This window comes from Engystomops pustulosus, chromosome 1, assembly GCF_040894005.1.
Source record: "Engystomops pustulosus chromosome 1, aEngPut4.maternal, whole genome shotgun sequence".
NCBI classification, from domain to species: Eukaryota; Metazoa; Chordata; class Amphibia; order Anura; family Leptodactylidae; genus Engystomops; species Engystomops pustulosus.
Window position 1 is genome coordinate 49,754,711 of NC_092411.1, and position 72,089 is coordinate 49,826,799.

General features: G+C 42.0%; 1 protein-coding gene across 1 annotated transcript; it reads right to left on the minus strand.

The window, feature by feature from the left end:
• Positions 1-14,736: 14,736 nt before the first annotated feature.
• Positions 14,737-58,595, minus strand: LOC140120992 (solute carrier organic anion transporter family member 4C1-like). The gene is made up of 13 exons (XM_072140090.1): positions 58,057-58,595; positions 37,622-37,885; positions 36,899-37,093; positions 35,481-35,577; positions 34,037-34,158; positions 33,597-33,712; positions 32,640-32,784; positions 29,390-29,585; positions 25,693-25,849; positions 24,205-24,401; positions 17,817-17,881; positions 17,522-17,659; positions 14,737-16,275 (listed from the first exon to the last, which is right to left on the minus strand). Exons 1-13 carry the CDS (start codon positions 58,472-58,474, stop codon positions 16,151-16,153), a joined length of 2,235 nt encoding a protein of 744 aa, XP_071996191.1. The 5' UTR covers positions 58,475-58,595; the 3' UTR covers positions 14,737-16,150.
• Positions 58,596-72,089: the final 13,494 nt, after the last annotated feature.

Here is a 72,089-nt window from a genome sequence, read left to right on the forward strand (position 1 = left end):
CAAAGTCGAAATGCCACTTTTTGGCCATTTTGCTAAACATAAAAAGTTTGAAAAAAGTGATCAAAAGTAGCAAATAGACACCACCCACAGCTCCATAAACCAAAGTATGAAAAAGTTATTAGCGCCAGAAGATGGCAAAATAAAAAATTTTTTTTTACAGGAGGTTTTACTTTTTGTCAATGTATCAAAACATTATAATCCTATATACATTTGGTATCCCCATGATCATACTGACCCAAAGAATAAAGTAGACATGGCATTTGGGGTGAAAGCCGTAAAATCCAAGCCCACAAAAAAACGGCACAAATGCATTTTTTCACCATTTCACTACATTTGGAATTTGTTTACCATTTCCCAGTACAGGTTGTGGAATATCAAATACCGTCACTGTGAAGTGCAATTTGTTGCGCAGAAAACAAACCCTTATATAGCTCCTTACATGGAAAAATTTTAAATGTTATGGATTTTTGAAAGTGGGGAGTGAAAAATAAAAATGTAAAATACAAAAAGGGCCTGGTTGTTAATGGATTAAAATGAATTCTTAACATAAAAAATAATAAATAATAAATTAAAAATGCATATATATAAAATAAAGTGATGATAATATATATACTTATAATCTCCAAGCCATCCAGCATTATGCCTCCACAGTGTCTTCAAAGTGCCTGAATTCTGTCAGGATCAGTGGTCTATACTATATCTGGTATCTAGTAAGACAATGGGGCAGATTTACTTACCCGGTCCATTCGCGATCCAGCGGTGCGTTCTCTGCGGTGGATTCGGGTCTGGCCGGGATTCACTAAGGTAGTTCCTCCGACGTCCACCAGGTGGCGCTGCTGCGCTGTAGTCCGCCGAGGCCTGCCGGAATGCACTGAAGTTCACTGGCCTATACTTGGTGAAGGTAAGCGCGAGTCCCGCAACACTTTTTTTTTTTTAAATGCAGTAAGGTTTTTCCGAATCCGTCGGGTTTTCGTTCGGCCATGCCCCCCCCATTTCTGTCGCGTGCATGCCAGCGCCGATGCGCCACAATCCGAACGCGTGCGACAAAATCCCAGGCGCAAATCGGAAATATTCGGGTAACACATCGGGAAAACGCGAATCGGGCCCTTAGTAAATGACCCCCGATGGGGCACATTTGCTAACCCGGCTGCTGGAGTTCACACAGAGTGCATTGTCCGACGATAATGCACTCTGCCGCGTTTCACTAAGATTGTGTGCTCGATATCCTACATGTGTTGCTTCCCCACGGAGTTCACCTTCTTCTTCTTGGTGCTTGTAAGTGCTGGGGCTTGCGACACAATTTGAAAGTTAAATCCCACACACAGTCCGAATCAGTCAGATCATCTGACGGCACGCCCCCAATTTGTGTCGCAAGGAAGCCAGCGCAGCTGTGCCAAAATACCAGGGTAGACGCTTGCTAAATACCTGTGCAAGTCGTGTAATCCCCAAAAAAGGCGCACAGTCCGACGAAAGTGCACCCCGCAACCCTTAGTAAATGAGACAAAGTGTTCTACATATTCTGGGGGAACTTATAAACTAGTTATTATCTGGCAGCAGCCTCCTTTCCCCCCTCCACTCTCCATAGACTTTTGGCAGTGACATTGGATATGGATACAAGTGCCAGTAGAGATGACGGAGGCTGAGTAACGGAAAGGAGGAGAAAGAAGCCTGTGACGTTGTGGAGGATACATACTATTTTCTAAAATGAAATACATGGCAACGTTTTTTATATTCCTCTTTACGTTCCATTTAAAAATGGTTGAAAGTTGGAGGTTTGCTTAGATATTATAGAAATAAACTAGAGAAATTAAAGTCAACACTCTTAGGCAAAATGGCATTAAAAGATTAGAAGAACTTCTTTAGATATAAGGGTATTTATGCTGCTAAACCGTTACTTTTTATGGTGGAGTAAACTTATTGCATTATATGGATGTGGCCGTTTTATATCACTTGCTATGATAACATGGGCAGTGCTTTATATATAGGATATAACCATCACTCTCGCCTTTGTGATATGCACTTGATTTGTATAATTGCAATGCAATAAATGTCAGATGGCTCTTTATTGGTATTTTCATGGGGATGTTAAATCTCATATTCATCTCATTTATTTTGTGCTGCTCCCCGGTGACAAGTATCTTACAATAGCACAACATTAGCTCTCACTTTCTCACCCTTTAATTGCTCTTTTCCTTCCTTGAGCGCTGTAGTTCACAGTCAGTAAAATGTATAAAAGCTTTCTGTGCGCCATAGACAAACGTCGGAGAAGTGCTGCGCACAACATAGTTTATTCATCTGATACTGGGGATAAAATCTTCTTATCAACAAAGATCCTCATAAAAGGATTTATCTCATCTGTCCTGTTCATCTGAATCGACTCAAATGCTGCTGAAATCACCATATTCAGGCATATGGAGAGGATTTTTGGCACATACAATTCTGTGAACTTAGATTAACAGATATATTTAACCAACCACTAATAATTCCAACCACTGATATCCTAAAATGCTTCCATTCAGTGCCCTCTGTTTCAGCAGTTAGGACATTTTTGATCCTTTGTTTTATAAATAAGAAGAACCAGAAGTATGTAGGGCGGCACAGGGGCTTAGTGGTTAACATTACAGACTTGCAGTGCTGGCGACCTGGGTTCAAGTCACCATCTGCAAAGAGTTTGTATGTTCTCTCTGTGTTTGTGTGGGTTTCCTGAGGTTTCTTGAGGTTGATCATTTTTCAGACTAATGTGGCAAATGGTGCTTGAAACGTCCTAAAAGAAACCTTCAAATGGATCTTATAGCACACAATGGTTCCTGGGTAGTTGCCCCTCTGATACCAACACAAATCGATTTGGTTGGAGATTTTGAAATTTGAATGAAAAGAATGTTAGCAATCCATTGGATGCACATGAATGTTTTATACACAAGTTTTCTGATTGTATTGTCCACAGCATACAGAGCCAATGTAGTGGATTAATATGAATCCCATTCCAAAATTATCAGCCGAAATCTGTTTCCATTTACAATATGCAACATATCTATTTACTTTAGCGGATTCTTGGTGAGGAACTCAATGAAAATGTTGAGTGTCATTCCCCTTCCTGTAGTAAAAAATGTATAATCAAACAGAAACCAGCTGGTTTCCAATGTTTCTGCCGCTACCGAATGGATGCCCCACCCATAGGATGCCCTACCCATAGGTTTCATGATCACTTTATGCTGCAATTATTTTATGCAGCACGGGGTTAGGGTTTAAAAGGGTTGTCCACTTTCAGCACATTTAAAAAAATAAATGATATTCTTTTTGCAAAAGTAAAAGTTACATAATTTTAATAATAATTAGGTTTCAATTCCTCATGGTTTTCCAGATTTGTTATTCTATAGGAAGTGTCACTGCTTACTTCCTGTAAATAAACACTGGTCCATGGCCATGTGATGTCACACAGGTGGACGGCTCATTATAACACACAGCTCTTATTACTCTCTGTGATCTAACGAGCCGTGCACCTGTGTGACATTACCATGGACTGTTTATTTGCAGGAAGTAAACAATGAAGCTTCCTGTTGCATGACAGCAAGCAGAGATCTACAAAACCATGAAGAATCGATACAAAAAATATATTGGGAAAACTCGATAACTTTTCATTACACAAACAATAGCAATTACGTATATACTCGTGTATAAGCCGAGTTTTTCAGCACAAAAAATGTGCTGAAAAACGTCCCCTCGGCTTATACAGGAGTCAATATCCAGCTATAAAGAGTAAAAAATACTTAAAATATAATAAACTTATATACTCACCCTCCGGTGGTCCCGATATGCAGTGCTGCTCCCCCGATGTCCACGCCGCTTGTCTTCAGGCTTCTGCGCCCATCTTCTTTCTTCTGCTGTGCGCCGCCATGTCTTTCCCCCGGGCAGTGCCTAGTATGACGTCGGCAGCGGCGCGTCATACTAGGCGCCGGCCGGGAGAGAGCAATGGCATTTCCCACCCTCGGCTTATACTCGAGTCAATAGTTTTTCTCAGTTTTTGGTGGTAAAATTAGGGGTCTCGGCTTATACTCGGGTCGGCTTATACTCTAGTATATACAGTATTTGCTGTAATGTGCTTAAATTGGACAACCCCTTTAAGTATACACAAAATTCACTAACAAACTTATCATGGTTCTAGGTACATGCCTCCCACCTTCATAGAACCACTCTTGACATCAGAAAAAAAATGGAAGTAGTAACTTCGTTCCTAATTAAAAACATACAAATATCTATATTAAACCAACTATTTTTTTAAAACACTTAAATTTCTCCATAACATTAGGTGAGGTTTGGAAAGACTCCCGATTACATAGTTTGTACAAGATAACCACAACCCAAGATAGTATATGTACACATCTCTCAATTAAATGTTTTATAGTGTCAAAATGTTAAGAAAAGATAAGGCGTGCCAAATGGGAGGATCTGTCTTGCTCGAATGTTTTGCCCATGTTAGCTGAGAGTGGATATGCACCAGCAAAACGTTAAGAAAAGATAGGGCTCACCAAATGGGAGGACCTGTCTTGCTCAAATGTCCATGTTTGCTGAGAGTGGATATGCACCAGACACCCCAATGTGATTTTTTGCTTCCCATGCTATGGGGATACAACACTCATGCTGGGGCTGTGTATTATAGTCCCAAGGAGGAAGATGCAGGAGCCTTGCCGGACATCCAGATTGGACCCTTCCCAACTTCCAGCGCCACCTTGCTACTGCACATGCCCGGAAACTGAACGTGTCATTGGAGACACATAAGGCCACACTACCTATTAATGTGGAATTGAGCCGATTGTTGGTTGTAGCTGTGATTCACCACATGAGAGAGTTAATGAAGATACTGGACATAGATCTTCATCTAAGGTTATGGTGGGTCTAAGGATGGTGAGTATGGTCTAAGGATGGTCTAAGGATGGTGAGTCTTCATTTGGCTACAGAGGACTTATAGACTTATACCTTGTCTGACTCCAGAAATAAAACTTCTCTTCTTGCCATCCTACATACCGTGTTTGTGCTCTGGTACAAATGTGGCCATAAAAACATATTTAACAAAACCGCTCTGTATCAATCAGTGCTTATGACTGTTCTTTTAACAGAGGTATTATAAATAAAATTCTCAATAATTACAATTTTCTATCTCAAAGTCGATATAACTATGGAAAAATAGAAAGTCTGCTAAGTTTTCGATGATTATGACTGCAGAACTTATCTGTCAAGCGGGAGAATATTATTGCCGTTTTACTTCTCGTGATGACGATACAAAACATAGATTCTTAATGAGAAGACATTTCTAGTCTATTGTAAAATTTACCAGAGAGCCATAAAATATAATTTCTTTGCTGCTGAAAGTGAATTCTAATTAAATAAAAACACATGGGCATCTTAATGCGAGATCTCTCATCAGAGCTCATGAGTAGAGGAGACAGACTTTTCTTTCTCTTGTTCCTCATAGTTTTTTAGATTTCAGTTTTAAGCCAACATTCACAGCTTTCTTCCAAAATCCATCTAGCTGGCACTATTATGGCCGCCTCTGAATGGCACTGTGTCATATGAATGTCATTTTTCTAAAATATGAAAAAAAAGCCTTTGTTGTAGCTTTGACTACTTGAATGTAGAGTATTTTTGCTGCTCATACCTTGTCATCCAGACTGTCAAAGAAGCCATAACTTATTGCAGTGCTTCCAACCATCCATTTAATATCTGTACATACTTTCTCCTACTTCCAGTCACGTCCTTGGTAAGACTTTTAAAATTGGCAGAACTACCGACACAGCAGCCATGGTGACTGCTACAAAGCCTGTGGTAGGAAGGGTACCGGCGAATGCTTGCATCAACAACTGGGAGCCAAGGAATGGTAGTGACTTCATTGTCAGGAAGAGAGAATGCACTAAGTATCTCTCTGTGGATGGGGGCACTAAATACTCATTACAGTTTAACTGAAGGGTTATCAATAAGTCTTTAATAGAGAGAACTACATGAATTTTAATGGAGAGGAGTATTTGAAGTATGGCGTATTTAAGTCTTGCCCAAACAGTTTTTTTAGTAGCAGTATATGAGCCTCTTGTTATTTCATAACATTATCTTAGAACACCATCATTATGTATACCTAACTATATATAAATTCCATTTATATATAGTATTCAGACCTCTTTAAATGTTTCCCTCTTTGTTTCAATGCAGCCAATTGGTAAGTAATATCAAAAAAGTAATTTCTTTTACATATGTTTGCTAATTTATTATACAAGAAAAACTGAAATATCACATGGTCATAAATATTCAGACCCTTTTGCTGTGACACTCATATTTAACTCACATGCTGTCTATTTCCTTTGATCCTCCTTGAGATGGTTCTATTCCTTCATTGGAGTCCAGCTGTGTGTAATGAAACTGATTGGTCTTGATTAGGAAAGGCACACACCTTTCCATATAAGATCTCACAGCTGACATTGCATGCCAGAGCACATGAGAATCAAGAGTTTAAATGCCCAAGGAGCTCAGAGAGAGAATTGTGGCAAGGCACAGATCTGTCCAAGGTTTCAAAAGAATTTCTGCTGCATTCAAGGTTCCTAAGAGCACAGTGGCCTCCATAATCCATAAATGGAAGTTTGGGACAGGTATAAGAGCCTTGGTGAGAGAGGTAAAGAAGAACCCTAAGATCACTGTGGCTGAGCTCCAGAGATGCAGTAGAGAGATGCGAGAAAGTTCTACAATATTAACTCTCACTTCAGCCCTCCACCAGTCGCGTCTTTATGGCAAAGTTTTCTGACAGAAGTCCCTCCTTAGTGCAAAACATATAAATGCCTGCACACCGTAAAACACATAAAGATTCTCTGGTTTGATTAGATTGTAATTTTAATAATAAGCAGTATGTGTGGAGAAAACCAGGCACTGCTCATCATCTGCCAAATACAATCCTATCAGTGAAACATGGTGGTGGCAGCATCATGCTATGGGGGGGTTTCAGCTGCAGGGACTGGACGACAGGTTACAATTGAAGGAAAGATGAATGTGGCCAAGTACAGAGATATCCTGGATGAAAAACTCTTACAGAGTACTATGGACCTCTGGGCCGAAGGTTCACCTTCCAACAAGACTATGACCCTAAGCACACAGATAAAATAACAAAGCAGAGGCTTCAGAACAACTCTGTGACCATTCCTGACTGGCCCAACCAGAGCCCAGACCTAAAACCAATTGAGCATCTCTGGAGAGACTTGAAAATGGCTTCCACCAACGTTCACCATCCAATCTGAGGGAACAGGCGAGGATCTGCAAGGAAGAGTCAGAGGATCCCCAAATCCAGGTGTGAAAAACTTTCTGCATCTTCCCAAGAAGACTCCTGGCTGATACTCAATACTGAGCAAAGTGGCTGAATACTTATGGCCATGTGATGTTTCAGTTTTTCGTGTTTAATAAGTTAGCAAAAGTATCTACATTTACAACTTTTTTGATCTTACCCATTGGCTGTTATAGAACAAAGAGTGAAACTCTTGGGCTTATTTACTAAGGGTCCGCGGATTGCACGGGTGCGACAGGTATTTAGAAGGGGATTTTGGCGCACGTGATCGAATTTTGTTGCAACCACGCCGGCTTCCATGAGACAGAAATAGGGGGAAGTTCTAATTCAGACTGAGCGTGGGATTTAACTTTAAAATTGTGTCGCCAGATATGCACTTACACGCACCAGGACCTCTGTCAGCCGGTTAAGTAAATGTTCCCCACTGTCTAGTTCAGGGCCCCATAGCTTTCTGATGAACATTTTTACAAAGAAGAACATGCATCGTACCTCATTGCATTTTGAACGTGCCGAGCGGCTGATCTACATTTGTATCTACACTATTTTCTGCGTCTACGGTGTTTAGATCTGGAGCTGATGTTATCCTGTATGGTCACCACCAATTTAATGCATGAACATTCTAATGAAGTGGGTTGAAAAAAAGCATGTACAAGTGTTTATTCATCATTTTGACATTTGGTAACAGTCCAACATCCTGATTCATACAGCGTCCATAAGCAATTCAGCCAGACTCTCATTCAGACTCTCAAAGCATTAAAGAAATATGAAGTATAGTAGTTCTGGTCTTAAGGCCTGAACTGACTGCATCATACCCAATGATGATAATGCCATAAAAATGTATTTAAGTCATACCCTAAAAGAAAAATATTCAGGGAAACTTTTGGATTATTCAGTGATGAATTTCTGATTTCAATTTTATGTCTTGTAGGATTTTCAATCTGTAAGAAGCGGACTCAATAGAGCAATTCATCTGCTTTACAAAGGACACACTGCCATCTAGTGGTTGTTTGCATTATTGCACAAACATTGTAGCTTTGCCTCATCTGTAATAGGTTTATATTTCTAAAGGGTTTGAAATAAAATGCAGCTATTATTATATGTTTTTCCAACAGCATCAATACAAAGAAAGTGGGCTTATAGTTTATATACTTTATAAGTAAAGTCATCACACTTTTCTTGTACTGTATACTGGTTGTAAGTCTGCTCTAAAGCTGTATATATAAGCTGTATATATACACTATGTACAGTACCACTTCTATAGCCTTGTATAGAAATCCTGCACAGTACCACTTCCCCAGTCCTGGATGTTAGTTATAATTCTCAGTATCTCCTTTTATTCTGTATTTATAGACATTGCACATTTTGCTTGCCCTCTATCTGCTCTTAGGCCCTTTGCACACAAACGTATGCTGACAGCATACAGCCGTGTGCAGGAGAGAGGAGAGGTGAGCATTCCTCGCCCCTCCCCTCTCCATGGAAAGCCGGCTCGATCACCGTGTGAGAAGACAGCATGTGCTCAACGCTCTATGACGGGGTTCCATAGACTTGGCTGATGGCTGATGGAATAATGACCATCACACACAAAAATATGTTGGGCATTGCTGTGGCAGCACAATTTGTGGCTGCATCACGGCCCACATACGTTTGTGTGTGATGGGCCTTTTTCTGTATAAATCATATACACCATGTACAGTACCATTTCTCCGGCCCTATATACAGATACTATACACATTACTTGGGTAATCAAAGTCATGGTCATAGTCCAAGCCCTGATGTCCATACACCTATGCCATAGGTAGGGCAGCTTTAGGGCACATTCTTTTACATTATTGGGGCAGATTTACTTACCCGGTCCTGTCACGAGGATTTGGGTCTGCCACGAATTACTAAGCTCCTGCATCCGTCGCTTCTGCGCTGAGGTCCGCTGGAGTTCACCTGCTTCTTCCCGGTGCTTGTAAGTGCTTGATCTTGTGACACAATCCTAAATGTTAAATCCTGCGTGTTGTCCGAATCCGTCGGGTTGTCCGACGGCCCGCCCCCCCGATTTCTGACTCGTGTAAGCCGGCGCCAATGCGCCAAAATTCAATCGCGTGTGCCAAAATCCCCCGGCACTTCGGCTCAAAATGGAAATCGCCGGGAAACCCGACAGAAATGCGTCCGACGGACCCTTGGCCCCATTGTGTCACAAAGGGATTTTATGTATTCACCCCTCCCTAGTTTTCATTGCTAGGGCTAGTGACAACCTTTTAAAGGATTTTTAACCCTTAACGCTCACTGACGGATGCATGGCTTCTGAAGATTCATTACAATGAGCAAGTGGCTCCTATGAAATCCTATGAAAAAACGCCATATACTGCAATACAGTCGTATTTCAGTATATGGTAGGAACGATCAGACCATCTAGGGTTAAAGTATTCTAGAGGGCCTAAAAAATAGTAAGAAAAAGGAAAAATAATAATAAAATCACAAACATGTTAGGTATTGCTGCAGTGCAAAATACCCAATCTATCAAAATATAAAAACGGTTATTGCCGGCGGTGAACACATAATGGAAAATAGCTTTTTTACAATTTTACATAACTTTAATTTTTTTATAAAAAGTAACATAGTCCTCAAAATAGAAGCAATGAAAACATTGGCTCATCTTGCAAAAAATGACACCTCACACGTCTCCGTCTACCGAAGTATGAAAAAGTTCTTAGCGATCGTGCGATCGTGCGCACGCAGCGCTGAAGCAGTTTCTGCTATAAAGTTTAAAAAGTGTTAAAACCGCGATACCGCGGTTTTAACACTAACGAAACTAAGCACCGGCACCAGCTCACCCTGAGCTGGTGCTCGGTGTTTACAGCTTATACCTACCATTTGAAATGGTAGGTTTCCTTTAAAATGTTTTAAAACCCAATAAAACCTATATAAACTTGGTATCACCCTGATCATACCGAACCAAAGAAAAAAGTAGATATATCATTTGGAGTCTACAATGAAAACTGAGCCCACAACAAAGTGATGCAAATTAGTTTTTTTTTTACCAATTTCACCATATTTGCAATTTTTTTCCAGCTTCCCTGTATATGGCATGGAGTAATAGATAATGAAATACAAAAAACCAACGGGTGTAGCACAGCCCAAGTGTATACGAGCCAAATGCACAGAAGACAAGTTCAGCCCAAACAAGAGAAAAAGAGTGCATTCAAACGGCTCAAGGGGTATTGCAAAAACATCAAATCTTTATTAGTACAAAGCAAACAAACAACGACATTCTAAAAACATTTAAAACACATATTGTACATACCAGAACAATGTACAGTGACCTGGTGTAGGTACACCGTGACTGCCTGCTGTCAATCACTCAGTAGTGATATTACACCTCCCAAAAGACTTTCAGCCTGACCATTGCACAAGAATAAAGTGCCAGAAGTGCTATGTGCAAAAGTAAATAAGCAATACTCTATACTGGTGCCAATACAATGGTAAGCGCGACAATGATCAAGGGGAAACAAGGGTCAAAAAGATGAGAGATTACCGCATAGAGGTCTGCATGTAATAGAGGGAGGTGAGTAAGGACAGAGGCAATGTACATTATGTGTTTTAAATGTTTTTAGAATGTCGTTGTTTGTTTGCTTTGTACTAATAAAGATTTGATGTTTTTGCAATACCCCTTGAGCCATTTGAATGCACTCTTTTTCTCTTGTTTGGGCTGATGGAGTAATAGATAATGTCACTGAGAAGTAAAATTTGTCATGCAGAAAATAAGCCCTCACACAGTGTGGGGATCGAAAAATTAGCAAAAAAGGCTGTGTCCTTAAGGGCTTAAATAGTTTGTATGTCAAGCATCTTAAAACCTTCCAGAAAATCCACTTGTAAAATGGTTCTATAAAGTCATGGAGGCAGAGAGTTTAGCTCTGAATTAATGTTCTCCCCACCTAGGAATACCCTTTTACTATTACTGACGTCCTGCGTCCAGGGGCATGAACGCAGGAAAATGGACATTTTCAGACGCAGAAACTTTATACCGCACATTTACATCTCACTCCACAGTTGATTTTCTGGATTTTGCCACCGTGCTGGGTCATGTGTGAATTATAAACTGGAAAATGTTTAGCTTGAAAACAACCAGGTGATGGTTTACCAGGCAATTTCTGCCATCACTGAGTTGTTGCGGTGACCCCCAAAAAATGTGATTTGGAGTAAAAACACAATAAAATCGCAGCTCCAAAGGCTTTAGGCGACCCCTGTGTTTTGGTCGTTCAACCCCTGCTGGGGTCACGACCCACAGGTTGAGAACCGCTGCTCTAACCAGAGACATTTGATAAAGTGTACAATATATGATAATTTTAGCATCAAGGCCAGAAATAATACCATGTGATTTGGAATTATAAAGGAGGGCTAGGCAGATCTCCTTCAAATAAATAACATTTTGAAAATATGAACCAGTGGGAGATGAAATGAAATGAAAGCCAATGAAAGAAAGTGATCAGATGGATAATGCAGAAAACATCTTACCATATACTAATAGTGAAAAGACAAGTACGGAACATGCTGGTCCCTTACAATGTACAAATGACATCTTGGTCTCATTGAGAGCTGGGAACGGCAGGTTTAGCTATGTTCTTTATCCTCATTGTTTAGAATGGAACACCCTGGTATGGGTATGTTTTATAATATCGCAAATGACAGTATAATAACTCCCTGACTCAGGATGACACAAGCATCGGTCCAAAAAAGAATAGCAAAAAATTGATAATAATAAAGCAGCTGCGGCAGACGGCTTCTTCACATCATCTTAGAGCTGAACAATCGCTACTGAGGACAAGTCTCCATAATAGAAGCCATAAAGATTGTTTAACCACTTCATGACTGGTCAAAGCAAAATATGGCAACTGCTCGACAAGGGTGTAATAGAGAAGCAGCGCATTTATTATATACTACATATGTACTTAAAGTACAAAATCTGAACTAAAATGGTCAGAAGTTGTGAAAATGGTATCAAACATCATGTTAACGCACCATGAAAAAATGTAAAAATGAATGGTGTCAGAATATGGAAACTCAAACAATTTTGGTAAAGGTATTTTTCATTTTTTAAAGGTATCTTTTTTAGAACATAACAATCATATATTTGGTATTTTTGCGGTCGTTCTGACCTCAGGAATAAAGGGGAGGTGTCATTTAGGTTGCACACTGCAAGCCGTAAAAACAAATCCCATAAGAAAACAGAGCAACTCCTTTTTTGGTCAATTCTACCAAATTTAGATTTTTTTCCTGCTTCCCACTATACTTTACATTTCACAATTATTGGTGCCAACAGGAAGTACAATTTGTCCTGCAGAAAACGAGAGTCACACAGCTTTGTGAATGGAAAAATCAAAAAGTCATGGCTTGTAAAAGGAGGGGAGTGAAAAACAGAAATCCAAAACTTTAACGCTTGGTCTTGAAAGCGTTAATGTATTGGTGCATCACACTTGTGTCAAGCACTTCTAAATCCTCCTTAGAAATGTGTTTATTATTCCCTGTATGCATTATATTTTATTATGCATTATTACAGCAATAATATTTTTTTTTATTAAACAATGGGGCAGATTTACTTACCCGGTCCGTTCGCGATCCAGCGGCGCTTTCTCTGCGGTGGATTCGGGTCCGGCCGGGATTCACTAAGGTAGTTCCTCCGCCGTCACCTGCGCTGAAGTTCCCCGGAGGCGCGCTGGAATGCCCTGAAATTCACCGGCCTATACCTGGTGAAGGTAAGTGTAATTTTCGCAACACATTTTTTGTCTTAAATGCAGCGGTTTTTCCAAATCCGTCGGGTTTTCGTTCGGCCACGCCCCCGATTTCCGTCGCGTGCATGCCAGCACCGATGCGCCACAATCCGATCGCGTGCGTCAAAATCCCGGGGCAATTCAGGGAAAATCGGCGCAAATCGGAAATATTCGGGTAACACGTCGGGAAAACGCGAATCGGGCCCTTAGTAAATGACCCCCAATATGTTTTTATGCAATTTGCATTTATTTGGAAATCCAAAAGAATATGATGCTGGCACGATCTAATGAGCTTGAAAGAACTGGAAATGTGCTTTAGGTCTCTTTTTTACCATAGTTATTCACCCCCAATCATCTTGTAGGGGGCAGCAGGCTGAAGAAGCCTCCTTCCTTGGTGAAGCTCCTGAGATGACATGGTCCATGGTCCATACAGCCGCCTTCATTATGTAATGATTAGTTGATTGATGATAAAACTGTTATTACAGTGTGTTATCTTCGCCTGTTGTAGTTGTATACATTATTCCTTATATTAACCTGTAGAAGTATTGGCAAATCGACAGGCAGCCACGACCCCACTTATTCTCAGAAATAAGGTCCCACTCATCGGTGGCTGTTTTCTAGGTTAGACTCCGGTTGATAAATAAAGATGACATTTTTGTAAGGAAAACTTTATTTCAAATTAAATTTTAAACATTGATCGATTTTAGTTATTTACATTCTACAAATATTCATTCAAGCTGAATTGTCATGTGTATAATGGGAAATGTCCAACTAATACATAAATAGTTTTAACTTTTCAAGCCATTTACAGAAACTAAAAGAAGTGTTTCAGCAGTTTTATAGCAGCTTCAAGGTAACCTGACACTAAACCACCAAGACATCCATATGGTAGCCCTAATGTAACTCTCTTTGTGACTGAAATTCAATAAAATGCTATCAAATTAATTATTTAATGTCAATTGTGGCCACAGAGTTTGGATAGGGTTGGTTGTAACTACCATGTAAAGCAAGCATGATAAGCCAGGGACACACTGTGACTGGGGTCTTCTTCTTAGATTTATTATCCATTAACTCCTTCCTTCTAAAATCTACTTTTACAATTATGCTAATGAGTCAGATGGGCTCTGGGGGGGCATTGCCAGAGCCCCTACTTGCTGTAGACTCACAGGCTGTTACACTGTTCAGTAAAACTTCTTCCCTCCCTGTGTGCTGCTGCTGTGAGATTACAGCAGTACGTTTTCCTGGTTTCCCATGCTTCATTTTAATGGTAGATTTCCTTAAAGGAAACCTACCACTTGTAGTGGCAGGTTTCCGATGGCAATATCGGGCACCAGCTCAGGGTGAGCTGGTGCCGGAGCTTATTTTAGTTAGTGTTTTAAACCGCGGTATCGCGGTTTAAAACACTTTTTAAACGTTGTAGCCGGCGCAGGCAGGTACGCGCTCGGCGCTTACCGTGCACGCGGCTCTCATTCACTTCCTATGTAGCCGCGTGCACGGTAAGCGCCGAGCGCGTACCTGCCTGCGCCGGCTACAACGTTTAAAAAGTGTTTTAAACCGCGATACCGCGGTTTAAAACTCTAACTAAAATAAGCTCCGGCACCAGCTCACCCTGAGCTGGTGCCCGATATTTCCATCGGAAACCTGCCACTACAAGTGGTAGGTTTCCTTTAAAGAACATGTGGATGGTTTACTGTCTCCAAAACCTGTGGCAGGCTCCCTTTAACATTCTCTAAATTATGGTCATGGTCATACTTGTAGAATGAAGTTTTATATATTCAAATACTGTAACTAAGCAAAGTAAAGTAAAGATATATTATATGCTTGAACATCTGACGTGTGTGTACAGGCTTCCATGACTATTAGTGAGATAGGGGATTAGATGCCTCCCACTGTTCTGACATTAATGAAGTCAGGATCAATACTAGTAATTCACTGTATTTACAAGTTTGCTCAAATTTTATATACAATATTTTTATATGCAAATAGTGTCCAAAGGTGAACATTTGCTTTAAAGTGGACCGGTCACATGGAAATGCAGTCTGATCTGCAGGCAGCATGTTATAGAGCAGGAGGAGCTCAGCAAACTAAGCATGACTTTTCATTTATGTCTCTCTTCTTTATATGTTGAGAAGTCAAAAAGATATTTCTATATGTGATCAGCACTTATCTTTGTATGCACATGGAGGGGAGGATGTCAATCACTGATAGTATTACCCCCATCATTTCTCAGCATTCAAAGAGTTAATATCTAAATCAATACAGGACACAAAGGACTGAATAATTTCCTTCAAAGCTATAGATTGTTCTGTTCAGCTCCTCCTGCTATATAATATGTTACCTTTAGATAGGAGACCATGTACAATCTGCCCAATTTTTGATTGATCTATAACATTTCAGATAGGACACATTGAACAATCTACTCAGCTCCTCCTGCTCTACAACATACTGCTTGCAGATTGCAGACAATATATACAATCCATTTATCTCCTTCTGCTCTATGACATGCTGCCTGCAGATAGGAAACTATGTACAATCTGCTCAGCTCCTTCTGCTTTATAACATACTACCTTCAGATAGGACAATATATACAATCTGCTCAGCTCCTCCTGCTCCATAACATGCTGCTTGCAGATAGGACACTATGTACAATCTGCTGAGCTCCCTGCTCTATAACATACTACCTTCTGATAGGAGACTATGTACAATCTGCTCAGCTTCTCCTGCTCTATAACATGCTGTCTGTAAATCAGACTGCATTTTAATGGTGACAGGTTTCCTTTAATTTCAGCAAAGTAGGTAACACACTGCCATCAGTCATGCTGAAAAGGTTAATATAACCTTCCAATAAATCTTCTAAAGAAGATATTTATAAACACATCAAATTCAGTTTTGTTCAGACCTCAGTTCTTCACCTTATATAAATGTCCTGTGGGAAAGTAATATTTTCCACGGTAATGGATTCCAGTTATTTATTTGGCCTCGCTTTGATTATTTGAGGAAGAACAATGTGAGAACTACAGATAAGGGATATCATTCCACAAAATCAATGATGTACATCAGTATGTCCATTACTGTCTTCTTAAAGTGCCTCGGAAGAGATGATCTTTCCATTCTCCTTTAGAGTTTCAGGTTTGCTCTGTGGAGGTTTGTATATAAAATAAGCAACAAAAAGGAAAATGATTGTGATGATTTTGCTTGCTACACCTAAAAAGAAAATAAAAGAAACCATTTATATCAGTGTTTGCATTGTCTTTAAAAAAGGTAACAAAAGACATTTTTTGTTATGTAATTCTGTAATGTTATTAGTGACGTTTCTCATTTCCTACATTATGCATTCAAATCTTTGGACAATACACAAAAAAAAGTATGAATGAGGATAGGGGCCAATCACAGCAAGCCACAGGGATATTTCATCCGAACATCACTGAGAGACAATGTAATACAGACACCCCACTAACCGGGGGAAACATCACTGAGTAGTGTATGGGTGCTTTAAAAACATAACTTTTAATAGTGTACCATTAAGATCAAAAAGTGTATTAGTGATCTAAAAGCAGAGCACAACGGGATAATGTAACAAATGCTAAATGATCTGGTAGAATGATGGTCCTGGGATATTGAATATATAATAAAATGACAAACTTTCCTATCCCTATCCCTCTTATGGCCAGTAGAGGGAGTGCTCTAGATGCTGATGATAAGACCTTCACAGTGGAGTCATATCTCCTCTATTAACAGCTGCATGTGTGGATATGTAGAAGGCAAACACCGGAAGACCCTTCTTAGCTATACATATATATATGGATCTTGAAGATATATCAGTATTAAAGACCATAAATTGTTCACTGCAGGCTCTGCTGTACTGATGAAATGTAATAACGTGGACATCAAGTGCTATCTACCATTGGGTGTTTATTCCTTTTGGAAAAATTCATTTGCATATTCCTTTCCCAGTGCCCTGAGCAGAACATGCAAAGGTAGTCCGCAAAGGCAATCTCCATGACCTATGTCTGTAGCTGGTCATAAATCCTGTATGGAGAGGGCTCATTTGCTGTGCCATCTCCATAACAACACCCATTGACATATAGGTAATAGAGAACCAGAAAAATTACAATATAATGCTATATTGTCAGACCAACTATGATTCAAAATTTGATACTGGTGCCATAAACTGAAAAAACGAGAAAATGTAGGTGTATGGAAGTAATAAAAATGTGAAAACGAAACATGTGAAAAACCTACAGCACTAAATGTTCCACACCGTCTAAAATGTCCCTTCCCCAATCAACAACTCCTTTTTGAGCTAAGTCATTAGGGGTCATTTAACTTTCTTTTTCTTCTATTTGCAACTTTTTGAGTCCATTTGCAAATTTGTGTAAAATTTTAAAGGACATGAATACTTTTTGTACCCAATGTATGTTTCTAACATAGGCATTAAAGGGGTACTTACTGATGCCAATCAGTTTGTAAGATGTGCCTGTATTATTGTAGGTCCAGCATGCTCCTTGTGTCCCACATTCATTCAGGTTCCATAGAATACAACTGCTATCTATGGCAACTCCAAATACTATTGGTCCTGGGATAGATCCTAGAGGGAACAGAAAAAAACAAATAGAACGTAATAAGGATATTGCCAATAAAATGGATTTTCCTGCATAAAGTTACATGGTAATTCCTTTAGAACAGTCCTAGACATTACAGAGATCAATAGACAATGAACTGTTCCATAAACTCTTTGTATTTACCTAATAATCGAATAAATGACCACTGGACTCCAAGAGCAAAGGACCTCTGCTTGTCCGGTACACACCTGAAAGAATGGATTGTCATTAGCCAAAATTGAGTATTTTCCTTAAAGGGGTATTCCGGGAACATGAACATCTGACACAAAAATCCTTGATGATATAAATAAATGAATACAACAATACTCAATGTCATTAGTCACAAAACGGAGCTAAAATAATATGATTTTATGATTTACAAAATTTATGGCCTCTCTAAAGTAGGTGGAGTTATCACTAAGATCGCCGCCACTGGAAACTACAAGTTCCATGATCCTTTAGTTCTCAGTAACTCCTCCTACCTCTTATACTCTGCTCCCAGTGATGATATAACAGACTTTCTTGCTCTGTTACCATAGTAATAATGTGTAACTGCCATCACCACAACACTGACCATACTGGATGCACTGCAACCAACCAACTACAGCCAAACATAGTGGTGATCACATGACCTGCCCAGACAGGTAAAGGACATGTGATGTGGACATGTGACCAGCGGCCATCTTCTTTTCTGCGACGGGGAAATCTACGGACTGATTAAAGGGACAGTAGCATTTTAATTCTTCATTACAGTCTATGTTAGCAGCATTTTCTGCTAAGGGGAGCAAAATTTTAAATAACAACTAATTACACATTAGCTTCTATTTTGAGTGCCCACTTGTATATGAATTATGCTGATTCCTGGAATACCCCTTTAAGTTTCCAAAGACGTACTATACACAACACTACTTATTCTTTGTCTACTTATATATTTAACTAGCAGTAGCTCCCGGAGTTGCTCTTGATAGTAAATAACTGCTCTTAGCCAAAACAAAATAGAATAGGTAAACAAAAAATATTTTATTTGTATCTATTTGTATTTCTCTCTCTCTGTCTGTCTCTAAACGTTTCTGTTTCTGTGTGTTTCTGTCTATCTGTCTCTGGCTCTGAATGTCTCTGTCTATGAGCGTCTGTGGCTCTGACCGTCTCTGGCTCTGATTGTGTCTTTCTCTGTCTCTTAGTGTCTCTGACTGTGTCTGAGCATCCCTCCCAATCATTTCATGTCAGTTGCACTAGAAAAAACAGAGTGGTAAAATTGATTATACATCTTGTGCCAGTCTCTAGTAAGTTTCTAGACTTACTAAACTCTCTCCTCTACAATCCAATCTTAATGCAGCAGCCAGGCTTGTCTTTCAGACCTAATGCTATACAGATTACAACAGTCTATGTCAGTCACTGTGCTGGTTGCCCATCTACTTCCAAATACAGTTTAAATCAATCATCCACAACCAACTGCACAATGCTGCACCTACCTACCTCTCCTTTCTCATATCACTACATCACCCAACTCATGATCAACGATCTTAGATTATTCTGTTCCTTAATTCAAACCTCCCACTAACATCTCCAGGACTTCTCCCGAGCTGCACCAATCTATTAGACTAATACTCAGCATCCAAAACTTTAAAGGGCTTCTTAAAACCCATCTCTTTTTGCAGGCCTATTACATTCCCTAACTGCATGCAACTTTAACTTTCTTTTTACTGCCCCATCCTCTCATCTGTTATCTGGCAAACTCCAGATATATACCAAGCTCCAGGCTTCTCTGCAGTCCCATTGACCTTGGACTCTGTATATAGTATGGCAGCTGATGGCTGGTTCAAGCAGCAGCATTTTTATGTACTAAATTATTTTTATTCCATTTACCTATAACAAATGGCGGGACCCTTATACAAGATGTTATACCTCTTGTGTCACCCCTCATCCTCATAGACTGTAAGTTCTTGTGTCCCCCCTCATCCTCATAGACTGTGCTTGTGTCACCCCCTCATCCTCATAGACTGTAAGCTCTTGTGTCACCCCCTCATCCTCATAGACTGTAAGTTTTTGTGTCCCCCCTCATCCTCATAGACTGTAAGCTCTTGTGTCACCCCCTCATCCTCATAGACTGTAAGCTCTTGTGTCACCCCCCTCATCCTCACAGTCTGTAAGCTCTTGTGTCACCCCCTCATCCTCATAGGCTGTAAGCTCTTGTGTCCCTCATCCTCATAGACTGTAAGCTCTTGTGTCACCTCCCTCATCCTCATAGACTGTAAGTTCTTGTGTCCCCCCTCATCCTCATAGACTGTAAGCTCTTGTATCACCCCCTCATCCTCATAGACTCTAAGCTCTTGTGTCACCCCCTCATCCTCATAGTCTGTAAGCTCTTGTGTCAACCCCCTCATCCTCATAGACTGTAAGCTCTTGTGTCCCCCCCTCATCCTCACAGACTGTAAGCTCTTGTGTCACCCCCTCATCCTCACAGTCTGTAAACTCTTGTGTCACCCCTTCATCCTCATAGACTGTAAGCTCTTGTGTCAACCCCTCATCCTCATAGACTGTAAGCTCTTGTGTCACCACTCATTCTCATAGACTGTAAGCTCTTGTGTCACCCCCTCATCCTCATAGACTCTAAGCTCTTGAGTCAGACCCTCATCCTCACAGACTGTAAGCTCTTGTTTCACAGCATCATCCTCATAGAATGGAAGCTCTTGTGTCACCCCTTCATCCTCATAGACTGTAAGCTCTTGTGTCACCCCCTCATCCTCATAGACTGTAAGTTCTTTTGTCCCCCCTCATCCTCATAGACTGTAAGCTCTTGTGTCACCCCCTCATCCTCATAGACTGTAAGCTCTTGTGTCACCCCCCTCATCCTCACAGTCTGTAAGCTCTTGTGTCACCCCCTCATCCTCATAGTCTGTAAGCTCTTGTGTCCCTCATTCTCATAGACTGTAAGCTCTTGTGTCACCTCCCTCATCCTCATAGACTGTAAGTTCTTGTGTCCCCCCTCATCCTCATAGACTGTAAGCTCTTGTATCACCCCCTCATCCTCATAGACTGTAAGCTCTTGTGTCCCCCCTCCTCCTCATAGACTGTAAGCTCTTGTATCACCCCCTCATCCTCATAGACTGTAAGCTCTTATGTCACCCCCTCATCCTCATAGACTGTAAGCTCTTGTGTCACCCCCCTCATCCTCATAGACTGTAAGCTTTTGTGTCAACCCCTCATCCTCATAGACTGTAAGCTCTTGTGTCACCCCCTCATCCTCATAGACTGTAAGCTCTTTTGTCAACCCCTCATCCTCATAGACTGTAAGCTCTTGTGTCACCACTCATTCTCATAGACTGTAAGCTCTTGTGTCACCCCCTCATCCTCATATACTGTAAGCTCTTGTGTCACCCCTCATCCTCATAGACTGTAAGCTCTTGTGTCACCCTCTCATCCTCATAGACTGTAAGCTCTTGTGTCACCCTCTCATCCTCATAGACTGTAAGCTCTTGTGTCACCCCCTCATCCTCATAGACTGTAAGCTCTTGTGTCACCCCCTCATCCTCATAGACTGTAAGCTCTTGTGTCACCCCCTCATCCTCATAGACTGTAAGCTCTTGCGAGCAGGGCCCTCACTCCTATTGTTTCATATGACAATGTTATTAATCTGTAATGTATTTATACAGAGCCATCAAATCCCATAGTGCTTTACAGATTCTGGTGAACATATTTAATATAAACATAAATTAAATAAAAGATTATTATTAAATGTATGATAGAAAATGTAAATTATGAAGCACGTGAAGGGCATGAGGATTGACGGCAGGAAAGGGGTATCTCGCTGTCCAAAAGATTAAATAGAATTTACACCAGTTACTAACCGTAAAATGTAGCTTATGTCTATGCTAACTCCTTTCTCACATAGAATTATAGTTCTGGCATACAGAGAGAAGAGGATGCACCTAATTTATTATGAGACATTAGAGATGCATGTCACTGCGGCATAGAGATCAAATCTTACATAGGAATTACTAGTCTTAATTAATTTCCTCTATCTAGCATATGGAGCAAGAAGTAGAAGGCTCCCTAAACTGTGTAGTGGCCAAGATGAGTTAGTGCAACTCAGCTGCAAATCAAATGAATAGGATGTGTGCTGCAGTATCTCATATCAAACATAAGACGTAAGCATTAGAGATGAGCGAGTATACTCGTCCGAGCTTGATGCTCGTTCGAGTATTAAGGTACTCGAAACGGCTCGTTGCTCGGACGAGTATTTCCCCTGCTCGAGATCGAGCATTTAATTAAAAATACACAGTGAAGAACAATGAAGAATAGAATAAAAACAGTGAACACAGTGAACACAGGATCATTTAAGTGAAAAACACAGTAAAGAACACAGTGAAGAATAGATTACAGATGTTCGGCACATCTGCTTACTTGTCGGGAGATACGCGGAACAAAATAGTATGTGAAGAACAATATATATGTGTGAAGAACACATTGAAGAACACGGGGAGCAGCACAGAGACACCAGGGAGCAGCACAGAGACACCGGGAAGCAGCACAGAGACACCGGGGGAGCAGCACAGAGACACCGGGGGAGCAGCACAGAGACACCGGGGGAGCAGCACAGAGACACCGGGGGAGCAGCACAGAGACACCGGGGGAGCAGCACAGAGACACCGGGGGAGCATCGGGGCTGGGGCAGGACGGATACATCGAGGCTGGGGCAGCACGGATACATCGGTGCTGGGGCAGCACGGATACATTGTGGGAATGGGCAGAACGGAGACATCGGGGGAATGGGCAGAATGGAGACATCGGGGGAACGGGCAGAACGGAGACATCGGGGGAACGGGCAGAACGGAGACATCGGGGGAATGGGCAGAATGGAGACATCGGGGGAATGGGCAGAATGGAGACATCGGGGGAACGGGCAGAACGGAGACATCGGGGGAACGGGCAGAACGGAGACATCGGGGGAACGGGCAGAACGGAGACATCGGGGGAACGGGCAGAACGGAGACATCGGGGGAACGGGCAGAACGGAGACATCGGGGGAATGGGCAGGACGGAGACATCGGGGGGAACGGGCAGAACGGAGACATCGGGGGAACGGGCAGAACGGAGACATCGGGGGAACGGGCAGAACGGAGACATCGGGGGAACGGGCAGAACGGAGACATCGGGGGAACGGGCAGAATGGAGACATCGGGGGAACGGGCAGAACGGAGACATCGGGGGAATGGGCAGGACGGAGACATCGGGGGAACGGGCAGAACGGAGACATCGGGGGAATGGGCAGAACGGAGACATCGGGGGAACGGGCAGAACGGAGACATCGGGGGAACGGGCAGAACGGAGACATTGGGGGAACGGGCAGAACGGAGACATCGGGGGAACGGGCAGAACGGAGACATCGGGGGAACGGGCAGAACGGAGACATCGGGGGAACGGGCAGAACGGAGACATCGGGGAAATGGGCAGAACGGAGACATCGGGGGAACGGGCAGAACGGAGACATCGGGGGAATGGGCAGAACGGAGACATCGGGGGAATGGGCAGAATGGAGACATCGGGGGAATGGGCAGAATGGAGACATCGGGGGAATGGGCAGAATGGAGACATCGGGGGAACGGGCAGAACGGAGACATCGGGTCTGGGGCAGAACGGAGACATCGGGGGAACGGGCAGAACGGAGACATCGGGGAACGGTCAGAACGGAGACATCGGGGGAACGGGCAGAACAGAGACATCGGGGGAACGGGCAGAACGGAGACATCGAGGGAACGGGCAGAACAGAGACATCGGGGCTTGGGCAGCACGGATACATCGGGGCAGCACGGAGACACTCACGGAGGGGCAGCAGGGAGACACTCGGGGAGGGGCACACACTCGGGTAGGGGCAGCACGGAGACACCGGGGAGCAGCAGCACGGATCCTGACAAGTAAGCAGATGTGCCGAACATCTGCAATCTATTCTTCACTGTGTTTTTCACAGCATTTTTCACTTAAATGATCCTGTGTTCACTGTTTTTATTCTATTCTTCACTGTTCTTCACATCTGCTAACTTGTCGGGAGATAATATACGCGCAGAACAGTGAAGAATAGATTGAGGATGTTTGCATACATCTGCTAACTTATCAGAAGACATTCTTTTTCAATTAAATAACACATTTTATTCCCGAACCATGGTCCCTTTGAAAAATGCTCGAGTCTCCCATTGACTTCAATGGGGCTCGTTATTCGAGACGAGCACTCGAGCATCAGGAAAAGTTTGTCTCGAATAACGAGCACCCGAGCATTTTAGTGCTCGCTCATCTCTAGTAAGCATATAATATTGTAAAAGATGGAATGATATGGTACTCGTATGGGATGTCTCACTTTTAATACAGTTTGGCCATTATGACCTATGTTTATGTGTGGAACCAAAAACTGCAGAGCTGATCCTATCATGTCATCTACAGTGCCCATAGTTAGCTAAAATCATGACAGTTGACAACTTTATGGGAACAGGCAATGTATGAGAAATAACTTTGAACATGTGTCATAGATATCACGAACCTGATAATGGCCATCGTTATTGGGGTAGCAGTCATGAAGGTGGTTACAACCACAAAAAAGAAAAACGCCATGAAAAGGATCAAGTTCTTACATGAGGTTTTACATTTTCCAGCTACAGCATCAGTAGTGTTTAAACTGATCGCCCGTTGTGTTAATTCTCGGACTTGTTTCCCAACACATTGACAATTGGTATAAATCTGCAAGACACAAAAATATATGTGTTTTTATAAAACCACTAAACTATTACCGTATATCAGTGGTGGCGAACCTATGGCACGGGTGCCAGAGGTGGCACTCGGAGCCCTTTTTGCTGGCACTCAGGCCATTGTCCAAGGACAAAGTTCACCAAACACTGAACTTAAGAGATGCTGCTCTCAGCGCTATTTTAAAGTGACACTTTATTGGCTGTTTGGAACTGTGTAGAAAGTAAGAAGGTGTTGACAGAACTGCATTATCTTTGTGGGTCATCTTGCTGGACCCATCCTTTCTTCCTGTACAGAGAGACCCTGGAAAGAAGCTACAATGATAGTTTGAATTTGCCTTCCTTCTGTCAACTATATTGGTGGCCTCAGACGGCCGATACAATTGAAAGATGTGGAAGAACAGGTAGCAGTAAGTTACTGTATAAAATTCCATGCTGGCACTTCAAGGTAAATAAGTGGATTTTGGATGTAGTTTCGGCACGTTGTATGCATTTTATACTACAAGGCAGCACGTTGTATGCATTTTATACTACATGGCAGCACGTTGTATGCATTTTATACTACATGGCGGTACGCTGTATGCATTTTATACTACACGGCGGCATGCTGTATGCATTTTATACTACACGGCGGCATGCTGTATGCATTTTATACTACACGGCGGCACACTGTATGCATTTTATACTACGTGGCGACACGCTGTAAGCATTTTATACTACATGGTGGTATGCTGTATCTGTCTTATACCACATGGCAGCACGCTGTATCTATTTTGTACTACATGGCGGTATGCTGTATGCATTTCGCATTGCTTTATTTTCACACTAAACCAATATGATGGATCTGGTCCTGACACTCCCTAATATATTACATATATGGTGGGGGGCGTCTCTCTATGGCTCTCCCCGGCAGCAGACAGGCTTGGTTCACCCTTGGATGCATCCTCCACTCCCCAAAAAGCTTGATTCTAGTACTATATGTAGGAAGTGAATTCTGGGCTTGTAAGGGCTATAATAATGTTCATATACAGTTCCAGGCCCATGGCAGTCTTCATCTGCCCCTGGCACTATGGTTGGCACTTTACCTGGTCACTGTAGCTGCACGTTCAATTGAGACATCGGTCCGTCATGTTTGGTGTAACTGTGGCTTTTAATGAGAAAATGTGACTTTTCTATGCTTATGTCAGACTAGATGTACAGGAAATGTGTAAAAAATAAGCAGAGGAATGTCCATACACAAGGGAATTTTAATAAAAAAATAAAAAATAAGCAGTATTCTCAGTTACCTTACTAGTTTCATCAATGGTTCGAATTTCAGAACTACATCCTGCATAACATGCTGAAAAATACTGCACCCCATCGGCACCACACACTGGGTCATAGAACGAGCGAGCACATGAACAATTGCTGTTACAAGGAGCATTCAAATCGATTTTCTCAGTCCTAATACACGATACATGAAAAATTATTATTCCAAAATTATTCCAATTATTATTCCAATTTACATAAATACAATAAACTTCTGTTGCAACAAATTATTATAAACATCATTATATAACAATATATTTTAGTAGGAGGAAAACTAAATGAGGATTTCTAGGAATTTAATGTTCTGAACTGTAAGAATGTAATGTATAATATAATAATATATGTGATTTATATAGAAAATAAGTAAGTGTTTTGTGTAAGGATCCCTCTCCCAAGCATTTTGATACATATCGTGGATTTTAATGCAGACTATAGCAAAAACTTTCCCAAAGTTTCTTTACGCAATGATGTGTAGGATTTTAAGAAAGCTCTGCCTTTGGTCACATGATCTCTGAAGGTCCTGAAGCCGGAGGGAAATGCAGCCTGGTGGCAGAGGAGTACAAGGGCATACAGTGAGCCACATGTATCATAGTTTTGTCTCTCTGAGGTGAATTTTAGAGATATTTGGCAGCTAGTTTTTGCACCTTATGTATGATCCTGTCTTTTTACTTGTGATACATGTTCAGTTTTTCCTATCCTGGCAGGCGCAAATTGTGGCTTCTTTTTGAGACTTTTTGTTGCAGATGTCTCAAATCCACATGGACCCAAGCCATGAGGGGGTTATATACAGGAGAGGACACAAGCCATGTGAGGGGGTTATATGCAGGAGTGCACACAAGCCATGTGAGGGGGTTATATACAGGAGAGGATACAAGCCATGTGAGGGGTTATATACAGGAGAGGATACAAGCCATGTGAGGGGGTTATATACAGGAGAGAACACAAGCCATGTGAGGGGGTTATATACAGTAGTGGACACAAGCCATGTGAGGGGGTTATATACAGGAGAGGACACAAGCCATGTGAGGGGGTTATATACAGGAGAGGATACAAGCCATGTGAGGGGGTTATATACAGGAGAGGACACAAGCCATGTGAGGGGGTTATATACAGGAGTGGACACAAGCCATGTGAGGGGGTTATATGCAGGAGAGGACACAAGCCACGTGAGGGGGTTATATACAGGAGAGGACACAAGTCATGTGAGGGGGTTATATACAGGAGTGCACACAAGCCATGTGAAAGGGTTATATGCAGGAGAGGACACAAGCCATGTGAGGGGGTTATATGCAGGAGAGGACACAAGCCATGTGAGGGGTTATATACAGGAGAGGATACAAGCCATGTGAGGGGGTTATATACAGGAGTGGACACAAACCATGTGAGGGGGTTATATGCAGGAGAGGACACAAGCCATGTGAGGGGGTTATATACAGGAGAGGATACAAGCCATGTGAGGGGGTTATATGCAGGAGAGGATACAAGCCATGTGAGGGGTTATATGCAGGGGAGGATACAAGTCATGTGAAGGGTTATATACAGGAGAGGACACAAGCCATGTGAGGGGGTTATCTACAGGAGAGGACACAAGCCATGTGAGGGGTTATATACAGGAGAGGACACAAGCCATGTAAGGGGGTTATATACAGGAGAGGATACAAGTCATGTGAAGGGTTATATACAGGAGAGGACACAAGCCATGTGAGATGGTTATATACAGGAGAGGACACAAGCCATGTGAGGGGTTATATACAGGAGAGGATACAAGTCATGTGAAGGGTTATATACAGGAGTGTACACAAGCCATGTGAGATGGTTATATACAGGAGAGGACACAAGCCATGTGAGATGGTTATATACAGGAGAGGACACAAGCCATGTGAGGGGGTTATATGCAGGAGAGGATACAAGTCATGTGAAGGGTTTTATACAGGAGTGTACACAAGCCATGTGAGGGGGTTATATACAGGAGAGGATACAAGCCATGTGAGGTGTTATATGCAGGGGAGGATACAAGTCATGTGAGGGGGTTATATACAGGAGTGGACACAAGCCATGTGAGGGGTTATATACAGGAGAGGATACAAGCCATGTGAGGGGGTTATATACAGGAGTGGACACAAGCCATGTGAGGGGGTTATATACAGGAGTGGACACAAGCCATGTGAGGGGGTTGTATACAGGAGTGGACACAAGCCATGTGAGGGGGTTGTATACAGGAGTGGACACAAGCCATGTGAGGGGTTATATACAGGAGAGAATACAGGCCATGTGAGGGGTTATATACAGGAGAGGATACAGGCCATGTGAGGGGGTTATATGCAGGAGTGGACACAAGCCACGTGAGGGGGTTATATGCAGGAGAGGACACAAGACACTACTGATAATTTGGGATTTAACATGTTGCACCAGCTGTGGAGAGGTGATTTTACTAATTACATTACTGTTAACATTTGAATTTACAAAACGCATAGTAAACCCAATGTTAACGTGGCGTTTATATTGCGTTTTGTGAACACAAATGTTAACAGTAATGAAATAAGGCAAATCACCTCTCCTCAGCTGTTTCAAAATGCATTAAGAATGCAATTAAACCGCTACGTGTGACCTCACCCTTAAAAATAACCATTTTTTTTTTTAAAAAGCAAAAATTTTAGAATTTTGCCAAAAGAGGTTACTGTGCAAAATGTTAAACAGTTAACACATGTGAAATAATTCCCATTTACATGTTAAAATCGGGTCCATGAAAAAAAAAACTTCCAAAAAAGGGTCAAAAAAAGTGAAATGTTGCACGCAACATCCGGAAAACAATGACACATAAGGCACACTGCACAGAGGTCCAGACAAGGCGTACTTGAAAAAGAACAGAGTTAAAAGTCACAAAAAATGGTGCAAAAACGTCAAAAGTTGCTAAAATTTTACAATTTGTTTGGCTGAAACTATGATACATGTGCCCCAGTGTGTGTATAAGATATTATCTATAGTTTGTATTTGTTAAAGGGGTTGTCCACATTCAGCAGACATTTTATATGGTTTTGGTAAGGAAAAATAATCCAATTTTCCAATATACTTTCTGTATCAATTACTCACAAGTTTTTTTTTATCTCTGCTTGCTGTGTTTCTATAGGAAGCTTCTATGTTTACTTCCAGTGGATAGAAATCTGACCGTGGTCACACAGGTGCACAAGCCATTATTATCACAGAGAGTAAAAGGAGCCGTGTGATAATAACGGTTCCTGCACCTTCCTGTCCATCACATGACCATGGACAGATTATATATCCACTGGAAGTAAACCTAGAAGTTTTCTATAGAATAACAGCAAGCAGAGATCTAAAACAGTGAGGAATTGATACAGAAAGTATATAGGAAAATTGGATAACTTTTCCTTACACAAATTATATCAATTATTTGCTGAAAGTGGACAACCCCTTTAAGTGAATCTGCAGTGTGAATTTATTTAGCCATGGCTCTGTAATTAAGGAGACCCTACACATGGCTGTATGCCAAGAAGTGGAAAACCAATTATCACATATACAGTATATATATATATATACATCAATAGACAAAAGTATAAGTAGAAAACCAATATAGAGTAAGCAGATTTGGTATAGGCATATTAAAGCTTTCGATTCATCTTTCAGGGAATATACTAAATAAAAGAAGTCAAAACTCACCCATTATAACCAACAGAGACACCAGCAAATGGGTCGTTGCCACATTTGGCAAATACAAACACGGTTGCCAAGGCCAGAGATATAAATGATAATATGATGGAGAATTTCATGATAGTTTTACAGTCAAATTTACATTTTGAAACAATTATGCCACCTATTATTTGTCCAATGGCTGCTGCTGGGATCAGTACACCGCCTAGAATTTACAAAGAAGTACAGTAGATGTTATATAAGACCTTACAACTCTGCTCTCAGTGACAAATAAGTAACATTTGTACAATAATAATGTACGGTGTTCTGCAGGGGCTGTGCACATGAGTCTATGTGTATAGGCCCAAACTCTCACCCGCTGTCGTCTAACGTCCACGGGTGGACAGGGACAAGGTTAGAGATGTATATAGGTAAATAGCCTCATATCCTCCCCCCCCCCTCCCCCCCCAATTACACATATATTACAAAACACTTGAAAAATGTGAATTTTGAAAAAATTAGTTGTGTAGCTGGGATAACCCCTAAAATAATGAAAGATTTATCACTAAGTTACATTATTAAAATTCATTGAGCCGAGCTCCATTTCCTCCAATCTATTACAGGCAGTCCCCGCGTTACATACATGATAGGTTCCATAGGTTTGTTCTTAAGTTGAATTTGTATGTAAGTCAAAACAGTATATTTTATCATTTTAGTTCCAGACAAAAAAAAAAAATTCCCCAGTGACAATTGGCGTTTCAAATTTTTTTGCTGTAATGGAACCAAGGATTATCACTAAAGCTTCATTACAGACGCCTTACAGCTGATCATTGCAGCCTGGGACTATAGTAAAGCATCTGGAGAGCTTCACCAAAGGTCACAGTGGGCAGAGGGGTTCGTCTGTAACTAGGGATCGTCTGTATGTCAGGTGTCCTTAAGTAGGGGACGGCCTGTACTAATTCTTTCACACAGATTCATCTGTATTTTTGGCTTACATATCCATTATATAACCATTAAGCCTTCTAATAGTAACAGACAAGATGGCCGTGCTGTACGGATCAACGGCTCATTGTGCAGATACTTAAACTTGACAATAGTTATCTTTAACAGGAACTTAATGAAAGCCTATAAATCCTTAGTGTAAGCCGTGCCAGCATTTGCTGCAATACATTTTATTGTTACTTCTCTGTTGACCAGCTGCCAAAAAGTAGTAGTTGCTATCACATTTCTTAGTGTTCTTTTCAAATTTAACACATGGATAAACAAGTGTAATCTGAGAAAAAGCTTCAGCTTAGAAAAGGGCAGATAACAGATCTGTAATTTTCCCACTGAGCTCGGGCCAGTTTTAGTAAGGACTCACGTAGACAAACTTGCGCGTGTCACCGTCCTTTGTTTCATCGGTATGTGAGGTCCGCTATGTAGTGGATTATAATATAGGTGGTTTGGGCAATAGTCCAGGGCCCAGTGTAAATTCTACACTGAGAAGGGCCTGCATCCATACATCTTCCTGCTCTCAATACACATGTACACAAGAGACATTTCAGGACCTCTGATTGTCCTCCATAGGTCCCAAAACGACAGATTGAAAGGACACTTCCTTCATTCCCCAAACAGCTTGATTCTATTATGTATAGGGTCTATAATATTCAGCCCAGGGCCTATACTATGCATACAGCCCAGGGCCTATGGCAGTCTTAATCCACCCCTGGGTCTGCTCATGCCTCAATGACAGTAGAACAGACTGTTGAGACGCACACAAGTGCAGGCATAGGACCTGCTATAAGTTTTGTAGCTCTGGCAGATGACTCACAGAACAGGCTATGGAAACCAAAGGCCCTATGTATGAACCCATTGAAATACTGTATATGGGGCTGTGTGCTAGTTATTAAGACCACCTGTACCCCCTTTTTATCATCACTAAAGTTATTATGTGACATTTATGGCCCAATTAATCACTGGACTCAGCACATCCCTTTAAAAGTACAGTTTCCTGAATGGACAAATGGATTAATACTTAATAGCGTGCAACGTGAGCATAGTGTTACCTAAGAAATTACGCGTGGTAAAGATTTGTTAAACAAAATTGCCACATTCATGTATGTCATATTGTGACATGTGAAGAAACTAGTTTTTGAGAAATGTTTCTTATTACAGAAGAGGTAAACCAACAAGTTTAGTGAAGAGAGGCGGGGGCAGTTAAAGGGGATTTTTCACAAATGACACTCGTCCCCTATCTACAGAAACCTGTAGGTATAATGACTCGAGAATGGGGTAGTGGAGCACTTATATATTTATGATAGAACGGTTCATTAGAAGTAACTGGAGCAATGGTCTCGCATGTGCTCCAAATATCCATTTACATAAGGCACTTCTGGGCCTTGTTTTTGTGATCTCTAGGGTCATAGCAGTGGAACCCAAGCAATCAGACACTTATCCTGTATCCCACACTATTAGAGATACATGTTATTTGTAGTAAGAGAAAAAAAAAATAGGCGACCACTTTATAACGGCAATGAGCACAGTTGCATATTCCAAACTCTGACCAAATTTTTAGGCTATGCTGCTCTCCTTCTATGGCCACTGTGATCTTTGGCTTATACAGTATAATTATATAATATAATGGACTGTTGCTGGTTTGACATCAAGTCTCCAATTACAGAATATATGTTTTTTAGTGGTTTAATAAATATTAACGCATATATATCCATACTGTTAGTGAAGCCCAATTTATTTTTTATTTGTATTGATGGATCAGCACTAAATCCTGGAGCGATAAACCACTGTCTGATAGAAAAATAAGTATGCATGTATATACTGTAATGGTTATAATGAAGAATAGCTGTCTCGCGCATGCGCAAGAATTCCATCCTTGCGCAGCCGCACTTTGGCTACACAAGTGAAGGAATTCTTGTGCATGTGTGAAATTTGTAGATAGTCGGTTGACGTCACTGGCTGTCTGCGAGCAGGACAGAGGGGTGACTATTGAGTGGCCCAGGAGGAGGCGTGCATGAGGCGCTCAAGTGACTTAAGCCTGAGCTCCTCAGGCTCTTTTACATATTTTTATAAAGTTCTTTTCTCCAGAGTACTGATGTCCTGGAGTTAGCCAAAAACAGTGCAACCATCTCCTAGAGGTAAGGAGACGTGTAAGGACAGTCTACTATCAGTAATCTGGTGGTAGATGTCCTTTTAACACAGCATTTCATTAGGGTTCCCTAGGGACTGCAGTATTTAAGTACTTATCCACTATAACAGATGTACATGAAAACAAAACTTTACTTACCTCCAAGTATGGCAGCGAAACTTGATGTTAGTGAGAACTGGTTTTCAATAAATTTGGGAAGAAATGTTGCAAAGCCAGTAGTGATTAAAGCATCTGCACAGCTGGCAAATGTTAAAGCCATGAGAACAGGATTTTTCACCATAAGCTAAAATAAATGAAGGTGAATTATTTGTTAAATAAGGCATTACACATAAAAATAGTAGTTAATTAAGTAGTTACTTTCAGTTTGATTTTAGTATATCTTATCCTGGTGTCACCATAAGAAAAAAAAGAATAGAAAGCAGTTTAATTACCCAACAAGGTGCAACTGCATATATAAGACCTATCTACCAAATCTGTATGAGAGGTAATTGGCATAGTGGGGCAATAGTGTAGCTGTGGCTGGTGCTTCTCGACACTAGTTTCTTATGGAGGTTTAATGGAGACATCATTTGGCCAAGGCTTAGGTAAGAAAATAAAAGCATACTCAAGCCGCCTCCAGCTCCCAGTTGCTGGGTCATTTCAGAACTGCTGGTTTTGAGGTCTGAGCCCAACCAGAGTTTCCGATGGGTGGGGGTTCCTGCTTCATCCACTGAATCGCCTCCTTCCTTTGCAGGGGACTTAACTTTCTGTGTTGTCCCCTGGTCTGAAGAGGCCAATCATTGGATGAAGTGAGACCCATGACCTCCTGAAGTTTTCCAGAATCGGTAGCAGTAATGGGGTAAGTAAGTGTTCTTTGAGGACAAATGGAGGGTGGGGACCCTGTTACAGATTTGTCATTATGGCCCAAAAATGTTATGCAAATTTTGTATGGAGTGGGAGAGCACAAATAAAATGTGCAAAACTCATGACACCCTGACTTTTTAATCTCATAAGGGCTCATAATGTGCCTGTGATAAAAAAAAAAGCAGCATACGTTTTCAGTGAGAACATATTCTCTGCGTACACAAAGATGTATATAATTATTATTATTATTACCAGAAGGGCCAAAGGAAAATCCTTAAAATTTTTGCCAAGATTTTTGGACTCAACAATGTCTTCACTACCGTTGTTATGTGCTTGTGAAATCCGTTCACACTGTATCGCCGCTGTACCTGTAACACAAGAAGGATCAGCTATTTTATAATATGCAGGGAACACAAGGGATTACACTGTAGAATATTACACAACTCCAAGTTCTGTTGCAGAATGCGACTCTTTTAGAAATACATTTTAAATTATGAAAGGCAAAGTAACACATGTGAAAATTGTAAGGAAATTCTAAGTAAAATTTGGACAAAATGCCAACATTGATTAATATAAACCTACTTAAACATATCAATAAATCAATGTAGAAGGTCTCTAGTTCATGTCTCTTTAGTGATATCATATGCAGTAACTTTGCTGAACAAACGTCTTCTGATTACATTTCAACGTACCAGGCAAGTGTTTGGGGAAGCAGGAAAACGGAATAATTAGCATCCAAGTAAGTAGACCCACAATTACAAAGGCAATCCACCATGCTCCAAGCCATCGGGGGTCAGTGGGAGACAGAGGAACACTACATTAATAAAAGGAAAAAAGAAAATGGTCAATAATAGGCAAGTAAATAATTATTTTATTTATGTAATTGGGTAAACTAAGATGCTTATGTACATTAATAATCAATAAAGTTCAAATAGAATTATTCACAGTATAGGGTAGTGCACTTCTCCCCAATATAGAACGTGGTCCACATGAATTGAGCACGAGTGGGCTCTAAGGATTCAAGAAGCTAGAAAGGCAAAGGTTACAGGACCAAATGGTTGCCTTTGGCAAAACTGTGCCTTGTAACATACAAACAGTGCAAAAATTATTTTGTGATTTCAAGGCTAACCAGTGTTAGCCACTACCAGTGATAGCTGTAGAAAGGGGTAAGAGGGTTGAGACCAAATATGGCACATTTATCAGAGCTTCTATGCCTAATTTCTGGTGTGCAATCGCTAATGCCATTTAAACTACTGCGGATTTACCACTAGCCTCTACTAATTCGCAGATAATGCTGCATGTAGTAGTCAATCCCAATGGCGTCATCAGGGAGCAACGATCCACGGGGCTCGGGGTCAGATCTGAGGTAACCGAAGTTGCAAAGTTAGGTATGCATCTTAACTTTGCTGTTTGGGTCTGCTCAACATTACTTCTGATAGATGCGGCGGGGCAGGGATTTCATCATAAATCTCCCCCAATGACACTCAGTGGAAATAGATATGAGTAGATATCTGTCAATCACAAATTAGCACACCACCACTAAAATGATCAGTGGAGATGGCTATCCACACACCTTGTAGAGGGGAGCACCTGAAGAACTGACTACACCACAGGTTTTTTTCTTAAATAAATTGTCATCCTAATAAACAAAAATCTTGTCCTTTTGTGGATGAATATTTCACACTTGATCACATGTACAAATTAAGAGGGAAGTAAATGTTATAAAGCAATGCTGCTATCACATCTGTGGGTAATGTTCAGTCATAATTCAGACCTCTAAAAGGAAGCTCCAAAACAAGTAACTTTAAGTGCAACCTAATAATTTACTAAGAGACACTTGGGGTAGATTATCAGAAGTGGCTGAGAGCAGAACAGTTCTAGTTACTAGTAGTAACCAATCAGAGCTCAGTTTGTATTTTCCCAAAGCTGTTTATTAAATTAAAGCAGAGCTTTGATTGGTTGTTGGGGATAACTACAACAGTTTTGCTCACAGACACTTCTGATCTTCCCCATGATTTCTATTTACTATGCACTCCTATCATCTACAAGATAGTCCATGTCATATCTATGCATCTACCAAAATTTTAAGCCCCGTTAGTTTATTTCTTATAAAATACACATATCTGTGATACTTACCTCTTCAATTTTTCAAAATCAATATAAATATTCAGAAGTTGTCCTCCCATTATATATCCAACAGCAGGACCAACTACAGCCATCCCATACGCAATGCCTAAGAGAAAGAATATACCATATAGGTAAATGGCAATCTTAACACAACAGAAAGGAATTACTGTATATGCATCTCCAAAACTGACCCATGTAATTATTGTACACTTCATCTTTCCAAAAAAGTTTGTGCAAATCAATGGTCAAGTGGAAAAACACTGGGGGAGATTCATGAAATAGTTATTGAATAGACAAGTGCAGAGCTGGACGGCACAGTTGCATTTTGTGCCAGATAAATCATTCTGGATGGGACTTTAGATCAGCTATTATGCATTTAATACTCTAGAGCACAGGCTAGGCCACGCCCCTTTCCCCAGAGGCCACACCCTTTTTCAGACAAGTCAGAAATAGTCTGAAAATGGTCTACGGCGTTAATTCTCAGACCTTGCTGGTTATTCAGTCTTCCGTGTTTTCTAGTGCCTTTGCTTTTTTTTTTGCTACTTTTGATATTTGACCTCTGCTACATTTACCGACCATTCTATTGCTATACGATTCTGTACCTTTGACTCTTTTGTTCAACTCCACTTGTCTATCTGTATCTGTTGTTTGTCCCTCAGTGTCGTGTAACTCCCAGTGTGACCCACTTTCCCTTTCTCAGTCTTTTGCTGCACCTTCCAGCAGCTGCCAGGCAAAGCAGGTCTTCCCTGTTACCTTGTAGGGCAACTCAAGGAGCCATAGTTAGGTTCCTCATAGTGGGTTCGGCCTTGTCAGGGCGGCTTATCTGCTGCAGGCAGGGCCTTAGCCCACAGGGACATCACAGGGTGAGTTCGCCACCACTTTCCCAGTCTGCCAGCTAGCGCCAAGCCTGGCGAAAACAACTCTTAATAAATGTGGTGAAAGTTTGTATCTTAAGTGCAAATTATTCAAGAATTCTGGTGTAGACAGATTGATAAATCACCCCCACTGCTTCAATTCTTAACGAGACTTGCCATTTTGTAGCAGCTTTGATCTCTGTGTTGTTAACTCTGCATTGAGTTATCTGACACCCTACAACCTTCTGTCAGTCACGCTAACCAGATAGAATTGGGCAGAGACTTCAGAATGAAAAGCATATTGGGAAGGAAGAGAACAGCTAATGGATGTGGCTTTATATGCTCTAGATGGGGTCAGGGTAGACTAGTAGTCGTCCAAGACCATTTAGATGAACTACTGACACCCACTTCAGGTGGTAACATTTACTGTCAGGATAGTACGGCATTTCACATTAACAGTTGACAGATCTGTAGGTCACCAGACATATTCAATTAGTTGCTTTCACAATGAAAAAATGTGTAAAATAACTAATAATGGTATCACAATGACCAATTTTGGTAATGTCTACTTACCTATGTATAAAGAGGATTTATGTGTTGGAAGACTGTCATCAAAAAAAGCTGTTCCCAAAGTATATAAGGGAGTTCCACCCACTCCCATTAGCAGCTGACCCAAAACAAACACATACAGGTAGTTGGATAAGGTAGAACCTGCTTTCCCAGTGCAGTCTTCTACATCTGTGGTATTTGCGGACGTTTTACAAAAATCTAAAATAGAATACAAAGTGTAAGGCAAGTGTATTTTAAACAAACCTGTTACTAGGAAAATTCAGTCCAATTTGACAAAAGTATGTTATAGAGGTGATTTGTTATAGGAGGTGATTTGTATATACTTTATTTTACTTAATTGTTAAAGGACTTCCGACATAAATGTGATTAAAACTTTGCCTTTAGAGAAATATCTTCCAACTTACCAGAGCCCCAGATTCTTCTTATGTACAGTTTATATAGACATGGGGGATTTATCTGGTTTCTTGTACTACTTTTGGATACTATTTGGTTACAGTTGAGACTATTTTGTCTCAGTTGGGACTTTTTTTTAGATAAAAAAGTTTACTTTGCAGTAAAGAAACTCCCTATATATAAATTTTATTTTTGCATCTTCGTACCCCAAATTAGCTCGTCACCTATTATAAAGACTAAATTACCAATGACTAGTGGTCTACATTCAATTTCCACAGACATGTATACCCTCTGGAAGGGTTCGAATTCACTTTTTGTTAGCTTGTAACTTACCATTATATCTGTTTCCATACTGATATCTTCCACTTGTAAAATGTGGTAGGGAAAAAACGATTGCTCCTACGCCGATCATGAGAGCAGAAAAGGCAAGCCATCTTGGTTTGTGTCCTCTTTGACCGTAAAATGAGACAAAAAGTGACAGAAGACAGAATGCAATGTCGTAACTGGCTGATATCAGGCCTGTGAGGGAGCTGTTCAAGTCATAACGCTTCTCAATGGTTGTAATAACCACATTCACCAAACCGTTTACAGCAGTACCTGAAAATAAAAAACAGAAATACATATTTGCTTTTTTTTTCCTATTTACAGTAAGTATAGGAAAGCTTCAACTTCAAGAAGAACCCAAAATCTTAATTCACAGCATCTGCAAGTCCATACTACCAGGCGTGTAAAGATTAGAGATCTGGTCCTCTCCTACAAATCAATGATAGTCACTGCTGTAGCTCTCCACAAATGTGTATAACAAGCGTGTCATCAGGGTTCTTAATTCTCAGTGTTACTTTGTTATAAAAAAAAAAATCTGTAAAGGGTTTTCAAGGCTATGGATATCAATGACCTATCTTAAGGATAGATCATTAGTATGAAAATTAATTGTGGTTCCCAGCTGGCACCAGAAGTAGAGCTCTATTGTCTGTATAATGGCACATCCTGGGGGCTTTGTGTGCCAGTATAGTCTTTATGGTATTCTTCTAGTAATGGAGTCTGGGGCAGATACTAGTTTTCTTGCTGCCCAAGACGAAAATTAAAAATCAACCACCCCCCACCCTCCAGCAGCCAATGACTGATCCCCTGCTATATTAAACAAACCAAAATTGCAGGCAAAAGTATACCCCCCCCATGAATAGTACATACAGGCAGCACCACCCATGTGGATAGTATATACAGGAAACCCCACCATAGATAGTGTATAAATAGGCAGGACTTCCATAGATAGTATATACAGACAGGACTTATTCCTCATAGATAGTATAGACAAGCAGGACCCATCCCATAGATATATATATATGTGTATATGCATATACAGGCAGCACCCCAATAGATAGTATACATAAAGTCACAACCTCCATAGATACACATAAATGGTATACACAGCCAAAACCCCCCAGAGATACATACATAGGTATATACAGGCAGCCCACCCCACACCTTGCTAGTATATAAAGGCAGGACCACAATAGACAGTATGAACAGGCAGAACCCCCATATATAATAAATACTAGCCCCTTGTAAAAAATAATAAAACTAATTCAGGGACACAGGCTGGTGCGTGTAATGACGTCACTCTGGCGTGTGTCAATCACAGCAATGCAGAGAATGCAGTTTGTGCTGCATCGTTCTGCCTGTCTAGTGTCTTAAAGATGCCAATGTTTTTTTCTGCTTGGCAAGTCCGTACCAAGGCATAACCTGCCGACCCTTCAGGGCTCCCCAATCTCCTGCCTGAAGTGGGATTTTCATCTTGCCTCATTGCAGAAGCGGCCCTGAAGGAGTCTCTTAACTTTAGAGATTACTAGCAATCATATCTAGGACATGAGTAACTGCTTGTATGCCAGTCAGTTTTCATGAATTTTTGCAGGGAGAGGGATGGAGTAGTAGCATTGCTGTATACACTATACTGTATTGGGCACCATACAATACAAATGATTCAACAGCGCCATTCCCCTTAATTACCCCTGCCCAAAGTATTACGCTACAGGCTAACCCCAAATTCCAGGTGCTATGGACCACCACTATTGGGGATTTATGATTACTATATTATACAACCATGATACCAACAGTTTCAAGACATAAAAACACGTTATTTGCAATAAAATAGCCATTTGTAGAATACATTTTGGGATGTTATCTACCACTTGGGGTTCACATTCAACTTATATTTTTAATTTGTGAAATGCAAATAGATAAACTTGCTTCTACCCATTTTGAATGACAAAACTTAGAGAATACGGTAGTTTCTCTGTGTGGGTCAACCTATCCACTCTTTGTCAATAACAGAATTGATCTATGTCTGAAGGAGTACCTGTGCCCAGGCATGAGAGATTTCTCCAGGAGTTTCTAGTTACATTTTGGAGCAATTTTATTTCTCTACAATTGAATGGTCACCTGATTTTCCCTTTGGGGATGGGGGTTAAGTGAAATGGTAACTACATAATAATTATCTCCTACAAATCCCTGGTGTGAGCATAACATCATTATATGGACTTCTGCGTCTATTTTTTAGCCTTAGCTTTCTACAGCAGTAACCTCCCTATTCATTTTGGCACATTGAATGATAAGTAAGATGGGTATGTCTGTGTTAACATTCAGCATTCTTTTGTATTTCCCTAGGATAATGACTTGCACCCCCTGAGAAATGAACCATGGTAATAATGTTCAGGTGAAAATAACATAGAGGAAGCTGCTGTCATCTCAAAACACTGTACAGTAGATTAAAATACACCGGTACCATTTATTATAGCAAAACCACATTGAGACACTGGCAGAAGAGAATACTAGTCACTTACAGTTATACTACAAATATACATTTCCGGAAAATTTGAATATTGTTTTGTAAGAAAGTGTTCATACTATTTAAAGGGGTATTGTCATGTGAGCATTGCCATTTAATTTAATTCATCTGATCTATATATACATACATACATTTTTTCCAATTGGATGTTATTAAAAATAGTGAAGCTATGTAAAGATAATTTCCCATAAATGTAGCCGTGCTGTCCCTTTGAAACGAGATAGCTGTCCTTGGATACAACCATCTCTGCTGAAGTAATTTTACAAAAAAACTAATTGTTTAGTTGCTGGTGTTGCTATATTTTCTACAGATGCTCTGTGGTAATGAATGCTGAATGCAGGAAGTCAGGCCCATATAGCACATATCTGGTCATTGCTGCCAGGGGTGGTCGTGTCCAGCTACCTCATTTCGAAGGGATAATATGGATACATTTATCGGAAATTGTGTTCACACTGGTGCATTTTTTTTAATAACATGCAATTGAAGATATGTATGCATATGGCATATTTTTTAGTCACCCTTACTGTATGAGGGCTTACTTTTTGTGGGACAGGTCATAACATTTACTAGCACCTTTTTAGGATATATAAATCATAAATATCTTGTCTGATAATAAAAACAAGCTATCAGTTTGGAGCCGTCGTTTCGTGAGAAGCTAAGGAATGAGACATGTTTGATTATAATATTAAAGAGTACCGGTCATTTTGATAAGTTTTGGATATTTTGCGGGGAAAAGTGTTGTGAGCATATTTCTGATTTACTTCTTTAATTTACTTCTCCGTTGTCAAGAAAGACAGGATTCTCTATACAGCCTGATTTTCTACAAACTAAGCAGAATTTCTCAATAAAATATATTACAAAAATGTTAACTTTTTAACTGTTGATTGTTATGCTTTACCAGTCTGGATATTGGAGCTATGTTCAATCTGGGAAATGTGATGATCAAGAAACTGAGTATGCCCATGTTAAAGGGGCTTAAAGTCCCATGCCAAAGAAAGAGGCTGCATGGCCAAAGATAGAGCAAGCTCTATGAAGATATGGCACCGAACAAGCCTGGGTGCCATCCCCGTCTATGGAGACATATATTCATACAGGTCCCTCAGACAGTTGTGTGCATGGGGCCTTACTTACATGACTTACGGGTAAGTCTATGTACAGTTGGGTCAAATTTATTTTTCGATGCGTGTAAAATAATGTTTCAATTCAAACAAACCCTAAGATGAGTTTCCAATATTAAAACAATCTGTAAATGTGCTCAGGGACGGTTTTAGACAAAAAACTAAAACTATTTTATGAACAGTCACATTCAGTAAGAGGCTCCTTTCGCCCTGTACACCTTTGTAGTTTACAGACTAAAAGGTAAATTGATGATAGAAGATAAATATGAAAGATGATATAGATTTATAGATGGATGATAGATGCATAAATATAAAGTAGATTATATATAGATATAGATAGATAATAAAAGATAGATATGAGAGAAAGGGATTTTGGCGCTGGCTTTCATGCGTCAAAATTCGGCGGGCAGGTTGCCGATCCGACTGATTCGGACAGAGCGCAGAATTTAACTTTAAAATTGTGCCGCAAGCCATGCACTTACATGCACCGGGAAGAAGACGGTGAACTCCGGCGGACATGAGCAGGGAAGCGTCACATGCAGGATATTGGGAGCTCGATCGTAGTGAATCGCGGCAGAGTTCATTCTCGTCAGACACTCTGGATCGGGGGAACGCACAGGACCGGGTAAGTAAATGTGCCCCTCAAACTTGGGAGTGCTGCTGCTTTTCTAGATATACATTGGAGTCCCACACCAGGGATCTAAAGATTTGCACCCACTATGTGCTGTGCTGCCTTGAACTTTCTATTTTCTAGATAAATATAAGGCCCCTTCCACACTTGCGTTTTTTCACACACGTTTTCTGCGTGTGCTTTTGACGTGCAGAACTTGCATTGCACTCTGACCCATTGTAATCAATGGGCTTTTTCAGACTTGCATTTTTTTTCACGCTCGCACGCGCATGTTTTTTTACGCGTGTTTAAATCTAGACATGCTATAGTCACGTGAAAAACGCACCCTACAAGTCTATGGAGATGCATTGCACTCTGAGACACACGCAAGTACAATGCAAGTGCAATCCGTTTTTCATGCATCAATTGCATGAAGATAGATGATACGCATCTTAACCTGGGAATTCAACCAAGGGGTATTAAAGGAGCAATACATGCTCTGCCCACAAGAGTCCACATGCAGGGGGCCCAGGGTAAATGCACATTTTGATGCTCCCTAACGCCGGCCATGAATGCGTTAAATCTATGTGTTCATCTTTCATATCCCAACTGTGTAAACGATAGTAGCCCACAACCTACATTTACATATATAAATAAATTAAATGACATAAGCATCTAATTATTCACCACTGCCATAGGAACAATGAGGAATTCAAAAGGAACCTGTCTTCAATAATAGGCACAATAAACTTTACTCATCCCCACACAGTGCCTTGGCTGAAAAGTACAGCACTAGCTTTCCAGCCTAAACATCCCTCCTCCCACAAATAATATCACAAATATGTTTGCTCTGTCCGATTCCACGCGGCACTGCCCACCATCGATTGGCCCTGCCCACCGTGTAGTGCATGAAATGGTGAGAAGATCTGCTGTTGCCCACACAGTGCTTACAGTGCCTCAGTGGCAGATCAGGTGATATGGGGAGGACTTTTTTTAACTTAAATTTCTAATTGGGTTTTTAAATAGAATCATACAGTACAGAAAGTTAATAAACCCAGTGTTCCCCCGGGGTAACTGGATTGCACCAGTGCAAATAACAACGCAGTAATATAAATCTCAAGTGGAAAAGGAAGGGAGGAAAAGGGGGGGCAGGAAGAGGAGAGGAATTGGAAGGGTAGGGGAAGAGTGTACATTTGGGGAGGACTTTCAACCCTTTACCAGTAAGTATTACCGGTGTGAGTGGTAAAATACTGGTGAAAGGTTTTCTATCATATTTTGATAGTTTAACCCCCTATTGCAGCTTAGAAAGTACGATCATTATCACCATCTTTTGTCTGAGAGAGAATATGTAGGTTTCCATTTATCAGCTGACAGCCCCCATAGGGCAAGCACAAATTTTAAAGAGCCGCAAATATATATCTCTGACAAGACTTGACGAGTTTTTTTTTACTAACTGGCTAAACCGTTTTACTGCCAACAAAACCCGTCTACCAACAATCTGTGCCCAGGTGTACTAGAAGGATACTGCCAGTGGGAGAGTACAAGTAGTACAAAAAAAATAATTATGTGATTATAGCTAAAGGATAATGAAGGAAGACAAAACATGTAAATAGTATCCAAGGGAACAAATATAAATGTCTTTCCTGCATTACATTTTTGTTTCGATAATTTTTTATGCTCTGCGGTTTAAAAACATGTAAACCTTACTCCTTGTGTTAGTATGATTGTGGTAATGACATTTTACTTTGTAATATTGTTTTACTATGCTTGCCGACTAAAACCGTATTGGGAGGCATTAATTATTGTGTTGCATGGTACGTGCAGAGCTAGACAGTTGTGATGCTGAATCTGATGCTGAAGAAAATTGTCCAGTTCTACTTCTAGACCTGGTTTTATTTGGTCTAAACTGTGCTCCACAGTGTGGTGCCCCCTCCATAATTTTTTGTCACACAGACTATTTTCCCCTAGGTCACGCCTCTTTTCTGGAGACCATACCCCTTTTTCGAGGTCATGGCCGTTTATTGAACGAGTCGAAAAAGTTCCAAAAAATGGTCTAAAAGCCTTGCTAAATGAATTGATATGTGAGATTATGGGCCTGATCTGTCTGACTTTTCACTAAAAAGAAGGTCATTGTAGCTTGCACATATATTTAATAAGCATGCCAGTTTTGTGTTGCAGCTGCACTATACCGACAAGACAGAAAAAATGTGGGCATGTTAGTGCTTAGTCGGAGTTTGTGACACATTTAATACTGTGACTTGACAAAATTGTGTTGCATGCTGTATGATAAAGGTGCACCTAAAAACATGGTGCAAGACTGTGCACCAATGTTCAGTAATCTGGCGCAACCTGCACACACAATTTGGGCCTATGGATTTATCTGCATGGAAGACTTCATAGTAGCTAGACTCTGACGGAAAGTTAAGCGTTCTGATTTTTAGATTAGTGTCTTACAAAAAAAATTACCGTATTTTTCGACCTTATATATGAACTTATACAGAAATGTACTACAGACAAGATGTACAGTACATTTATCAGTGTTTAATAGCTCCATCCCCAGAAATTTCCTGCACCTTCCCACACAGTATACAGGGTCCCTGTCTCCTGAAGTGCCCTGGCACCACAACTAACATTGTGCCCATCCTGCCCTCCCCTAGCACAGAGAGACCGGAGCCACCATAGTGCCGACCATGAGGCAATCATCATCATCAGTAAGAAATCCCCTGTACCTAACAGCCCTGTAACAGGGGAAAGAGAAGGAGCCACAGGGAACCCCACAGGAATAACACCCTGGCTGAGGATGGAAGGAGAAGGGGCAGAGGGAGACAGCTTAACCCCTGCTGCATCACCCTGCATTAACCCCCAGCAGCCCATACCTCTGAGCTCTCTGACACGCTGAAGACAAGTTTCCCGGGAAGTGTAGCTGGCTGTGCACAGGTCTGCCACCTGCTGGTCATTTTTAGGTACTGCATTTGATCCTGCGCCTTATACTCCAGTGCGCCTTGTATACGAACCTAGATGTCTTAGCAGGCATTTATTAGAGGTGCGCCTTATACTCCAGTGTGCCTTATAGGCCGAAAAATACGGTATATGTCTTATAAAGTCCTTTACTTACCCGGAGTGTCCGACGAGAATGAACTCTGCGATTAACTTACATCCTGCATGTGTCACTCCCTTTCTTCTTCCCAGTGTATGCAAGTGCATGGCTAAAGTTAAAGTTTTAAAGTTAAATCCCGCACGCAGTCCAAATCAATCGTATCGTCTGACGGCCTGCCCCCAGATTTCGGAAAGCCAGCGCCAATGCACCAAAATCCAATCACGTGCGATACAATCCCCTTCTAAATCCCTGTCCATGCAGCGCAATCACCGAAAACGTCGGAAAACCCAACAGAAATGCGACCCCATTGACTTCTTATGTGCTGACGCAACAGCTTTTACTAAATTGTGACCTGATATTACAGGTAAGCTTTAGTGATAACTCCTTCCCCAAACTGGAGCTTATAATTAATTCTGTGTCACTCCCTGTGTACTCATAATGAATGCCATAAAAACAGTATCAGGTGAAAAGTTTGGTTTCCTAAACAGCATTAACATGAGCCATGTGCAATCATTCCTATGTATAATGTACTGGTTGAATCCTGCTTTGAGCAGGTTTTTTAAGAAACTCCACCCAAAATGTATTGTTTTCATAGTTTGATTCCTTCAAAGGGTTGAGATATCAAATCTTTCCCATGGTTTAAAATACTGCACATAGGGCCAGATGTGTCACTTGTTTATTCTGTTGTCTTTGCGCCTTTTCATAATGTTGCACTGTTTTGGCGCCAGTTTTGCAAATAAACATCAAACTAGCCACACAGCAAAAATAACCATGCTTTCCACATTTATCCTACCAATCCAGGTGCTGTACCTAATCATGATTCATCTTTAGCAGCTTGTTCATTTAGGCGCAATTTAAGTGCGAAAACACTCCAGCCCAAAGGCTGAGCTCTTCTACAGAGCCTTGTATCCCCAGCAGCAGAGCTCAGCAGACACTGGCACTATCAACTTTTTTTTTTGTGCACCTTCAACAAGGTGCGTGCAACACACATCTGTCAGACTTTGCATGTTAAATGTGGCGCACGGTATAACTGAGCACCGGAAAATTAAAATAATGTAAAAGTTTAAATCAGCCCCTTTCCCTACAACGTATATTGGAAAAAACACGTCACTCAATGTTTCGGAGTATACGGTGCACAAGTAGGTTACTACACCATATATATAGAGAAAAGATAACTTGGCACTCCTTATAGGTGAAAAATTGAGAATTTATTTGGTCCAGAATAAACAGTATAGCAATCCAACAAAAATATTATTGTGCAACGTTTCGGTCTTTAAAAATCAGACCTTCGTCAGGCACGGATTGCAAGGTATAAGTAGAAATGGAGATGAGATGCGGTGCAATGACCGCTGGAGCGCAGGTGGAAAGGAGGAAAAGCGGGTGTTCCCTACAACCAATATAAAAATAAATAAAATCATAAACATGTTAGGTATCGCTGTCTCTCAAAACTCCCGATCTATGACTATCTTAAAACCCATCTCTTAAAGAAGACCTATCACACTCCCTCTCTCTTTGATAACTCGTCCTGTGTTCTTCTCCCATCTGTTATTCGACAAATACCTTATAGATACCCAGCCTCAGGTTTTTCTGCAGTCGTATTGACCTTAGACTTTGTATATAAGATGCTGACTGATGACTAGTTCAAGCAGCAGCATTTTTATTTATTAAATTAATTTTATTCCATTTGCTTATAAAGAATGGCTGGATGATTGCACAAGCTCTTATACCTCTTGTGTCACCCCCTCATCCTCATAGACTGTAAGCTCTTGTGTCACCCCCTCATCCTCATAGACTGTAAGCTCCTGTGTCACTCCCTCATCCTCATAGACTGTAAGCTCCTGTGTCACCCCCTCATCCTCATAGTCTGTAAGCTCTTGTGTCACCCCCTCATCCTCATAGACTGTAACCTCTTGTGTCATCCCCTCATCCTCATAGTCTGTAACCACTTGTGTCAACCCCTCATCCTCATTAGACTGTAAGCTATTGTGTCACCCCCTCATCCTCATAGACTGTAAGCTTTTATGCTACCCTTTCATTCTCATAGACTGTAAGCTCTTGCGTCACCATCTCATAGACTGTAAGCTCTTGTGTCACCCCCTCATCCTCATAGACTGTAAGCTCTTGTGTCACCCCCTCATCCTCATAGACTGTAAGCTTGTGTGTCACCCCATCATCCTCATAGTCTGTAAGCTCTTGTGTCACCCCATCATCCTTATAGACTATAAGCTCTTGTGTCACCCCTTCATCCTCATAGACTGGAAGCTCTTGTGTCATCCCCTCATCCTCATAGACTGTAAGCTCTTGTGTCACCCCCTCATCCTCATAGACTGTAAGCTCTTGTGTCACCCCCTCATCCTCATAGACTGTAAGCTCTTCTGTCACCCCCTCATCCTCATAGACTGTAAGCTCTTGTGTCACCCCCTCATCCTCATAGACTGTAACCTCTTGTGTCATCCCCTCATCCTCATAGACTGTAACCACTTGTGTCAACCCCTCATCCTCATATACTGTAAGCTCTTGTGTCACCCCCTCATCCTCATTAGACTGTAAGCTTTAAAGCTTAATACCGTATAAATACGTTTGATATCCCCTGTAATCGCACCAAGCCAAAGATGAGGTGTAAGTCATTTAAGTATTCAAAGAAAAAGAGCAAAAAATGGAAAGCGCAAAACAAACTAAAAAGAGCATCAGCGGGAAAGTTTAAATTCTAAATCACTGACAGACACATGAAGGAAACTGCAGGTTGGGAGGTGAAGCACTGATCACAGCTTTGTAGAGAGGGTAATTATTATTTATTTTTAAGAACATATGCAAATTTGCATTAACTATGTATAAAGCCAAATCTAATATTCTGTAAGTAACAAAGAAACAAGCAACTGCACACCTGGTAATTGTTGTGTGTGACCAGAAAATCACCCCACTCACTGCTCCAGTCTTCTTTTGAGTTAAAAAAGGCTTGAACACTGGATTATGTGTAATATGTTAGATAATTGTGCAATGCATTTCTGTCCTTGTGATCCTGTTTTGATGCATTTTCCGTTTTATGTCATATTGTAACATTAATAAAGATTTAGTTTGAACACAGAAGCAAGTAGACAGGGCCTTTTGGGAGATAAAGTTTAGGGCTTGCTAAAAATATTTTTAAACACTGTATTTAAATCATTGGTAAGAAGTTACAGAGGCGGAGAACAGTCATGCTTGGATGTCCCCTCCCGGTTTGAAAGGGTTTTCCCTTTGCCCAAGTTAGGCCCTAACCAGAGGAAAGCTGATGGAGATTGCCGAGCACCACACTTGGCAATCTCTATCAGTTCCATAGAGATGAATGGAGCAACGAGGGGTTCGGGTGCACTGTGGATAGGGCCTTCTTTCAAGGCCTAGTGCAGTGTGGTGGCATCATGCAGAAAACCTACTTTTAAGTGAGATGTAAATTAGTTGTATATAGGCCGTAGGTTTTGCATTGAAGATAAGCTCTCCAGTCTCGGAACATGACTTTTGCTGTGATAAACATGATGAATCAAATTCGGGAGAGCCGGTAAGTGATAATCCCAGGCATCAATGAAGTAGGCGTTTTGAGCTGGAGAATGAAAACTAAATTTTCCATTTCTTTGACTTTATACAACCAATTTACCTATCACTTCAATTTTCTAGATGCCACCACGCTGGACCAGGAAAGAAACAAGCAGCGGAAGGTGTTAAGTTGTTTGACAACATACTGGTATCAATTTATTAGATCAATTTTTGCTAGCAAGTTCCATTTAAATTATGTCCTATAGTCCCGGTACATCATCAGAAGTCAGTCAGAAGAGTGGCAGGGTGAAGTGCTTTCCCTATAGAACATTAGTCAATCTAGGTAGAGTCAGCCTGGTGTGAATCTTCTCTTCTTTGATATTTTGTATGCAGCATTCAAAGTTTTTTCTGCAAAATGCAGTCTCCCAGAAAATAGAAGGACATAACTATGATCCTGACACTGTCCTCGATAACAGGTTGGTTACTGCTTGGAGACACTTAAAGGAAACCTACCACTTACAATTGGTAGGTTTAGACACATATACATGGCACCAGCTCAGGGTGAGCTGGTGCCAGAGCATATTTTTGTTAGGGGAACAAAGCCCCTATCGCCGATTTATAAGTTATATTAACTTATAACTCGGCGCACCGCACTTGGGCACGGCGCACCATGCGCGTGCCAGTGCGTGCGCCGGATTCTAAAGTACTGGAAAGCCGGTGACGTCACCAAGCTCTCCGGCACACGCGCGCCTGCGCAATTTAGCACGGCCTGTTTCCCCGTGCTAAGTTGCGCAGGCGCGCGTGTGCCAGGGAGATCGGTGACGTCACCGCCTCTCCAGCACGTTAGAATCCGGCGCACGCACGGGCACGCGCATGGTGCGCCGTGCCCAAGTGCGGTGCGCCGAGTTATAAGTTAATATAACTTATAAAACGGCGATAGGGGCTTTGTTCCCCTAACAAAAATATGATCTGGCACCAGCTCACCCTGAGCTGGTGCCATGTATATGTGTCTAAACCTACCAATTGTAATGCCAGGATTGTTTCTCCCACCAGTGGGGGCTGAAGGGGTGACTATATGCACATCCTGTACTGGATATACAGTATAGGTTGGGCTAAACGTCTGCTTTCCACCAGCTTGGGGGAAGATACAAGGGATAGACTTATAAAGGGCATTATGGTTTAGGATGAGGAGGAAGGAAGATCTTCCCTCAGAACTGGGACCATCTAGGAGGATTGCTACATAGAAGACATCATACCACCATCCCTGAGCTGGCTGAGTATCTGCATCCCTTCCCTTCTCCCTGTTAATCTAATAATCTGTTCCTGTTTCCCTGTTAATCTGTTCTCGTTAATATCTGTTCCTGTTTCCCTGTTAATCTCCCTCTTCCCTGTCCCCCTTCATTCTCTTGTCTTTATCTGTAATAATAGGGACGGTTAGGTGTAAGGATTATTATATGTGTGTGTTTGTATGCATTGTTGTGGGGTGGTTCTGTGGTTACTTGTTTTATCAATGTATACCTTTAGTGTGTTAATAAAGATTACAGTACGGTAAGTAAGTTAGTGATACTAATTGGCATACCGCAAAATAGCTGATATCATAGCGCCCTTTTACAATAACAAAAAAATTTTTTAAAGTTTTTAAAAACCTAAAAAATCTAAAATTTGAATGACCACTTTTTCCCTAGAACTAATTTAAAAATAAACAAAGAAATATCATCAACATGTTAGGTATCTCCATGTCCCAAAAGTCACAATCTATCAATTTATAAAACCAATTATCAGTGGAAACCCTTCCTTATACACAGCATGGAATATTAAATACTGTCGTTATAAAGTACAATTTGTTACAGAAAGCTCTCATATACCTCAGTACGGTGATAAATAAAAAAGTTATGGATTTTTAAAAGAGGGGAGCAAAAAATGAAAACGAAAAAGAGCCTAAGCAGGAAGGGGTTAAAGCCAGGGACACGTGGTGTCATTGCCGGCAGCTGCCCTGCAGGGATTTACAGTCACAGCGCAGTGGAAGAGATTTATCCAAATACAATCCACCTGCTGCATAAAAAAAATGTTTTATTGTTTTACCTGCAGGGAAGAACCTCGAGGCTTATTTCTAAATGTGATTCGCTTTTTTATGGGATGGAGTAGATTTTATCCTGGTAGACGGCTCCAAACAGGATGCAGCTACTGAACAAACAGTCACTGTCTATAATATTGTGGAAAGTGTCATCCAAACTGATTTCATCCAGGTTAAAAGACCTTTGGGATGAAATGTAAGAGTTTGGGATGTAATTCAATAATAACCCTGATATTCAGTTGTATCAGAGCCTTATTGGATGGGATTACATAACTCCAGGCTTACAGGAAAGGAGCAGAAAGGGAAAGTCTGGGAAGGGCCTGCAGGTAACGGATCCCATTTCTGCATGAGCTATTCATCTGTGAGGCTACATGAATGAGGCCAGACAGAGAATGAACCAGTTCCCTCCCCTGCACTCTTTATTTCACTAGGATTATTCAAGTCTAGCTTTACGTAGCTTCTCTTGTTACTTGTTACCAAGGAACAGACTGTAGCTAATGTACAAGTGAGTTTTAGGTTTGTGTTGACTATAAGTAACGATACCGGCAATTAAACGGCTTTGTGTAGCATGAAATTTCCATATACACCCCATTAGGCAATGTAGTCACGGCACAGATAAAGGTTAATTTAACATGCAAGACGCATTCTCCTTCATAACCACCCACAGGTCCCTATGCACCGGTGATTTAGCGTCCCAAATGTGCATGAAGTATTTCTGTACGTGGCCCAATTGAAAAAAAACAACACAACTGACATAGTACATCTCGGCCACATTGTACATGTGCCAACCCTAGCAAGGAGTACTATGACAGCTTCACTAAATGACCTACAGCTTCACTGGACCACCAGGAGATGGTAAGTAGCAGTGATAAGGCTACTTTCACACTTAACGCTGCAGCCGGGCTAGCATACAGCAGCGCGCTGAGAGGAGGAGGGTTGTGCGCTTCTCACCTCTCACCTCTCCATAGCAATGCACGGCCCCCAACCGTACATACGGGGAAAGATAGAGCATGTTCTATCTTTTCCCGTGGTGCCATAGCCGTCTATGAGAATGAATATCTGACCACACATAGTAGTCAGAAGACACAGCTCCCCCACAAAGTAGGCAGTAGTTACACCTCGCCCACATGGCAGCCTGTAGTCACAGCACCTCCCCACTGTGACCAGTAGTCAGAAGTGCTCCCAAATGGTAACCAGTAGTCACATCTCCCCCATGTGGTAGCCAGTAGTCACAGCACCTCCACATTGTGGCCAGTAGTCACAATGCTCCCAAATGGTAACCAGTAGTCACATCTCCCCTATGTGGTAGCCAGTAATTCCAGCGTCCCCACATGGTAGCCAGTAGTCACAGTGCCCCCACACATTAGCAAGTAGTTACTCATCTTTCCCACATCGAGGGAGCAGGGAAAGATATTTTTTAGAGTTACTCTAGTCCCTATGCGGCTCTCCTGTCTAGTGTAGCATAGGGGCAGGGAGGACAGGCCGGACAATACAAGGTCATGAGCCATATTTGTCCCATTCTTTGTGTTTGTCACCCATGTTGTAGGCAACCTTAAACAGATGAGTTTACAGTTTGCAAGGCTTGGAAGGTGAGGGACATCCGGGCACATTTGGGTAGACAGTACCATAGGATAGGGCATGCACGTTAGAAGTCCTGGAGATGGTACACTTTTAGATACCCATGCAACGGGGTAAGATAGAGACTACACCGCCCTGTGTCCTGCTGCATACATCAAGAGGCTTGCCATGGGGCAAAATTACGCCAAGTCTAAACTGGTGTAGTTTTGTGTAAAAAGAGTTAATACATTTGAATCATTATTCTATTTTTACCATAGAAATGAACCCATTGGAAAGTACAAATCATACCACACAAAAAAACAAGCCCTCATATGCCCATGTCAGATTAAAAATAAAAAAAAGTTATGTTGGTATTTGGAATTTGTGCAGGGAAAAATTCAAAAAAGTGCTGTGTCCTGAAGGGGTTAATAGCAGTTCTCTTGTATACACAGAAAGCAAAATTGTTTGTGTTTCCTGTGAAGTATTCTACGTATAAAAGCCGCCATACCGCCTGAGGAAGCGTCATAGTATAGCATTCAATCTATACTAACATTCCACACTTGGGAATGCACTCTATGTAAATGCTCTTCAGGCAATATTCACTCAACTTTATTTAAAATGGGCTGGTTACCTTTGTTAAGTACAGCACTTTTGTCAAGAACAGAGGCACTTCTAATATGTCTGATGGTAAATGAGGGAAACAAGATTATACATAAAAATATTACACCACACATACAGATAAGAATAAAATATAGGCTGGAGACAAATCTGTATTGGGAAATTCAGGAGCATAGAAATATAGATCGAAACCGGGAGACACCCCTCAGCTCAACCACTAATAAAAACCATATATAATTACTCATGTGGATTTCTAATAACACTATGATATGTTGCTACATGTCAAAAATGTGAAAGGAATTTTTACATAACTTTTTTTTACTTAATCTTTTTTACCTATGAATGCTCAAGTAGAAAAAAAGCTATAAAACACAGAGCAACAGGAAAGCTTCATACAATATATAAAAACATACAGTAAAAGCACTAAATATAAACATCTGTTGGAAGCTGTGCATCATGGGAGATCAGATTTCACTCCCAGCCTAGGTCTGGATGCTGCCTTTTTATCACAGTGGTCACATTTATCAAAACTAGTGAAGCCTGTACTATGTGCGGTTTGCCAGTGGAGTGAGCAGATTAATCAAAACTGGTGCACAACCTTCATGAATCAACAACATATTTTTCTACTAGAGCATGTAACTTTTTTTGATCAATTTTTAGAACATTTTTTGTGAGGGTATTTGATTAAAAATTGTATATTACAGGAAATTTTTCATGTTTTTTTACTTCGTTTACCAAGCGGATTCAATATTGTTTCAGATTTATTGTACAGATTGATACGGACACAGTGATACCAAATATGTACATTTTTGTGTTTTATATACTTTATTTGGGTTTTATATGTAATTGGGCTGATTTTATTCCATTGTTATAAAATTATTTTTACTTTTTGTTTTACATTTTTTAATTGTTCAAACCCTTATACTTTAATACACTTGTAGTGTACAATGTAAGTAAGTACGTGCTGCGCATGCTCAGTTAATTATAGCCAGAAGGCGGAACCCGGCCTGAAGAGGAGTAGGAAGCCTCGGGACACACGCCGGACCCCGGGGCTGCCGCAGGATGGATTGGATCGCCCGATAAGCACACCGGGGGGGGGGGGGGGTCTGATCCATGAGGGACGCACCCACGCTCCGCAGTCATCCGTGATGTCCAGGGCCGGCGCTATGGGTAGGCAAAGGTAGCAATTGCCCAGGGCCCCTGGGAGAAAGGGGAGAATCTCTTCTTTCAAATGAATCTTGAATTTTGTTTCTAAGTGCTATGGATCCAGAGATATTCAGGTTTAAAGTGAGAATATCAGGTGCCATTTTTATATATAAAAATCACTACCAACGGCAGTTTAACAGTTAATATCTCTGTTTTCCTACATTTTAGAAACACAAATTTAGATTCATATAAAAGATTTCATAGGAAAAAAGAAGTGAGGTTCTATGTGTCACAGAGCCAGAGATACAGCCCCCTGAAATTAACCCCCCCCCCCATCCAGATTCTTAGCCATCAGGCTGCAGGGAGAATTTTCTGCATACAGGAGCTGCTGCACCTCACAGATAATGGAAATATTCACTTTATATGTTACTACATTTTGAGAAGGGATAATATCAACTAATATTCATGGTTTTACCCCTTCTCTATGCAGAACTATCTAAGAACACACTTTGGGCCACATGTATCAATCGTTTTTTTCCTGTTGTTTTTGCGCCTTTTCATTCAGGCGCACCGTTTGTGTCATTTTTGCGACTAAACGCCAAATTAGCTGCGCAGCAAAAATACCCAGCTTTCCCTCATTTATCCTAGCAATCCAGATGTTTTGCTGTGCCTAATGATATTCATCATTTGCGACTTTTAATTTAGGCGCAAAAACTGGCGCAAAAACACTCCAGCCCGAAGGTGGCGTTGACTGAGAAGAAAGCACTGAGCCCCTTTGCAGAGCAGCTCATTTCTAGTAGCAAAGATCAGCCAGACACTGCAGATACTAGTACATATAATACAGACATGAGATGCTCTGCAGACACGAGAACATATAATACAGACATGAGATGCTCTGCAGACACTAGAACAGTGATGGCAAACCTTTTAGAGACCGAGTGCCCAAACTACAACAAAGACCCGCTTATTTATCACAAAGTGCCAGCACAGAAATGTAATTTGTGATTTATACTCCATTCTCTGTCACAGTTTTCATTGATGCCAGAGCCCTGAGGACACCAGGAAAGCAGAAAATAGTCCCAAGTACAGCTGTCACTTTAAAATAGCTCTGTGTACAGCAAGTCCTGGGCTGTGTGGGACTGTAGGAAGATACCTGGAGTCATCTCTGGTGATGGCCTGAGTGCCCACAGAAAGGGCTCCAAGTGCCACCTCTGGCACCAGTGCCATAGGTTAGCCATCACTGCACTAGAACACATAATACAGACATGAGATACTCTGCAGACAGGGGCTGCAGACTCTATTTACAGTTCATCACCTTCTATTTACAAAACATTCTGCAGAATCCTGAGCTCAAAGCAAGAGAGAAGAGAATGTTACAGAATGTTGCACATAGTACTGACAAGTGTCCCCCATGTAATTCTGCACAGTATCACCAGTGTTTCAGAGGGGACTGAGCAGAATTACAGGGGTGCAGCAGGAGATCAGCACTGGCGGATCCCCTCCAGGAGAAGCCCCTGCTGAGGAGGTCACTGGGTGCTAGGTGTCACACACCTGGGTGCTGCTGTTAGGGTCATTCTCATTCTGGGATGTGGGAGAAGCAGAGAGGAGCTTGTAGCAGGATCACATGTAAGTGCCTGAATCTAACATTGCGCCGAAATTGCGCCAAAATTGTGCCTAAACTGTGTTAAAGTAAAGTGATTAATAAGAGGCAGGAAATTAACTTATAACAGATGGTTGTAGCTTGTGATAATTCTGTAAAACAATGCGCCAGAATTTAGTTGCAACTACTACACTTAGGCGCACAATAGTGATAAATGTGGCCCTTTCTCTCTTATTCCCTTTTATTTTGTGATACTGTTTTAGGAAACTAGATTTTCTTTATATAAGTATCTGGATTTGTATGTATTTTAGAGGAAATTTTGAATGTTAATTGCCAAATGCATCGCCTGGTTGTCTGCTTTCAAAATGATATAGGTTTATGGCGCTTTTACTTTTTATTCTGTTTTATTGATATATTTTGCAGGTTGTGACTGTCTAAAAATGTCTAGCTGAAAAGCAGATATCTAGTTATTACAGTTTTAGTGATATTATGTCGATTTATTTATGTGAACATATCAATAGGGCACATTTGTGAACTCTACAAATGTCCATGTATTACATTTAGGAGATGTGAAGGTAAACATTTTCTGTTTGGATCAAATTTTTTGCCATCAAAGTCAAATTTTAAGTATTTTAATAAAATGTTTCAATTTGAATCAAAATTGCATGAAGGCGCCTATGTCTATAAAATTTTTGATGCAATTTTGAAAATGGGGCAAGTGTCTGCTTTCAGAAAATATCGGTCCCTCTCCCCAATGGGCCTCACAGTCTAATCAACCTACCAGTAATTTTTTGGAGTGTGGGAGGAAACCGGAGGACCCAGAGGAAACCCCCGCAGACACACGCATACAAAATCTTTGCAGATGTTGACCAGCACTGCAAGGCTGTAGTGCTAATCACAGAGCCACCATGCTGCCCATAAATCTCCCTATCATTTATCTATCTCCTATAAAATTCTCCCATATTACAGTTTGTTTTACCATACTAAAGGAGCCTCTTGCTGACTGTGACTGGTCATAAAATAGTTTTTTTTGGGGCCCCACTTTTAGTTTTGCCCAGGGCCCCACTTTGCCTAGAACCGGCCCTGGTGATGTCACAGCCTGACACCAGCACTTGCAGGACCCGATGTCTTGCAATCTTCTTCTGATATGCCGCGTCAGAAGAGGTACTCTTTATGACCGCTGTAAAAAGCTGATAGGGCAGTCATTAAGGGGTTAATTGACCAATGCATTACCTGTTTTGACCTTTGAAATGCATGGGATTAAACCAGCTATGAATTTTGCATCAAATGCTGTGTTTTTCACCACTGCGGATTTATTTCGACACAAAGTCTGCTGTGGTTACTCAGATCTGTGTGAGAATACTCTAAGGGTAGATGCACATGGGCAACATATGCAGTTTTCTATGCAGAAAAACTGCTGTGTATTACAGTAATTTGTCATAAATTACATAACATGCTGAAATCCTCTGTGAAATCAACAGATGCATCTTGATGAAAACTTATGAAAAATAACTAAAATTATATGCAAATTCACAGCCAATTTCCGACAGGATGTATATGTTCATCAGTTTTGCATTGAGTCCGGTTGAGCATCTCCCCCAGTAGTCCAAAGGATGGTCAATTTTCTTATTAGAATTGTCATTTGTTTCCATGAAAAATTAGGTTGACAAATTTAGAGGTACAAAGATCTCAGAAGTGAAAACTGAAAAGTAGAAATGCTCAAGACAATGGGGGGGCCACTTATTATTGGCTTTCCGGCACAACACTACCCCCTTTCGTTTCTTTTGCTCGCAGTTTTGGAATCCTGGAACTTTTCCTGCGCTTCAGGTTACTGACAATTTTTGGTGCACAATTAGATATCAAGTTCTTTCCACCCTTCGTAAATGTGGAGTCAGTTCAGACACTTCATTTAAGGGGTTCTACAGTGTAAACAACTTGCTGATCGGGGGGGTCTTATGGATCACGAGAACAGGGGTCCATTGTATTCCTGTAGTTACCTAAGAAATAGAGACCAGATGGCCAAGCATGCGTGGCGCATGTGCCGGCTACTGTATTCATCTCTATGGCGCTGACGGAGGTTATCCCTGTCAGCGCCATAGAAATTAATGGAGCAGCTGATGCATGCGCGACCCGCTGTTCACAATGTCTGCAGTTGTGACAGGGGTTCAACGGACTCCTTGGGGGTTCCACCTGAGATAAACTTCTAATGAAAACTCCCTATTATCTTCCAAAAGCTACAAAACCGAGCACACAACTTACAAGTTAGGACAGTGGGACTGCAAAGATGGAAAGCCATGCATAAAGCAAGGGGGGATAGTAACAATATACACATGGTAATAGTAAGCAGTAGTAATGGCAATAAGAATAAGTAATAGTAGTAACAGTTATTGACTGGGTGTAAGCTGCAGTGATAGCAATAATAATATTAAGTAGTTATAGGAATGATAAATTGTATAGAAAAGCAGAATACAGCATAACTTGTATGATAACGTCTCAGATGAGGTGTAGCAGAGCTGTGTATGCAGTGTACCACTGTACTATCACGTGTACAGGAATCGTTGTAGTAAGGAATGTCACTACTATCTCTAGGTCTCACCTTGCATAACAGCCAGGAGACTGTACATAACCAGATACCCCTTGGGATTGTTGCAGCATTGCAGAAAGCTTGGAGTAAACTTGCCCCATCCACAAGGACCCTCTATGAACTCCTCTTCTATATGTTGGTCTTGGGAGTCCTTCTTCGCTCCTTCTGCTACCTTACTGATGCCTTTATCAATCACTTGCATGTCCACCTCTCCCATGGAGGTGAATGCAGGGTTGTCTATGCCTTCTTCCATTGCATACACTTGACAGTCCAGCCTGGGGTGAGTGGATGAGAAGATCTTCTTGAAGGCTCCTTGGGTTGGCAGCAGTGCTCCTCCTGAGAAGTTATCTGTGCATGGTGCACATGTCCTTCTGCAGCTTGGCAAGTCAAGCAAAACAAGATCATCCTGGTCACACATGGATTGAGTCATAGAAAAGGTGGAGATATCTTTTTTTTTCTTGGATACAGATTGGGGTGCAGTCACCTGCCAGGGAGAAGCCACCCCTCCCACCCCTTTATCTCACCTGTCTGCCTGTCTTCCCACCTGAGGGAATGGATCACATGAGCAGACAACACCTACTGTACCTGTCCTCCTCCTCCCTCCCACACTCTGCACATCCCCTGGGCTTTCACATGCAGGCTCTGGGTGACGCCCTGGTTTTGGCACAGAAAGGAGAAGTCCTTGTCATTTAACATCTAATTATATGCAAGTATTTAATAATCCCAATGCAGATGACTTCCTCCTATTAATTATTGACTTATATGCATGAGATTAAAGCAAAGATCACAGCAGATGCAACTGTGTCACTGCAGGTCATGATCATAAGGGAGAGGTGGAAAGATTTCTCTCTACAAGGCCATCCTGGTACTGGTGGTTCCACTCCAGCTAATAATCATATGATCTACAGCTTACACAGGAAGTAAATACTAATTATTGGAAAATGACCCAGTCCATTAAATTCATGAAACTGTGACTTTAATTGTAAAATGTCGTGATTTCCAGTTAAAGGAATATTGAGGAAGGGGAGCTATAGTTCATGACTTTTTCCTTTGCACCAGTTTTGAGAAACATTCCAGAATGTTAATTTTAGCCAAACTGAACAAATTAGTAAATAATATTAAAATGATTATAATAGCTATGATCCATATTGAATATGTATAACTATATTATAGATATTATTATTCATATCATCTTATATTTTGCTGTTTTTTTAGAAAAATAATGAAATGAAAAAATCTGAAAATGATTCATTTATTAAAAGATCCTTCAAGTAAATATTTCATTTCATGAAAGTCTGAAAAAAATTAATGGCTTTAGCACTTGATTGTCGAAAACGCCGCAATAAAACATTAATTATTTTTATATATTGGAGTGCAAGTGTTTAAAAGGTGTAGAATGCCAAACCAGCTATAAACTGATGAGCAGTCCATGGAGCCTCCCTGGTTATTTAGGATATACTGAGGTGAATTTATTAAGACTTTATATATTAATTGCCAGTATTCATTTTCCTCTCGCCAGTGTACTGCTTGCTGGTTTTATTAAGAGGCGCTGGTCTCTTACTAGAAGTGGAGGTTTGCACCCACGCTAGAAATAAATCACAGCCTGGTCTGACATGGCAAAGATTTCAGCTCTATATTATCATGTGATCTTTGTTTGTCCATGAACAATCACCCTGCCAGGACCTTATGATAGTATTCACAATTATAAGATCAAGGTCCTGACAGGGCAATTGTTCATGGACAGTTAGAGATCACATGACCCTCCATCTGCAGCCATTTTTTGAATAGTTAAAAGGCAGGAGGTTTCTCTTTACATATCAAGAAAGCAGTGCAGAACTCTTAATAGATGTATATTGGTAAATTAACTAATACCCTGCCCCCCACACTAACCTACACCTTACAAAAAAACATGAGATAAAGTGACCAACACCTTTAATGTTATGTCTAGGAAGGTGAAAAGGGGATATGTATATCTTCCACCACAAATATAAAAGGTATAAACATCTTATATTGTTTTCAAGATACATGTATCAGTCTATTATCTATACGTAATAACTTATCTTTATGACTTGTTTTGCTTTTTCATCACAATCTTACTGATAATGTACATATTTGTAGATTAGTAGTGATAAAATTGAAGTGGCGCCATTCTAAAGGAGAGGAGAGAGAGCGCTCAGAGCTGGAAGGGCTCGTAGTTGTTTCTGTAATAACTGACACAATGGGGCAGATTTATCAAGCAGTCTGAAAGTCAGAATATTTCCAGTTGCCCATGGCAACCAATCACAGCTCAGCTTTCATTTCACCAGTGCTCATGAATATTTTAAAGGGGAGCTGTGATTGGTTGCCATGGGCAACTGGAAATATTCTGACTTTCAGACTGCTTGATAAATCTGCCCCAATGTCTCTTCCTCTTGGTTTCTCTGTGTGCAATAATAAAGCAGGTGGATTTGGAGGAAATAGGACAAGAAACAGGATAAGTTGTATAAAGGATATTGGTCAAGAGCAATTGCTTATGACAAAACAATATCACTATAGGGCAGGGGTGTCAAACTCATTTTCACCAGGGGCCTTGTGGTTGCCTTAAAGGTGGCAAATGTAATTTTATTACTGTATACTTCTAATTTATATAGAATTCCCTTTACAATCAGCCCTATGAGGGCAACCACAAAGCTGAACGCATTGTTAAATAACAATAACCTGTGGCTGCGTTCACATGTGGTGATTTTGTTGCGCAGGAAGAGTCTCTGCGTTATGAAAAACAATCACAATGCAATAACCACTTGTGAATGCAGCCTCAGACATTGGCATGACAAGTATGTGTACCCACAGTAACCAATAGCCAGAGTACCCCCACAGCAGCCAGAAGGCCCCACTAACCAACCCCCCCCCAGGCAGCAACCACAGTGTCCCACACCTGATCCCCCAGCAGCAGTCACAGTGCCCCACACCTACCCCCCAGCAGCCACATTGCCACACACATCCCCCCAGCAGCAGCCATCGTGCCCCTCATCTTTCCCCTCCTCCCCCAGCAGCCACAGTGCCCCACATTCTTCCCCCCACAAGCAACAGTGCCAAACCTCTTTCCCCCTCCCCAAGCAGCTACAGCTCCCCTCATCTTTCCTCCATCCCCCAGCATCCACAGTGCCCCTCATCTTTTCCTCCTCTCCCAGCAGCCACAGTGCCCCTCATCTTTCCACCGTCCCCCAGCAGCCACAGTGCCCCTCAACGTTCCCCTCCTCCCAGAGCAGCCACAGTGCCTCACATCTTCCCCCAGCAGCCACAGTGCCTCACAGATTTCCCCCTTCCCTAGAAGCCACATCTCCCCTCATCTTTCCCCACTCCCCCAGCAGCCACAGTGCCCCTAGCCTTCCCTCAGCAGTCTCAGTGCCCCTCATCTTTCCCCCATCCTCCCCCAGCAGCCACAGTGCCCCTAGTCTTCCCCCCACCCCCAGCAGCCACAGTGCCCCTCATCTCCCCCCTCCCCCAGCAGCCACAGTGCCCCTCATATTTCCCCCCTCCCAATGCAGCCACAGTGGCCCTCATATTTCTGCCCTCCCCCAGCAGACACAGTGCCCCTCATCTCCCCCCAGTAGCCACAGTGCTCCTTATCTCCCTGCCGGAGCAGCCTCAGTTCCCCTCATCTCTTCCCCCCTACTTCAGCAGCCACAGTGCCCTTTATCTTTACCCCCCTCCTTTAGCAGCCACAGTGCCCCTCATCTTTCCCCCATCCCCCAGCAGCCACAGTGCCCCTTATCTTTCCCCCCTCCCCTCCTCCAGCAGTCACACTGCCCATCACCTCCCTCCCCCCAGCAGCCACAGTGCCTCTCATCTTTTCCTCCTCCAACAGCCACCACAGTGCCCCTCATTTTTTCCTCCACCAGCAGCCACAGTGCTCCTCATCTTTTCTTCCTCCCCCAGCAGCCACAGTGCCCATCATCCCCCCTCCTCCAGCAGTCACATTGTTCATCATCTCCTTACCCCCCAGCAGCCACAGTGCCTCTCATCTTTTCCTCCTCCCCCAGCAGCCACAATGCCCCTCATCTTTTCCTCCTCCCCCAGCAGCAACAGTGCCATCATCTTTCCCCCATCCCCCCATCAGCCAATGCGCCCCGCATCGCCCCCTCCTCAGAAGCCACAGTGCACCTCATCTCTCCCCCTCTCCCCCACCAGCCACATTGCCCATCATATCCCCCCCTCAGCAGCCAAAGTGCCCCTCATCTGCCCACCCCGGCAGCCACAGTGCCCCTCATCTTTTTCTCTTCCCCCAGCAGCCACAATGACCCTCGTCTTTTCTTCCTCCCTCAGCAACCACAGTGCCCCTCATCATCCCCCAGCAGCTATAGTGCCCCTCATCTTTCCCCCCTCACCCAGCAGCCACATTGCCCCTCATCTTTTCCTCCTCCCCTAGCCGCCACAGTGCCCCTCATTTTTTCCTCCCCCAGCAGCCACATTGCTCCTCATCTTTTCCTCCTCCCCCAGCAGCCACAGTGCCCCTTATCTCCCCCCTGTAGCCAAAGTGCTCCTTATCTCCCTGCCGCAGCAGCTACAGTGACCCTCATCTTTTCCCCCTACTTCAGCAGCCACAGTGCCCTTTATCTTTACCCCCCTCCTTCAGCAGCCACAGTGCCCCTCATCTTTCCCCCCTCCTCCAGCAGTCACACTGCCCATCACCTCCCTCAACCCCAGCAGCCACAGTGCCTCTCATCTTTTCCTCCTCCCCCAACCGCCACAGTGCCCCTCATTTTTTCCTCCACCAGCAGCCACAGTGCTCATCTTTTCCTCCTCCCCCAGCAGCCACAATGCCCATCATCCTCCCTCCTCCAGCAGTCACATTGCTCATCATCTCCTTACCCCGCAGCAGCCACAGTGCCTCCCATCTTTTCCTCCTCCCCCAGCAGCCACAGCGCTCCTCACCTTTTCCTCCTCCCCCAGCAGCCCCAGTGTTCCTCATGAGGCTCAACACACCTCATGGATGTTGCTTCCCTGCTTGTATAACATCACTCATGCCAGGAGAGTGCCTTACTCTTCTCTTCCCCTACCCAGGTTATTTGAATAAAAAAAAATCTTCCAGAATATAGAATGAAATCTTTGTGAACCTCTTACTGTCCTAAAAAATCAAGTTGGTGGCGGTTTGTGAGCTTAAATTTTTACAACCGACTCCCCATAAACATATTGTTAAGAATTACTGGCGAAAAAGTTATATAGCATAACGCACTGTTGCAAAAGTCAATGAACATCTTTCAACTATTGTCATTGATTTGCACTAATCTTAGAGCTTAAAGGTGCTCACCACCAGTGTACAGATGACAATACAGGTGGTTAATGAGTATTAGGGACATTGAACTCTTTCCATGATTTCCATTATTCCTTCAGATCACTAAGTGTCTGCCAATAGACTACAAGGAACTAGTAAATTATTGTACAAGTAGCTCACTCATATCATTCATTGAAGTCAGGGGTCAGTTGTTTATTTCTGGTTTCCCAATTTCTCCACAACCCACACAAGTTCCGTTTTACAATCCTGTCAGGCATGAAAATTGCCTGTCATGCTAAATAAAGCAAAATATTAAGCCGTTGTATGAATCTTTTCTTGTTGCTAAAAATGTCTGGTATTTAATTTTTAGCTAAAATAAAAATTAACAGTAAATAACAGAGTAATAGTAGTGGGGGTGCCATCCTTTTTGGCTAATGAATGAGCTTATTGTGTCAAAGGGGCTCATTTACTAAGGGTCCGCGGACTGCACAAACGTCGGATATTCTGCCGATTTCGGATTTGCTCTGTTTTCAAAAGGGTATTGTGTCACACATGTCCGGATTTTGGCGCAATCAAGCTGGCTTTCTTTCGACACCAATTGAGGTGCGACCCATCGCACGATCAGACGGATTCGGACAAACCGCAGGATTTAACTTAAAAATTGTGTTGCAAGCCAAACACTGACATGCACCGGGAGGAAGATAGTAAACTCTGGCGGATCTGATCGGGGAAGCGACACATTCAGCAAGTCGGGTGCACAATGTAAGTGAATCGCTGGTCAGACGACAATGCACTTCCGGGTTCTCCTCTGGACTGGGTAAGTAAATGTGCCCCATCGTATTTCATTCTGAAATTGTTAGTGTGACCATTGGGTCCTCTCCAATCACCTTCTTGACTGGAACTATGGTTTGTGATATAAGCTTCTGCTGATCTTGGCCTGTTATAAATTTAGTTCTAAGTAAGCTCCTGATTATCCTCTTATTCTGCTCTCTGCATCTTGGTATTTACTCTTTTGTTCATATTCAGGCTTTCCTTTAGCCTTGTGATTTCTTACTGCGTTGGTTCTTCTGGTCTGACCAGGCTCTGGAGAGAAAATTTACCTTGATAGAACCGTATCTTACAGATCTAGAGTTATGCTACATAACCACTCATTTGGGTAATAAAATGTTACTACTTGTGATCCCACCTTCTCTTAGACCAGGTGCAGCAATAATGACAACATCAAATTTGTGGACAGATGACAAGTACAGAAGCAAGACTAGAATGTGCAGGGTTGGAGTGGCCCATCGGTGTTCCAGTGAAATCATCAGTGGGCCTGATGGCTTTTAACACCACTATCCGCCCGGTGCTGGCCCGCCTCATGCCACAGCTGACTCCGCCCCTGATGTCAGGACTTCAACTGTATCTATGTCCATAGAGGACAATAACTGGATGGTGCAGGGAGCTATTAGCTCTTTGCATCATTATTGTTTCCCTGCTGAGGCTGTGATGCCAGCAGGAGCGGAGTGACGATGATATCATCTGCCGGCATCATAGCCGCAGAGGAAGATGATGAGAGGAGAGCTGCTGGGGATCGGGGACAGATGAGTATGTGGTATGTATTATCTTTAAATTCATTCAAGTGGGTGGGGCACAATACACAATATGGGGGCTATAAGAGGTGGCCACAATTTGGGAAGTATGAGAGGTGGCCCACATTATAGGGGGATATTAGAGGTGGCCAACAATATGAGGGGGTATAAGAGGGAGCCCACAAAATAGGGAGGATATGAGAGGAAGCCTACAATATGGGAGGGGGGTATGAGGAGGGGCAATACTATGGGGGGGCTATGACAGGGGGCCTGCAATATGGGTGTATGCATGGGGGCCACAATATAAGGGACAGATGAGAGAGGCTGCAATATAAGGATGAGGTGAGAGACTGCAATATGAGGAGGAGATGAGAGGGGCCACAATATGAGGGGGGAATGAGAGGCCACAATATGAGGGGGAGATGAGAAGGGCCACAATATGAGAGGGAGATGAGAGGGTCCACAGTATGAGGGGGAGATGAGAGGGGCCACAATATGAGGGGGAGATGAGAGGGGCCATAATGTGAGGGGGACATGAGACGGAACCACACTTTAAGTGTACTGTACACTGTGTTGCACTTTGAGCACTTACGTGTTTGCACATTATGTGATATATATGCAATTTAAGTGCAGGATTGTGCATGATTGCATTATATTTTGCACATGCACTTTGATGTATCTGAAACAGCACTTTAGCACTTTTATCAGCACTTATATATCCTGGCTGTGGGTATTGTACAGGCATGCGCTTTGTTGTTGCAGGTGCTGGAGTTATGGCTGTGACCGGTAGTGGGACAGATTGCCTTGCATAGATTTAGCAAATTCTGGCAAATTCCGTAAATGGGGCAGTCGGCTGCCGTCAATAGGGTAGATCGATTTGTAGGAACGTATGTGGAGATAGTGAGTAATCGTATCTTTTTTTATAAATAACTCACATTTATGTATTCTCCCCTTAGGAACCATTGGGAGCACAAAACATCTGTGGATGCGTGAGCTATCCAGTCTGTAAATCGTCTGGAGGCGGGCCGTCGGACAATCCGACTGATTCGGACTAATCACAGGATTTAACTTTGAAATTGTGTCACAAGCCAAGCACTTACATGCACCGGGAAGAAGATGGTGAACTCTGGCGGACCTGAGTGGGGAAGCGACACATGCAGGATATCGGGTGCACGATCTACGTGAATCGCGGCAGCGTTCATCCTGGTTGGACATTCCGGATTGGGGATCGCGCAGGGACCCGATAAGTTAATGTGCCCCTATGTGTAGTTTACCTGTGTAGTGTGTGGCAGATTCATGAATTGTGACGCACGTTCTTCATACATCTGGCGCTCCCTTCACTGCTCTTACAGAGTGCACCAACTTTATTTTGGTGCACCTTTAACATGGGGTATGCACCAAAGTTCTTTTGGACACCATATGATAAATGTGTCACAAACTCTGACTAAGCACTGGAATGCCCTTTTGTGTGTAGAAATGTGTCACAGACACTTTATAGCAACATGTTCAAGCAGTTTGCACGTTCTTTCAAATGCAAAGTATGCCCGAAATCTGTTGCAAAGCTTTAATACATGAGTATTTAATGTACAAAATGCATTAACCAATGATCAAAAAAGAATCATGGTCAGGGATGGATATCAATTAAATACAGTCACGTAGTACTACAAATACCAGGAAAAACTGCTAACTGAAGACAGATTCGGAACAAAGTGGCTTGATGCATACTCCAGAGAAGCAAAGCACTAAATGGCCCTTTTGAGGAACAGCCTGGCCAGACAGATCATAGCTGAAATCTACACCAGGTTAGATCATGTGCCAGAATTACAACTATTTAGTAGTTCCAGCAAGTTCAGTCTTACCGATATTTAAAACTAAAGCACTAGTCTTAAAGGGGTTGTCTGATTAACAAATATTATAGATTAATTGATGATACCTCCTACATAGAAAGAGTGGGCCTTCAAGACCAACACCCAAAGATAAAATCATTGGGCCATGCCCACACATCCCCATAGTACTTGGATTTTGGACAGGTGGCTGGCCACCTCATTGGCTGAAAGCTGAACTCAGCGGACCGGTGAGGCGGCAGCGTGGGAAACCGGGAGTGATGGAGGAGGTGAGTACAGGTTTGGTTTTTTTTTTAAATCCCTCCCTAGCCCGGTTCTAGAATTTGATAGGACAACCCCTTTAATACATCAGCCCCACTGTGTGCTGTACACTGGCACCCAAATAAATAATTGAGAAAAGTGTCAAACAATATCAATGCCTGCTACCTGATAACTTTTTATTTGCTGCAGAGGATTGTTGTACTTATCTGTGGCAGGTTCAAGTGTAAGCCAAGTCAGGGTCATGTGTCACTCTCTCATCTCTAGCAAGTTAACATTTAAAAGTAAAGGGAGATATAGCAGGGACAGATATAGCCAGGTTTGGACCCATAATCAATGTTACCTAATGGTATATTTCTCTCAACCATTGATTTGCTGAAGGGACTTGATGCATTACAGTAATGTGGATAGAATATCAAAGCAGTAAAAACAGAAACAAATGCAGAATTGAATATGTCCCCATGATCAAGTAAGATCCAGTCACTAAGGGTGAGGTGAGTAACATTTCTGATATGTATACTACAGGATTCGGATATGCTTTCAACCACTGGTGGACAAAAGCATAGGGGCTCATTTACTACCGGTCGTGTGCTGCACTTTCGTCAGACTTTGCACCTTTTTTTGGGTTTGCATGGCTTAGACAGGTATTTAACAGGTGTCTCCGCTGGGATTGTGTCACACACGATTGCTTTTCGGCGCAGCTGCACTGGCTTCCATGCGACACAAAGTGGGGGACGTGCCATTGTACGATCCAACTGATTCGGACTGAGCGCAAGATTTAACTTTCAAATTGTGTCGCAAGCCTAAGCACTTACATGCACCATTAAAAAGATGGTGAACTCTGTTGGACCTGAGCGGAGAAGCGACACTTGCACCAAATAGGGTGCACAATCTTAGTGAATCGCAGCACTGTACATTGGAGTTTGACAATGCACTCGGTGAGTAAGTAAATGTTCCCCATTGTTCTTTATGTCAAAAGTGGTAAAGTCCAAAGGGATTTTATCTTTGGGTGTTGATCTTGAAGGCCCACTCTCTCCATGTAGGAGGTATTATCAATTAGATCTAATAATCTATAATATGTGTTAATCATTTTAAAAGAAATAGACCATATAATGTCAATTGATTCCTCCATTCACTTCCAAGTGGGTTTGTCTTCTACTGGATCTTTGGGTCCAGTAGTGGTTTAAAATATAGGCATTTTTGGCAGTAGTCGGGGGGCCCAAGCCTTCTAGGGGGACCTATATACTTCACCCATGAAATCCTCATATATCAATTCCTGCTCTCAAAACACAAGAGCCATTTCAGGACCTTTGAAGGTCCTCCAAAGGTCTCAAGACTGCAGCTAGCAGGCAGAAGGGATGCACCCAAGAAGCATGATTTGAGTACCATACATAGGAAGTGATTCCAGATTTGTAGGGGCCATAATATTCATACAGCCCAGGGCCCATGTCAGTCTTAATCCAGCCCTGTTATGGTCACACTATATTGTACCAGAGCCTGGGCGCACTGCAGGATTCTCTGGTACTCTGCTGAATAGAGTCAGTCCTAAAGAAATTTTTCTAAACTAATATTTTCTTCCTTTTTTTTAAGGGTGAAGGAGGGAGTGCCCCTCTGTAAAATTTCGGGGGCATATAGGTAAGGATGTAGTATATATTAGATACAGTATTGATGCTAGCATTGATGGCATGGTATTAATGTTTAATGCGCTTATTGCATATTTTCTTCATTGTTCAATGATTGCTATGCTTTTTCCATACCGTAAGTACTCGAGTATAAGCCGACCCGGGTATAAGCTGAGACCCCTAATTTTTACCACCAAAACTGGGAAAACCTATTGACCCTCCTCAGTACATAGTCAGCCAGCTCACAGTAGTATATAGTCAGCCAGCCTTCATGTAGTATACAGCCAGCCTTCCCCCTCTAGTATATAGCCAGCTAGCCCCTTGTAGTATACAGCCAGCCTGCCCCCAGTAGTATACAGCCAGCCTGCCCCCTGTGGTATACAGCCAGCACAGCCTGCCCACTGTAGTATACAGCCAGCCCAGCCTGCCCCCTGTACTATTCAGCCAGCCCAGCCTGCCTCCTGTATTAAACAGCCAGCCCAGCCTGCCCCCAGTAGTATACAGCCAGCCCAGCCTGCCCCCTGTGGTATACAGCCAGGCCAGCCTACCCCCTGTACTATACAGCCAGCCCAGCCTGCCTCCTGTAGTAAACAGCCAGCCCAGCCTGCCCCCAGTAGTATACAGCCAGCCCAGCCTGCCCCCTGTGGTATACAGCCAGGCCAGCCTACCCCCTGTACTATACAGCCATCCCAGCCTGCCCCCTGTAGTATACAGCCAGCCCAGCCTGCCCCCAGTAGTATACAGCCAGCCCAGTCTGCCCTCTGTAGTATACAGCCAGCACAGCCTGCCCCCTGTAGTATACAGCGAGCCCAGCCTGCCCTCTGTAGTATACAGCCAGCCCAGCCTGCCCCCTGTAGTATACAGCCAGCCCAGCACTTAAAAAACGTATTCACTCATCCCCTGGCGGCCCCGGTGCGCAGCACGGCTCCCCGATGCCAGTGTGGCACCTCTTCTGTCTGCCCCGCAGCTCCTTTTCTTTCTTCGATCTTCAGTAACAGCCAACAGAACGTGGCCATGTTATCTTCCTGGCTGGCACATACTATAACGTCATCAGCGGACGCATCATAGTATGCGCCGGCCAGGAAGATAACATGGCTGTGTCCCTGCCGGCTGTACAGAAGAAAGAAGAGGAGCCACGGGGAAGACAGTAAAGGAACCACGCCGACATCGGAGCTGCCGGAGGGTGAGTATATAAGTTTTTTTTTATTGAATTGTCTATAAGTCGGCTTATACACAAGTATATACGGTACGCATTTCTATATACTGGTACAGAGAGGCAATAACTCTATCTGTCTAGGTGTCATCAAATCAGTCAGGCTTGGCCACACACGGCAGGGCGGTCAAAGTTTGTGCGTCAAATGCTAAGGAGGTGAAAAATTATTTTTTCTTCCTAATCTGTGCTTTACTTTACATAACACAGGATCATAAAACTTATAGTTAAAGTTCACTTCATATTATCAGCATTCTTATTATAGGAATACAATGACATTGACTTGCCTTGTTTAACTCTTGATGTTTATTTCAGAAGATAATGTTCAAAGTCTATGGCACATAGCTCAAGGCTTCCTGAGATAATCAGTTACATAACCCTCAAAATAAAAGATTATATAGAGGAGATTATCTGCGTGATTATGACTGTAGTTGTACATTGACAGTAATAGGGTGACCTGTCCAATATTAGTATACTGCATAACATGTTTCAAGCAGTAATAACCAATAGCAATAGGTTTGAATTGAGAAATAAAACTATACAGAATTTTTTAAACTCGGGTTTATTAAAAAATAACATTAAAGTCATCAGACACTCACTCAAATATGACATTATAGTAAAGGACAAAACATCCCTGGGTTACAAAGCATCCTGCATTGATACAGGTATAGTCGTGCAAGAGGTCGCCCATTTTATGGATTGAAGCAGATTTACATGCACAACAGAGGTACAGGTGAAAATGCGCACATAATAGACGGCAAGTCATAAAAATCATACAGATACATTTTGTGGGTGTAGCATATAATACAAGGAAAATGGTTAAAGAGGTAGTGGAATCACTTCTTGGGTCTCATAAAAGCTGCAGCCAGGGAACCCCAGAATGCAGTGACAGAATACAATGTGAGGGGGATTTGATACCAACCATCCCAAACCATAGAATTTATCTGGGTGTCTTCCAGATATTCACCTCCACCATGACATGGTGGGGGGTCTTCTGTCTATCCATTAAAGGGCAATGGCTTTCCTGGTCATGAATAAAACCGCCCTAAGGGATATGTGTGTCACGGGTGCTCCTCTCCGTGGCGGTCGCTCCCGCCAGCCTCACTCACCTCTCCGCACTCCTGCTCCCTTCCCAGCTTCCTAGTGCATGCGTCCCCGACGCTCATAAATTTAAAGGCCCACGCACCACTGATTTGCTCTGGCGACTTCCCAGAATTAGTTAAAAGCCAGCTTCTCCCAGCATCCCCTGACGTATCTTCGTGCTCTATGCTATCAAGAAACTCTGCCCTGTGCCTTGTACCTGTGATTGGATTCCCCGTTGTGACCCCAGACCTGTTCCTGTTTACGCTCTTCCACTGCCAGCCCTGACCTTCTGCTCCCTGAACCTTAGCCGCCTCTCTTGACCTACTACCTGTCCCCGACCACAAACTTGCCTTCTGACTCTGTACTTCGCCTTGGCTGCCATCGCGGACAAAGTCGCACCTGTGGTATGACCTGGTGGTACCCCGCCACAGTAAGTCCAACCCGCTTTGTTGCGGGCTCTGGTGAAAACCGGGTAGCACTTAGATTAAGGTCCCAGGTGTCATCTTATGTCATCATGGTGGTCCAGGGCCTGACAAATTGTAGATGATGAAACCATTCCTCCTCATCCACTAGCCCCAAGAGGCTAACCTCGTGTGTGAATGATATTTGTGTCCCGATGATATCTATAAGCAACAGAAAGCTGCTGTATATTTGCAGGACCAGATAAAATGAATGAACTCAGCCTCTGAGGCCTGACAGCAGTGACAATACTGTAAAATTTTACTACAGCAACCTTTGGTGCAGTCCAATACAGTGCAAATCTGTAGAAACTGTAATTGCTACAACATGGCTAAAAAATTAAAATAATAACTGTATAACTTTAATTTAGTGTGCCGCTAATTTCCTCAAATATTCTTTATTCTTGATTTCATTGAAGTCCGAGAATCTCAATAAGTTTAGTTGGTTGGTGTTTAAAACAATCGTATAATAGAAGTTTGAACCTTAAATCATGGGTTTCTTTTTGTTTCATCTTTTGTTGAATCTGTCCATTAAATGGCTAGTCCTTGCTAGATATCTTTTCACTATCACTTACCGGAATCTGCATGAGGCCTTCTGCACGCGATCGTGTGCAGCCCAAGGAAATGGGCTCGTATATATTGGCCTAATCTCACGGACTACACAACTTCTACTGAAGAGAAGAAATTGCATTGTACCAAAAGATGAGGCATTGACTTCTCAACTGTTGGACGGACTGCAGCGCAC

Bases quoted from the DNA above. Each gene is read 5' to 3' on its own strand.
- LOC140120992 (XM_072140090.1), bottom strand. From the start codon at position 58,474: ATGACTCAATCCATGTGTGACCAGGATGATCTTGTTTTGCTTGACTTG. The intron at 34,159-35,480 runs GTAAGTATCACA...TTATTAATGTAG, and splicing joins GATTTTGAAAAATTGAAGAG to TGTTCCTCTGTCTCCCACTG. The intron at 17,882-24,204 runs GTTCGTGATATC...CCATTCTTTCAG, and splicing joins ATAACGATGGCCATTATCAG to GTGTGTACCGGACAAGCAGA.